At 48.9% G+C, this 70,067-nt stretch overlaps 2 protein-coding genes across 4 annotated transcripts; one reads left to right on the top strand and one right to left on the bottom strand.

The window, feature by feature from the left end:
* Positions 1–17,031: 17,031 nt before the first annotated feature.
* Positions 17,032–29,094, top strand: SKP1 (S-phase kinase associated protein 1). Its single transcript, XM_065935396.1, has 6 exons — positions 17,032–17,186; positions 19,898–19,994; positions 23,850–23,923; positions 26,922–27,065; positions 27,913–28,053; positions 28,674–29,094. The coding sequence occupies exons 2-6, from the start codon at positions 19,898–19,900 to the stop codon at positions 28,707–28,709; spliced, it is 492 nt and encodes a 163-aa protein (XP_065791468.1). The 5' UTR covers positions 17,032–17,186; the 3' UTR covers positions 28,710–29,094.
* Positions 29,095–33,403: 4,309 nt separating this feature from the next.
* TCF7 (transcription factor 7) lies at positions 33,404–65,376 on the bottom strand. 3 transcript variants are annotated; one of them, XM_065935377.1, is made up of 11 exons: positions 64,983–65,376; positions 64,724–64,790; positions 64,070–64,194; positions 42,981–43,092; positions 42,112–42,202; positions 40,572–40,664; positions 39,361–39,480; positions 38,773–38,935; positions 38,557–38,664; positions 37,968–38,016; positions 33,404–35,080 (listed from the first exon to the last, which is right to left on the bottom strand). In XM_065935377.1, the coding sequence occupies exons 1-11, from the start codon at positions 65,232–65,234 to the stop codon at positions 35,058–35,060; spliced, it is 1,203 nt and encodes a 400-aa protein (XP_065791449.1). In that variant the 5' UTR covers positions 65,235–65,376; the 3' UTR covers positions 33,404–35,057. The 3 variants fall into 3 exon arrangements, with proteins under 3 accessions (XP_065791449.1, XP_065791444.1, XP_065791457.1); XM_065935372.1 differs by having other exon boundaries at positions 33,404–35,057; XM_065935385.1 differs by lacking the exon at positions 40,572–40,664 and having other exon boundaries at positions 33,404–35,057.
* Positions 65,377–70,067: the final 4,691 nt, after the last annotated feature.

Below are 70,067 nucleotides of genomic sequence, written 5' to 3'. Positions count from 1 at the left end.
ACAGGGAAGCCTGGAGTGCTACAGGGGGCCACAAAGAGTTGGACAGGACTGAGCGACTGAACTGAATGGCTTAATTTTTGTTATTCAGTCTCTGTGTCATGTCCGACTTTTTGTGACCCCAGGGTGGCGCTAGTGGTAAACCCACCTGCCAATGCAGGAGGCATAAGAGACACCAGTTCAATCCCTGGGTCAGGAAGATCCCTTGGAGGAGGACATGGCAACCCACTCCAATATTCTTGTCTGGAGAATCCCATGGACAGAGGAGCCTGGAGGCCTCACAGTTCATGGGGTCACAAAGAGTAGGACACGCTTGAAGCAACTTAGCATGCACGGACTGCAGCATGCCAGGCTTCCCTGTCCTTCACTATCTCCTGGGGTATGCTGAAGTTCATGTCCATTGAGTTAATGATGCTATCTAACTATCTCGTCCTCTGTTGTCCCCTTCTCGTCCTGTCTTCAGTCTTTCCCAACATCAGGGTCTTTTCCAATGAGTCATCTCTTTGCATTAGTGACCAAAGTATTGGAGCTTCTGCTTTAGCATCAGTCCTTCCAATGAGTATTCAGGATCGATTTCCTTTAGGATGGACTGGTTTGATCTCCTTGCTGTCCAAGGAACTCTCAAGAGTCTTCTCCAGCACCACAGTTTGAAAACATCAATTCTTCGGCGCTCAGCCTTCTTTATGGTCCAACTCTCATGTCCATACATAACTACTGGGAAAACGATAGCTTTGACTAGACGGACCTTTGTCAACAAAGTGTTGTGTCTGCTTTTTACTTTTTTTAAATTTATATTTTGTCTAAGTTTGTCATAGCTTTCCTTCCAAGGAGCAAGCATCTTTTCATGGCTACAGTCACCATCTGCAGTGATTTTGGCTCCACTATTGTAGTATACGGAGTGTTCTCACTAACCCAAATATGCTCTGTGCTCCACCTGTTCATAACTCCCTCACCCCACCCCTTTCTGTTGCATTCTATCTAAGTGTAATAATTTACTTTTCTCCCTGTTAGCCCAAAGTGATTTTTGAGTATTCCATACCGAAATGATCCTGGTATTCTAGACTCTTTAATTAAGCATCTAGTATTTTGTACAGCTGGAAACTAGTCAGTTGTTTAGGTTTTAACAAGGAGGGTAAGTGGAAGCTTCTGCTTGCTTTTCATCACTTGATAACCTCTACTTTCTGAAGACCATTAACTTAGTTGATATTTTATTATAAAGTAATACTTGTAGTAAATTCAAGCAATATAGATGTATACAAAAGTCTCCCCCACCTTACAGCCTATGAGGTTCTTTTAATGATTCTAGATACCTTCACAATCATACATACCAGCATGTGCCTTTTTGTATGATAGTCATGCTACATCCCTCATGATTATCATGAAAAGTAAATTGCTTCCCTGGGAGCAACTTGGGTTTGCTTTACACTTGTCCTTCACTATCTCTTGGAGTTTGCACATAGTGTTCTCTGTGTGTTACTTCTGGCCCTTTTCAAACAAATGGTCACAGACACTTCGGTACATTCTTTGGTTTAGCACATTATCCAGGTTTTAACATCTTGGATATTGTGCCAACAGTATGCACTTCCAATTATTTCACAAGTAACAGCAGTGAGCTGGTGAAAGTATGCTGGGCCTCTGATGTAGCTAAGTTTTAAACAGGGAGGCAAAACTCAGTTCACAAGGTGTTTGTTCTGTTTATTTAAGATGTTTGAATATGGTAGTAGTTGGGCACAGTTCCAACACAGGGTGTTTGCCAAGGCCTTGAGAATTTCTCAGGAAGCAGAGCTTTCAGTTTGAGAACTGGGACAGTTGGTCACCCCAATATGGGGTTCTGTACCTCTTGTGCATACATAAAATCTCTCCTGCTCTTAGCAACTTGGCAGAATCGAGGCTCTGCTTTGGCTGTCATCTGGGTTTCTTTCTGGTGTAGGAGTGCGGGAGGGGAGATGGTAGCTGGATGAATACATTCACACCTGAATCCTAAGTCCTATTGTTGGACTGGTCAGCAGGAACCAATTTGTATTTAAAAGCCTATGTCTCTAGGGTTTATTGACTCCCAACATTCCAAGCCTTGTGCTTTATTAATGCTCTTGTTTATAAGAGAATTTCAAGACTCCCCAAGTCTTGAAGCAAAGGAAAGAGATATTTTCTAAAAGGGAGATGAGAAGTAGGAGTATCACAGACAAGCGACAGGATGGCCTGGGGATGGGGGACTTGGGAACCATTTTGATGTCATTGCAACACAAGGCTGTGTCCTTTCTTCATAGGACAACTGGATGGTGAAGTGGAAGAGTATACTGAGGCAGTACCCCTGATTGCTGGTGTGTTGTCCTGCATAACTGTTAGCTTTGAAGTTTCTTCATTAGATACTTCTCTTTTGTTAGCCAGGAGCTTCTTAAAATACAACAAACTTTGAAAGGGCAAACAAAGAGATTTAAACACTCATTCAGCAACTACTTACTGAGCCACCTGTTAGATACCAGGTGTTATTCAGTTCAGGTCAGTTGCTCAGTCGTGTCTGACTCTTTGTGACCCCATGGGCTGCAGCACGCCAGGCTTCCTTGCCATCACCAACTCCTGGAGCCTACTCAAACTTGGGTCCATCGCCTCGGTGATGCCATCCATCCATCTCATCCCCTGTCATCCCCTTCTCCTCCTGCCTTCAATCTTTCCCACCATCAGGGTCTTTTCCAGTGAGTCAGTTCTTCAGTCAGGTGACCAAAGTATTGGAGTTTCAGCTTTAGCTTCAGTCCTTCTGATGAATATTCAGAACTGATTTCCTTTAGGATTGACTGGTTCGATCTCCTTGCAGTCCAAGAGACTCTCAAGAGTCTTCTCCAGCACCACAGTTCAAAAGCATCAATTCCTTGGCGTTCAACTTTCTTTATAGTCCAACTCTCACATCCATACATGACTACTGGAAAAACCATAGCTTTGACTAGATAGACCTCTGTGCACCTGCCTTTTTGTCCCCCATTTCTTATAAGCAAGACTCCAGCCTCCATGATCTTCCCTGAGTTCCAAAGAGCAGATTCAAACAGTTGCTAATCAAGGGAGCTGGTGGTTCAGTCATTCAGTTGTGACTAACTCTTTGCGACCCCACGGACTGCAGCACACCAGGCTTCCCTGTCCTTCACCATCTCCCAGAGCTTGCTCAAACTCATGTCCATTGAGTCGGTGATGCCATCCAACCATCTTATCTTCTGTCGTCCCCTTCTCCTCCTGCATTCAATCTTTCCCAGCATCAGGGTCTTTTCTAATGAGTCAGCTCTTAGCATCAGATAGCCAAAGTATTGGAACCATCCTCCAGAGGATCTTCCCAACCCAGGGATGGAACCCAGGTCTCCCGCATTGCAGGCAGCTTCTTTACCGTCTGAGCCACCAGGGAAAACCCATAGCTTTGACTCTAGGGACTTTTGTCCCTATAGGCAAAGATCAAGAGAGGAGCAGCCACAAAACCACCTGATTAGGAGACCTGACCAGCTAAAACCCTCCACCCTAACACTCTAATCTTGTCAGAAACCCCACCCACCCTTTTAAATTTTGTAGAAGAGAATACCAGACTGTTACTCCCTTGATCCTTATCGCATAACCCTGCCAGACTATATAACCTTTCCTTATTCCTGGGGTGGGGGTTTGGGATGGCACAGTTTTTGAGGTTCTAGCCTAGTGTTTTCCCCTTTGCCTGGCAAATAAATAAATGCACTCTTTCCTTCTCCTCCAAGACTCTGTCCCTCTATTTCTGTGTACCAAGAGCCAAGATTTGGGTAGCAGTAACATCTCCATCTGCAAGGAGATTAAACCAGTCAGCCCTAAAGTAAATCAGTCCTGAATATTCATTAGAAGGACTGATGCCGAAGCTGAAGCTCCAATACTTTGGCCACCTGATGTGAAGAACTGACTCATTGAAAAAGACCCTGATGCTGGGAAAGATTGAAGGCAGGAAGAGAAGGGGAACTCCAGAGGATGAGATGGGCTGGATGGCACCGGACATGAGTTTAAGCAAGCTCCAAGAGTTGGTGATGGGCAGAGAAGCCTGGCATGCTGCAGTCCATGGGGTTGCAAAGACTCAGACACGCCTGAGTGGCTGAACTGAACTGAACATCCCCAGAAATTTTTGTCTTCACCTGTTGGGACAGAGAGGTTGGTGGCAGCAGGATGGAAGCTGCTGAATGGTAACCTGTTATAATCTAGCCTGGGATTTTTTGACTGGAGCCTGCAGCTGAACCTGAGCAAGCAGGACATGGCTAGGGAAACTGACACAACTATATTGTAGGGACTCATAGAAATGTCAAAGGGACCGTAGTTATTGCCAGAGGATCCCCTTCACTTCCTGAGATTTCTTCTCAGTCATCAGAAGGACTGACACAGATTGTCAGCACCTTCCCTCCAGAACTCTGATGACCTTGCCTATTAGCACCAGCACAGTATAATCAGACAAGATCTCTTTCCTTCCTCCTGCCACCAGCTCCATCATCTTATCTCTAATTTTAATCTCAATTGGATTATTCTCACCAGCATAAATAAACATGGCCCATTATCTTCAATCCTAAAAGCAAACTCCTTTGACCTCATAGCCCCCGTAAGTGTCTCTTTTTCTATACACCTCTTCTTAGCAAAGTTCCTTGAAATTAATGTTATCTAATATTTTCTTATTATATTCTCTTCTCAGTATACCACTTTGCTGAAATGATTAACTTTATTAAGATTACTTACATACTGCCAGGGATAGCAGATATTTTTCTGATTATTAAATTCCAGTTTCTTGCATTTGAAGCAATTGACCAAAACAGTTTCCTGGAAATAATTTATTCTTCTATCTTTACTCAGTTGGAAAAGGAAATGGCAACCCATTCCAGTATTCTTGCCTGGAAAATCCCATGGACAGAGGAGCCTGATGGGCTACAGTCCATGGGGTCGAAAAGAATCAGACACGACTGAGTGACTTCACTTCACTTTGACTTTACTCAGTTCAGTCCAGTCGCTCCATCCTGTCCGACTCTGCAACCCCATGGACTGCAGCACGCCAGGCCTCCCTGTCCATCACCAACTCCTGGAGTTTACTCAAACTCATGTCCACTGAGTCAGTGATGCCATCTAAGAATCTCATCCTCTGTCGTCCCCTTCTCCTCCCACCTTCTATCTTTCCCAGCATCAGGGTCTTTTCAAATGAGTCAGCATCAGGTGGCCAAAGTATTGGAGTTTCAGCTTCAACATCAGTCCTTCCAGTGAATATTCAGGACTGATTTCCTTGGATGGACTGGTTTGATCTCCTTGCAGTAAAGGACTCTCAAGAGTCTTCTCCCACACCACAGTTCAAAAGCATCAATGCTGTCCCCTCTCCCCTACATCAGTTCTTATTTTCTTCACAGTACTTATCTGCTCAACAGTCCCTTATTTGTGCTTGTCGCATTAGAAGATAAACTCCCTGGTGTCAGAAGTCTTTTTCTTTTTTAACACTGCCTCTAACATGGTAGGGTTCAGCGGAAGCTAGAGAATATGAGATAAATACTCATTGAAGAACTGACACAGTCCATACACTGGCAGTTTTCTGAGTCAGTTAGTGGGTCACTAGTTACCGATTCTCCTGGGGAAGTCCGTGACACTCAGAGGCCTCTTGGCTGAGTGGCCTTTCTGCCTGGGCATTCAGTAGTCACAAACTGACACCTGCCTTGTAGGACCTAATCAAATCACGCTTGCTTTCACTTCACTGATGTCTTCCTGAGTCTGGCTCCTAGAATGCTCAGCATCTCAGGGCCTGGGCTGGAGGCTAGGCTGCAAGCCTCTCAAACAGATTGCTGTCCTGTAGTCTCTGTCCCAGTGAGCTGGCTCCAGGTGCTACGATGGTACTGGGGTCTTCTGATCAGTACAGCTGGAGTCTGTAGGTCATGCCTGTCATAGTTTAGTCATCTGCAGAAGAAATGCTGATGCCCTGCACTGCCCTGCTCCTGACTGAGCCTAGTTGATTCCTGCTGCCCGGACTTGGCTGTGTGTGAATTCGATTTCACAGAATGACACTGTGGTCCACAGGACTGGAACAACCACAGCATGTGTGAAAAAGCTGCCCTAGCATTCATGCTCTACTGGTCAGACCAGGGATCTGGACAGGATTCTGGGTCCAGAGGGCAGGGCAAAGAGGACAAAACTGGGAGGGAGAAGACTCAGTAAAGATGCTCCCCTTGGACAGCCATCTGGGCACTCAGGCACTATCTGCTGTCTAAAACTAGTCAGTGTTGGTAGTTCTCAGGGATTGGCCAAGACCAGCCTGTTGTTGTTGTTGTCCAGTTGCTCAGCTGTGTCCGACTCTTTGCGACCCCATGGACTGTAGCATGCCAGGCTTCCCTGTCCTTCACCATCTCCCAGAGCTTGCTCAAACTCATGTCCATTGAGTTGCTAATGACATCCAACCATTTTGTCCTCTGGCGTCCACTTCATCTCCTGCCTTCAATCTTTCCTGGCATCAGGGTCTTTTGTAATGAATCACCTCCTTGCATTAGGAGGTCAAAGTATTAGAGCTTCAGCTTCAGCATCTGTCCTTCCAATGAGTATTCAGGATTGATTTCCTTTAGGATTGACTGGTTTACTCTCCCTGCTGTCCAAGGAACTCTCAAGAATCTTCTCCAGGACCACAGTTTGAAAACATCAATTCTTCGGTACTCAGCCTTCTTTATCGTCCAACTGTCACATCCATACATAACTACTGGAAAAATCATAGCTTTGACTATATGGACCTTTGTTGGCAAAATAATGTCTCTGCTTTTTAATATGCTATCTAAGATTTTCAAGGAGCAAGTGTCTTTTTTTTTTTTTTTTAAATAAAAAGCTTTATTGGAGAAAAATAGAACCACCACGTACACAGGGAAAAGAGCACAAAAATTCAACTGATACAGAACTGAAAGTCACACTACCCAATGTTGTTTGCGATTACTTTTCAATTTCTTAAATGGCTTCCCTCAATTTTTTAAATAGCCTTGCCAATTTTCAGATGAAATAGAATCAAGTTTTAAAAAAATTAAGAGCCTCAGCTTTTAAGATAACAAAGGTGACACCAAGAGTCTCCTGATAGGACCAATTCTACCGAAAAATTCCTGAAGCACATAACTACTGAGTCTGGTAGAACAGTAGCTCAGAGACCATCAGGGATTAGTTAGAACACTGACTCAGACGGTCCAGTATGCAGAGAGGGCAAACAAAAAAGCTGCATTTCCCTGTCAGATGAGTTCACGTAAGAAAACCAAGGAGGTGCTAACAAAATACAGGCAATGGCTGCTCAAAATAATTAAGACATTCTAAATACCACATATTATTAGACAACAGTGTGTAAAGTGATGCAATTAGAAAACAGGCAACTTAAAAAAAAATATGGTCACAGGTCTTTGAGAACTCAAGAAAACAATCAACAGCAAACACTAGAGCTGAAAGTCTCAGCTGAGGGTTGAAAGTGAAAGTGAAAGTGAAGTCGCTCAGTCATATCCGACTCTGCTACCCCGTGGACTGTAGCCACCAGGCTCCTCCGTCCATGGGGTTCTCCAGGCAAGAATACTGGAGTGGGTTGCCATTTCCTTCTCCAGGGAGCAAGCGTCTTTTAATTTCAAGGCTGTAGTCACCATCTCAGTGATTTTGGAGCCCAAGAAAATAAAGTCAGCCACTGTTTCCCTTGTTTTCCCATCTATTTGCCATGAAGTGATGGGACCGGATGCCATGATCTTAGTTTTCCGAATGTTGAACTTTAAGCCAGCTTTTTCACTCTCCTCTTTCACTTTCATCAAGAGGCTCTTTAGTTCTTCACTTTCTGCCATAAGGGTGGTGTCATCTGCATATCTGAGGTTATTGATATTTCTCCCAGCAGTCTTGATTCCAGCTTGTGCTTGATCCAGCCCGGCATTTCACATGATGTACTTTGCATATAAGTGAAATAAGCAGGGTGACAATATACAGCCTTGACCTACTCTTTTCCCAATTTGGAACCAATCTGTAGTTCCATGTCTGGTTCTAACTGTTGCTTCTTGATCTGCATACAGATTTCTCAGGAGGCAGTTCAGGTGGTCTGGTATTCCCATCTCTTTAAGAATTTTCCACAGTTTGTGATCCACACAGTCAAAGACTGTAGCATAGTCAATGAAATAGAAGCAACCTACTTCTACTTTTCTGGAATTCTCTTGCTTTTTCTATGATCCAATGGATGTTGACAATTTAATTTCTGGTTCCTCGACCTTTTCTGAATCCAGCTTGAACATCTGGAAGTTCTCTGTTCATGTACTGTTGAAGCCTAGCTTGGAGAATTTTGAGCCTTACTTTGCTAGAGTGTGAGATGAGTGCAGTTGTGCAGTAGTCTGAACATTCTTTGGCATTGCTTTTCTTTGGGATTAGAATGACCTTTTCCAATCCTGTGGCCACTGCTGAGTTTTCCAAATTTGCTGGTATACTGGGTGCAGCACTTTCACAGCATCATCTTTTAGGAATTGAAATAGGTCAGCTGGAATTCCATCACCACCACTAGCTTTGTTCATAGTGAAGCTTCCTAAGGCCCGCTTGACTTCACACTCCAGGATGTCTGACTCTAGGTGAGTGATCACACCATCATGGTTATCTGGGTCATTAATATCTTTCTTGTATAGTTCTTCTGTATATTCTTGCCACCTCTTCTTAATATCATCTGCTTCTGTTAGGTCCATACCATTTCTGTCCTTTATTGTACCAATCTTCGAATGAAATGCGAGACCAGCCTGTAGGGCAACCCTATACCTGTCCCTGCCTTCATGGGGTACAGTCTGCCCACTCTGAACCCACAGGGGCACCTACATGTTCCCATAAACTTTCCTTCTGGGAGAGAGTGGAACAGAGAAGAACCCATGTTCTTCCGGGAAACCTTGATTTTTCTGCAGTGAGTCAGCCAGACCTAGGTTCAAATCCCACCTCCCCACTTGTCTGCTGTCTGGCTGGGACAATTTTCACAACCCATCTCAGTCTCATGGGCAGGTCCACTCTGACTTGACAGTGCTCCAGTCAAGCCTGTGCCCACAGCTCTGTGATGGTGCTTGGTACAAATATGGATCAGGACATTTTCTCCTTTACCGTTTAAGCTGGATGCCCTTCTACTGAGAGCTTCCATGGCAATTTCCAGTGGGTGGGTCCATAGCCCTCCAGGGGAGACCCCGAGAACCGGCTGGCCGTAATAGAATCAAGGAAGCTGACTAGTGGCCGTTTCCATAGTGTTTTTTTTTTTTTTTTCATAGTGTTTTCTAAGTCTCAGTGGAAGTGAGAAATAGATTTAAGGGATTAGATCTGATAGACAGAGTGCCTGATGAACTATGGACGGAGGTTCGTGACATTGTACAGGAGACAGGGAGCAAGACCATCCCCAAGAAAAAGAAATGCAAAAAAGCAAAATGACTGTCTGAGGAGGTCTTACAAATAGCTGTGAAAAGAAGAGAAACGAAAAGCAAAGGAAGAAGGAAAGATACCCATTTGAATACAGAGTTCCAAAGAATAGCAAGGAGAGATAAGAAAGCCTTCCTTAGCGATCAATGCAAAGAAATAGAGGAAAACAATAGAATGGGAAAGAGTAGAGATCTCTTCAAGAAAATTAGAGATACCAAGGGAACATTTCATGCAAAGATGGGCTCAATAAAGGGCAGAAATGGTATGGACCTAACAGAAGCAGCAGATATTAAGAAGAGGTGGCAAGAATACACAGAAGAATTGTACAAAAAAGGTCTTCATAACCCAGATGAGCACGAAGGTGTGATCACTCCCACTCACCTAGAGCCGGACATCCTGGAATGTGAAGTCAGGTGGGCCTTAGGAAGCATCACTATGAACAAAGCTAGTGGGGGTGATGGAATTCCAGTTGAGCTATTTCAAATTCTAAAAGATAACGCTGTGAAAGTGTTGCACTCAATATGTCAGCAAATTTGGAAAACTCAGCAGTGGCCACAAGACTGGAAAAGGTCAGTTTTCATTCCAATCCCAAAGAAAGGTAATGCCAAAGAATGCTCAAACTACTGCACAATTGCACTCATCTCACATGCTAGTAAAGTAATGCTCAAAATTCTCCAAGTCAGGCTTCAGCAATATGTGAACCGTGAACTTCGATATTCAAGCTGGTTTTAGAAAAGGCAGAGAAACCAGAGGTCAAATTGCCAACATTCACTGACTCATCAAAAAGCAAGAGAGTTCCAGAAAAACATCTATTTCTGCTTTATTGACTATGCCAAAGCCTTTGACTGTGTGGATCACAATAAGCTGTGGAACATTCTGAAAGAGATGGGAATACCAGACCACCTGACCTGCCTCTTGATAAACCTGTATGCAGATCAGGAAGCAACAGTTAGAACTGGACATGGAACAACAGACTGGTTCCAAGTAGGAAAAGGAGTACGTCAAGGCTGTATATTGTCACCCTGATTATTTAACTTAAATGCAGAGTACATCATGAGAAACGCTGGGCTGGAGGAAGCACAAACTGGAATCAAGATTGCCAGGAGAAATACCAATAACCTCAGATATGCAGATGATACCACCCTTATGGCAGAAAGTGAAGAAGAACTGAAGAGCCTTTTGATGAAAGTGAAAGAAGAGAGTGAAAAAGTTGGCTTGAAGCCCAGCATTCAGAAAACGAAGATCATGGCATCCAGTCCCATCACTTCATGGCAAATAGATGGGGAAACAGTGGACACCATGGCTGATTTTATTTTTCTGGGCTCCAAAATCACTGCAGATGGTGATTGCAGCCATGAAATTAAAAGACACTTGCTCCTTGGAAGGTAGGTTATGACCATCCTAGATAGCATATTAAAAAGCAGAGACATTACTTTGCCAACAAGGTCCGTCTCGTCAAGTCTATGGTTTTTCCAGTAGTCATGTACGGATGTGAGATTTGGACTATAAAGAAAGCTGAGTGCAGAAGAATTGATGCTTTTGAACAGTGGTATTGGAGAAGACTCTTGAGAGTCCCTTGGACTACAAGGAGATCCAATCAGTCCATCCTAAAGGAGATCTGTCCTGGGTGTTCACTGGAGGGACTGATGCTGAAGCTGAAACTCCAATACTTTGGCCACCTGCTGTGGAGAGCTCATTTGAAAAGACCCTGAAGTTGGGAAAGATTGAGGGCAGGAGGACAAGGGGACGAAAGAGGATGAGATGGTTGGATGGCATCCCCGACACAATGGACATGGGTTTGGGTGGACTCTGGAAGTTGGTGATGGACAGGGAGGCCTGGCGTACTGTGGATCATGTGGTTGCAAAGAGTCGGCCACGACTGAGTGACTGAACTGAACTGAACTGAAGGCCTCAGTTAGATACATCCACCCTGGGCAGATGAGACATAGCGGCCTTGCAAAACTCCCCCGCGTTCCCTCCCAGTGTCTTTCAGTACTCCTGCAGTCTGAGGTGGAAGGGTGGGTAGCCATGCGAAGGACAGGCTGTGTGCATGTGTGCTCAGTCACTCAGTCATGTTCGACTCTTGCTGACTCCATGGACTGTAGCCCACTAAGCTCCTCTGTCCATGGAATTTTCCAGGCAGGAATACTGGAGTGGGTTGCCACTTCCTCCTTCAGGCAATCTTTCTGACCCAGAGGTCAAACCCACATCTTCTGAGTCTCCTGCATTCTTTATGCAGATTGTTTACCACTTGAGCCTCTGGGAAGCCCCAAAGGGGAGGCTACAGGGGCTTGAAGTTCCATCTGAACTTGACTCTGGACCCATGCTAAGCGTGCAACATCCATTTTCATACACCACCCCACCTTTTAAATTGTTACGACTTGTATACAATACACAAATATGATTATAGTTCAGTGAATTTTTGTACGTCCATATACCTGTGAAACTACCACCTGAATCAAGATAGGTAATTGCCAGCATCCCAGAGCTTCCCTCATCAGTACCTTCTTTTCCTGGCAAAGGGAACTATTATTCTATCTTCTCTCACCACCGTTAGTTTTTGCCTGTTTTTGGTCTTAATTTCAATGGACTCATAAAATAAGTATTCCTGTGTCTACCTTCTTTTGGTCAACATTGTGAGATACATCCATGGTTATATCAGTGGTTTCTTTTTCATTGCTGTTTAGTATTCCATTGTACAAAGATATAACAATTAATTTTTTTATTTAACAGTTACTGGATTTATTATTTCTATTTTTTTCTCTTAAAATTTACTGGGAACATTCCTAAGAATATCATTTGATGGACATGAGGACTTACTCATGTTGGAGATTAGTCCAGAGTTAGGATTACTGAGTCACTGGGTATATGCATGTTTAGTTTTAGTAGATGTCAATTTTCTGAAATATACCAATTGGTACTCCCACCAGCAATGTGTGAGAGTTCCATTTGTTCCACATCCTTGGTAATATTTGGTATTGTCACTCATGCTTAGCCATTCTAGTGATTGAAATAAGTTTCATAAAAATTCTGTGAGGTAGGTATTGCCAAAAGCCCCATTCTACAGACATGGAGACTGAGGCTAGAGAGGGGAAGCCACATAGCCCACCCAGATCACACAGGATGTGAAGAGCAAGTGGGCAGCAGTGGCTCCATACGATTCCTGTGCCCCATGGTTATGTGAAATTTTGTCAGAAAATTTGGGTGTGCCAAAATGATAGGTCTCTTTTTTATATATAATTTTATTTATTCATTTATTTTTGGCTGTGCTGGGTCTTTGTTGCTGCTCTGAATTTTCTCTAATTGTGGCAAGCGGGTGCTACTCTCTAGTTTTAGTGTGTGGGTTCCTTATTGAAGTGACTTTTGTGGCGGAGCATGGGCTCTAGGCCATTCTGGCTTCAGTAGTTGTGGCTAATGAGCTCAGTAGTTGCAGCTCTTGGGCTCTAGAGCACAGGCTTAATAGTTGTGGTGCATGGGCTTTTTTGTTCTGCAGCATGTGGGATCTTCCTGTCCCAGGGATTGAACTCATGTGTCCTGCATTGGCAGAAGAATTCTTTGCCACGGAGCAATCAGGGAAGCCTGATGGCTCTCATTACTTTCTACAGTACCTATTTCCATTTGACAGCAAAAATATAACCTGTTCATTTCAAATGGTTGTATGATCACTCAGTCATTTCAGGGGTGTGCTCAGTCAAGTTGAGGGTTTTGTCCCTCTTCTTCTATCCAGGGTCACAACTATATCCTGAGCTTATGTGATCATGGCATGGAGTGAGAGTTGAGGGGGCTGGAGATTGTCTGGTCCTTGGTCAACATCCATCTTCCTCAACTGCTCATCGAGGCAGGTAGACTTGACTCTTACTAGTTGTGAACTGTCATCCTTGATTTCTACTGTGCCCATAGATGTCTATGTTTGTCCATGGTCTCTGGCTTGGATTGTCCAGGTTCTTCTAGGTTCATTTGGTTCTGTTTATCATATCCCACAACCCACTGTCTGCCTATCTAGGCCCTCTTTGAGCAACTTACAGACCAAGCACAGATTCTCTTCGCTCTCAGAGCTCCCAAACCTTTCTGGGGGTCCTATTCTCCCCTTATCTCTGGGTAGAGGGGATTGGCAGAGGAAGTGAGAGAGTCTCTTCTCAGAGATCCACCCCAGTAGCTAACTGTAATGCTCTCTCTGATATAATTTTTTCCCCACCCCCATTCTTTTGGAAAACTGACTCTGGTATTATCATACCTTCTTCCTGACCTAGCTGTTGCTGATGTAAAATATGAGTCCTTCAGCCTCTTGGGCTTTCACTGCTCCAAAAAAGTTTTCTTGCTCTAAACAGCTTTGGGTTTCAAGAGTCCATTTTGCAAATCAAGACCCAAGAATTTCACTCTTTTTTCCTTTGCATCCGGGACTCTCCACAGGAGTAATAAGAAAGTCTTATTTTAGATTATTTTATTTTATTTTATTTATTTTATTATTTTTTAGATGATTTTAGATGGAAGACTTAAGAGTTTGACAACAGGGAAGGAGGGGCTGAGCAGAGGAATGTGAGGCTCAGAGAGGTGAAATAACTTGCCCAAGGCTATGTAACAGTCAACAGTGGCTGTGCTCACCACTCTTTCTGGAGAGCAAGACTGAGAAAGTTGACACAGCAGGAGAGTACAGCCAGTGGATCTCTGACCAAGAAGACTGGGCTACTTCTTAGCTTACATGTCCTATGGGCTATGGGTAGTTGTCTGAGAAAGGGAATGTGATTGAATTTTGGACAGGAAAATCTGATTTTAGATCCACTGAGAGGGCAGGTCTTCATAGGAATGCTCCTGTCAACCCTTTTCAGCAGTGAAACTCTATTTACAAAGGGAGAGCATCTCTAGAAATGAATTCACCATAAAAACCAGATTTTCCCACCTGGACTGCTTGAATTCCAGGGCTTTAGCTTCCCTGGAGGTGTAATATGCTGGGAATGGTTAATCAGAAAATATTCCTGGCATTTGAGGATGGGGCTAAAATTCAATATCTGGATTGTGGTTACAGAAGCATGGCTGGTGCTGGAACCTCAGCCCTGCTCTGCAGTGGCTTTGTGACACTGGAGAAGTCCATTCTCTTTAGTTTTATTTTCTTCCTCTATAGCACAAAGAGTTTTGATCACATGGTGTGTGGAGTAATTAAAGTAAGCATGAGACCTCAGCCTTCTCGGTGCCACTCTGGAATCAGTAGAACCCCCCCTCACACCCCCATATTCCAAGGGGACTCTGTGGGGGCCAGTCCTTTCTGATCTGGGCTCGTGATTATGTATATATGCTAAGTCGCTTTAGTCGTGTTTGATTCTGTGTGGTCCTGTGGACTGCAGCTCATCAGGTTCCTCTGTCCATGGGATTCTCCAGGCAAGAATACTGGAGTGGACCTTAATTTGAAAAAAAAAAAAAAGAATACTGGAGTGGATTGCCATTTCCTTCTCCAGTGATTATGTATAAATGAGTGGAAATTTGTGTTCCCCAGCCTGCAGCTCACAGTCCTGCAACTGTCTTATTTCTCCTGAGTGGAGGGTAAGGTTGATTCAGAAAATGTGAAGCTAAATGAGTCACCTTTGACAGACACTGCTGGCCCCTTCTTAGCAGTGCTTCATCACTGAGTTCCTACCTTAGTGGTTTCTCAACTTACCCTTTAAGAATCACTTGAGAGAACTTGTTCAAAGGCAGAAAAACCTGCCCCCAGGGAGTCTGATTCATTAGATCAAGACTGGACCCAGGAATCCTCATTTTTCTTGACCTGATGCCAATTTTTTTGAAGTAAAGAAATTTTTGAATATGTAATACATCTATATGGATCAAAACCCAAAAGGTAGAAAGGGTATAAAGTGAAAAATGACCCTAACCCTCTTCTCTCTTCACCTAGTTCCCCTCCCCTGAGGCAAACAACTATTTGTTTATCTTTCCTGAGATAATCTTTGCATATGATAGCTGTAAGAGTAATAAGATCTGCATTTTAAAAACAAGACTTTCAGGGAGTTCCCTGGTTAAGACTTCACCTTCCAAAGAGAAGGAGCTTCCCTGGTCAGGGAGCTAAGATCCCACATGTCTCTGGCCAAAAAACCAAAATAGAAACAATACTGTAACAAATTCAATAAAGACTTTAACAATGGTGAACATCACACACACACACAAAAAAAGATTCTCTTGGTGATCCTAATGCTGATGGACCACAGACATACTTGGAAAAAGCATACTCTTACTTTATGCCAGGCCCCGTGCAAGATTTTCAGACTAGATGTGTGATTGGCACTGATGAGTATGCTCAACAAGACTAGACAGTGCCACCTGGTATGCCATAAGCAGGGGAGCAAAGGGACTCCAGTGGGCCTTGATTAGGAGACCAGAAACTGGAGCTGCTGAGGGCAGGGATGTGCTGTGACAAAAAAAGTATGAGGCCTGTAGGTCCTTTCATCTTCCTGTCATCAGCTGTGGCACCTGGCAGACACTGGATACCACAGCTTGCAGACAAAGACCTGGTAACCCAAGGAGCTGCCTGGCCTCCCTGCCCAGTCCCATCCCAGAAGAGCTGTAGGCCTCTGCTTTCTTTATGGGGCCCTGTGTGGAAGTGTCTTTTGTCTCTTTGGCGTCAGGAATACCAGTCACATGCCTGTTGGTTAGGTGAGCTGGCGCCTTGTCTCCTGGGGTGGGGTGGCTGTTGTTCCCTAGGCAGAGCAGGGTAGAGCTGGTCAAAGTCCCTGACTGGCGAGGGTGGGGGTGGGAATTTTCAGACTAATCCCTTTCCCCTAAGGGTTGGGTTCATCCAGAGGAAAATTATCAGGGAGCATACCACACAAGCGTTCAGAGCGGGCTGGACTCTGGCTGCCTAGTTTGCTGCGGAGCTCTTCCCCATTCCAGTCCTTACCCCCACCCCCCAACCCCCACCCCAGGCTCAATACACTTATGCAGAACGGTTGTTCACCGGTAGAGAGAGACCTCCACTCTAGACTTCGGCTCTCCCTGCAACAATGGTTATTTTGGACTAGAGGCCTCTTCAGAAGCCCTTGGTAGGAAATACGGGCTAAGAGTATCAAAAACTCCTTGCACTGTCTCGTTCTGAACCTGTTCCCTCACAAATAAAAAAAGGAATAACGATATTTCACCATACGGATTGTTGTGAAGAGCGAGGTAACTCATGTTAGGTTCAGGGGAGGGTACTGAGGCCCTAAGCAGAATCTCACAGCGCTGACTGGAAACGCCAGCCGAGTCCCAGTTTCCCCACCCTGAAAGGGAGCCACAGCCCCTCCCAAACACCACCCACCCAAGAACACCTCTCCCTCCCTCAACGCCCCTTCCCCAGCTTTATCCCCACCCTTACCCGCCCTCCTCCTCCCAGTTTACTCCCTTCCCCCTCCTTCCCCTACACCCGTGGCTTTTAGGCTTTTCAAGACCTGGGTCTTTAATTCAGTTTAGGACACCCCCGCCTGAAGGACCCCTGCAGACCGTGAATAACCGCAGCCAGTCCGCCGTTCCTGCTTTGAGGAGAGCGAGCCGAGCTTTCGAGGAAGTGGGTGAGAATCAAGGCCCGCCGCACCTCGCCCCGTCGCGTCTCCACCTTGCCAGCCCCGCTGGCCTCCGCCTGCCGTCAGGCGATCTCGCCGGCCAGCCCCGCCGGTTCTGTGACGTCACGGACCCCAGGGTCCTCGGCGCCTGCGCCCGCTCCTATAAAGGCAGACGCCTCGCCGCCCCGCTGTGTTATATTGGCCTTGTTCTCTGCATTTAGGTTTTGCTGTTTGACGACGCCTCCCCGCTCACTTCAGCCTCCGGCCTTCTATCTGAGACCTAATACCGTAAGTGGACGCCGACAGGGCTGGAAGGGGCGGGTTGAGAGCTGCTGGTCACACCGCTGGGGCTTTGACCCAGCTGAAGGCGGGAGGCACCTGGGCCTGGCCTCACCTCAGGCCTGGTGGAACAGTTGTCGATCCCATTCTCCGGGAGGTGCCAGCGGGCCCCGTTCTCCCACCCCTTGGGTCGACTCGAGGAGGCCTCCTTTAGTCGCGCGTCTTCATGGCGCCCCCGTGAGTGCCCGGCGGGCGGGAGGGAGAAGGTGCGAGTCGAGCCCGGGATTGGGCCTCCTCTGCACGGGGTGTCCGCGGTGTTCGGCTGCAGGCCCAGCCTGGGGCCAGGGGCCTCCCTTGGCCGTAAGCCTGCCGGCCCCAGGACCCAGGGCGAGGGTGGCGGTGGGGCTTTTAATGGAGTTCCCGGGGCTGTCGTGAGTGTGGGTGTGTGTCCATGTTTATTGTTTTGGTGTCCGGAGCGAGCGTGGCAGTGGTAGTCCGGGAACGCTGGATTCTTGTTTCACATCCTTTCTCGCCCGTGTATCTGGCGTCACTAGTCACCGGTCCTACCTAACTGCTGGGACCGAATCTTGGCAGAGAGTCGCCTACTCCCTCAGAATATTTCTGTTTTGCCACAGCCAGGGATTGCTGAAACGGTTGTTGTAATAGCAATGCCATCGTCATAGTGGTGTGGTTTTTCTAGGTGCATTAACTCGAGGTGTCTGGCTTTTTTTTTTTTTTTTTTTGAAGGGCTATTCTTTCCCTGCTTTGGTTCACTTTTTAATGGAGACTTCAGGCTTAGATTTTGGGTCATGATTTTTTTTCATCAGAGCCTTATAGTAGAAGATTTCTGTGTTAGAGAGCAATGCAGGTTTCACTCTACCCTGTAAAAGGTGTTAGAATTTCGGGTCCCTTAAAACAGGCTTTTTCCTTTATGATGATAAGACCCACCTCATAGAGGATGATTTAATTTACAAATACCGGAGCATAAGGAATTGAAGGAATAGTCTTGAAAGCATTTCAAACAAAATTTCATCCATTATTAAATTTTGCTCTGAATTCCAGGTGTTTACCACTAAAAAAAATTCTTTTGTGAGTATCAAGTTTAGTGTTACAAAGGGCGTCGAATTACAGATTAACCGATTGCTTCCTTGCTGTTGTTGAGTAAGATCTCAACTCCTTTAAAAGTAACCTAATACACGAATTTGACTGTGAGTAAGCAGATCTTGCTGTTTATCGAAAGTTATTTGAAATATGCTTAAACGTAATTTTATCAGCTGTTTTGCCAGACTTGGGGTTCTCTAATAACTTTCACTGCAGTACATGGAAAGTAAAAAAAAAGCAACAACAACAAAGAATGTTTCATAATTAGAAATTGAACTCACATTAAAATACTTCTTTTGGGGATACCTTTTGTTTTCGCCTTGTTACAGAGAAAGTCCTCTGCTCTGGGTCTTTACCCATGAAGCTGGACAACTGTATTATTGGCAGGTACTGAGCAACATGGAGAAACTAGAAATATTTGTGAAATGAGAAATGAAATCTGATTCGCTCGAAACATGGATGAGGGAGAGCTGGGTATTTCAATGGCTGGTTTTGAAACAGCTTTACCTTTTTGCTTCCTTGTGCTAATTTGTCTGTTTGGGAAATGGGGATACTTATCTGGGGAAGGCAGAATGAATATTTTAACTGTTTTAGTGGATCTTAAGTCTTGGGACCTTAAAGGTTCAGTCAGTGTTTTCAGTGTCAAATTCTGTGTTTTTAAGTTGTGATGACATCACTGGATTGAAAAATCTATACTTGAAATTTAAAGAGGTCTTGAATTTTTAGGGTCAGGTATTGCTGCCATTACCCCCTCCCCTGAACCACTCCCTCAAAAATCTGAAGATGGTAAGAAATTGCTGACATAGAAGCTTAGAATGTTTCAATGTTAAAGAGTGTTGTTTTTTTTTTTTTTTAATTTTTGATCAGAATTCACCTCTTTTGAATTGTTTAATTTTATGTAAGAGGTGTCCTTTTCCTAATGACTCATAATTAACGTGAGTTAATAAATTTTTTTTGCAGCAAGTAATAGGTTATTACTAGGAGGATTTTGGAAGATCTCAAACTGGGGATCCCTGGACAGTCAGTAATGAAAGATAAAAAGGAAATTTAAGTTACTATGTTTAAGTCATTAGGACAACATCTGCTTATTAAGTATTATATTCATTTGTATATGGTCTTGCATTGATCCAAACATAAGTATATCCTGATTTGCTCTTTGGATCTGAACTCATTTTTCACTGATAAGTTTCACTGCTGGGAAAATTACTATTTTATTTGGTAGCTTTGTTTATTTTGTACTGACCTTTCTCAGGTTTGCAGGTGGTTAATAGTGGCAGTTAACTATTCAAATAGGGGTAGTCAGTGAGAGCAGAAAGGCAGAGTCAGTAAGTTCATTTTAGATGTATTTTGCATCAGAATTATAAATTATTTATTCTGAATCTTAAACCGGTGAGAGCAGGTATTAAAAGCTTCTGTACCTAGGAGTTATACTTAGAAAAAAGGTTTCTACCTTTGTGTGCTAACCTGTGAATAATCAATGTTTATAGTGTTATATACTGTAGGTGCTTAGGATTTTATGGTTAATGAGTTGGAAGGGCTCTAACAGGCTACAACTGATGAAATGCCATATAGAAGTATTATCTCTTAAATTTTAAGTTCAGTATAATACTTTTTTTTAGATGCCTTCAATTAAGTTGCAGAGTTCTGATGGAGAGATATTTGAAGTTGATGTTGAAATTGCAAAACAGTCTGTGACCATCAAGACTATGCTGGAAGGTAAGTTTATTAGGAAACCTGGGTCAGGGGAAAGGGGAAGAAATAGGTAGCTTGGTATAACCTGTAAACATAGTCTGGAAGTAACATTCTGTCAAAATTGCTCAAGGGAAAAAAAAAATTGCTGAACGGTATGAAGAGGTAAAGTTTTTTCTTTAAAGTATTAACTAAATCTATCTGATAGAGGTCATTTTTTCAGCATTTTCTGAGTTTTTTCTCTTACTAAGTAGATAATATTGTAGGCTATTAATAATACAGAAATGATTTCCAAGATTCGCATAATGACCCCATTTCTCTTTTGCATTCACATTTCTAATGGCAAAAACTAAAGCCTTTGTAAAGAGATACATCATATATGGTAGTTAAATAGAACACCTTGTTTCAACAGGAGTAAGCTGAGTAGATTGTAAACCAAGTAGGTGTTTTTTTAAACCAAGTTTTCCCTTTTATTTTGTCATTCCTTTGAAACTGCAGAGCATGAACACTACATTAAGAAGGCAAGAAAACAAATCCTGAAGCATTTAAAAACTTTTACTATTAACATGGATCTCTTCTTACTATTATCAGTGGGTTGGTAGACATCAATAATATATGGAGATACACAAATCAGTTTCTAGAACTGGTGGAGAAAAATACTTAGAGTGGTAAGAATGTTCTTTAGTACAGTTGTCTCCATATCTGCAAGGGATTGGTTTCAGGACCCTCTGAATACCAAAATTTATGGATACTCAACGGTCACATGGTATCATTAATGCATTAGTCCAAGCGGTGCTATGAAAACATCTTGGCTGCTGTTATTCTTTAGGCTTGTGGAGAGAGTGTAGTGTGTAGTCCTAGTGAGGTGATATTTCAAACTAGTAAAGATGTTTTGGGAGAGCATTCTGAGGTAAACTGAGATAGGATGTGTTTAAAATTTGTGGTTTTTAGTTGGGGTTGTGATTGTGATGCTGTAGTTGATAGAGCCGAGGAACAAGTTTGAGGGGAATGGAAAGAAAATGACTTTGAGCTTGAACTTGTTGTGTAAGAGATTCCCTCAAAAGATCTTTGTAATAACCTACTGGTCAATTGACTGTTGGCTCTTGGTCCCTGAATTATAGATTGCTGGAGATAGACTTACTTTGTATGGTGTGTGTGTGTGTGTGTGTGTGTGTGTAAGTAAGTAAATGAGATTGGCAAGTAGTCATATTGAGGCAGGGTGGGGTGTTAGGAGTGGAAAAGTCAGAAGTGGAGAATCTGGAGGAGGATTTGTGAAAGCCAAGGGAAAAGGGAGGATTATCAGATTGAAGACTGATCAGTTAGGATTTCAGGGATAATTTAGACTTCTAACAAGTCAGATACTAGATGTGGTACAGATGGAAGCTAAGAGGCAAAAGGTTTGTCTTCTGTTTTTTTAAAAGAAAATAAAATCTGAACGTACTTTCAGATTTTTAGTTTGGTAATTGACAACATTTATGTGGCACTTACAGTCCTGTACACTGGTTAACTTGCATGGATTACTTCAATTAAATTGTAAACCCCTTGGTACATCCCACAATCACTGTGTTGAATGAAGAACTGTGGTATGGTCACATAGGAGTATGAAAGCTAACCAAGTATCCCTAAAGGCAGGTGAGTAGGGCTTTATCTAGAAGATGTAGAAACTGATACCAAAATTACTGCCTAAATACTTGACTTTGGCAATGAAAGTGTTCTTTACTTACTTCATCTTAGTTGGTGCCTGGCACCCTAATTGGTTCTTTGCTATATCAAAGAAGCATTTGCCAATAAGAATGAACATAGGACTTCTTGGGTTTTCCATGTCAACTTTGATCACTGAAGCAAGTGAATAGTAGATAACAACAGTTCATTTCTTCCCATAGCCTTCGGACTTCGGAGGTGAATGACTTTATCTAAAGTACCAGTGGTTTATATAGAAATCTAGCCTCTTGAGGACTGGAGTGTATTGAAATGAAATCTAATCACTAAAATCAGAAGTGAAAGTGGCATATGTACACATGAACTGACTGATTTCTTCAGATCCCGGGGTGTGGTATCAGGATACTAGTGTTTTTCAGACATTCTTGAAACTAAATAGCTTAAAGGAATGACTGTTGGTACTTGAGCCTTCAGTTAGCAAAAAAACATTGCAAATTCTTGGTTTAAATGCTAGAGTGGATCATTTACAACTACAAGGCCCTTATTTTTAATGTGAGTTAAGGCTTCCAAATAATATTTGTATTTTCCAAACAAGCTGGTCTTCTGCATTTCCTCTAATATGTTCACTTCCCAAACCACATGTATATTACATAGTAGAACTTCTTTCTTTCCCCTCTGATTTAAAAATATTTCATACTAGTTCAAGAAAAGCATAAGTGGTTTGATCCAAATTGAAATATTGTCATTTTCTAGTTTTACTCTCAGAGATGGGATGAGGGAAAGGCATTGGTGGAGAGTAGAGGGGAGATGAGTGAATGCATGCATACAGGAAAATAGGATACTTTTTGAATCTACTCTCATCTCTACCACTTGATTGGAGAAAGCTCATTGATCTCCATGTTGTCAAGTGCATCATTTCAGTTCTCATCTAGAGTTAATGAGAGCTCCTGACATTTGATCAGTCCCTTCTAGATTTGACATTCAGCATACTTATACCTCAACATACTTTACCTCACTCACATCCTATCTGCCCATTTTTAAAACTTTCAGTTCCCAGGATTTGCATAATCATTGTACCTCTTCACTACATCAGTACTCATTCCTTGGTTACCTCTGCTAGTCTCATAGTGTTAAGAATGATTTACGCATCAGTTCCCACATACAGTTCTGATTTCTTTGGATAGTCATAGCTAATTCTTCACTGCCTTGGATAGCTATAAATTAGGGACTCAAAAGTTTGAGCCTTGTCAGCATAACTGATGCTGTGAAACAACCAGTATAGCAATGCTGCAGTAACTTTGACTTCTAATCTTGGCACTGTTGCACGTTTCTTTGGCAACTCTGGAAGGCAGACCCATTTGGTTTGAAAAACATTCTTAGAATCTGAGTAACATATAGATTTTAAGTTTTTTCTTTGGAGCTCAGCAACCACTGGAAGTTATAATGACATCTAGAAGCCTGTGTCCCCAAAGTGCCATATGATGTTTAGCTGATACGTTCAGAGAAACTTTTCATCCAAAGAACAGCTGTTCTGCCAAGAAACTGAGGCACTGCTATTCTCTGGAATAAAGTTTCATACTGAGATAATTCTGATATAAGATGCCACAAAAGAATGCTTTAAAGCTTGGGAATAGGAACAACACATCATTCACTTCCTGAGTCATTCCAGAAAAACCCTATCTTTTTAAAATTTTTGCCTTACAGAAGCCATTCATGAAAGACTTTTTTGTTAGAGAAACCTGTATGTTACTTTAATATTGAATCATAGCATTAAATGTGGAGCTGCCTGCATTGTTTTTGTGGTGGTGCATAATGTGTTGTGTGTATGTGTGTGTATATACAAATTTGGGCTTCAAATTTTAACAGACCATTCTGGGAAATAAAACAATAATTCACATTGTTTTATTCTTCTAAATGATGTCCATCTAGAGAGTTTGGTATCAAGAGTAAGGGTAGGAGTGTGGCTTTTATTTTTTCCCAAGTGGTTGCCAGTTATCCCACATATTAAATCACTTTTCCTAATTAAGAGCTCTGTTTATATAATATTCCTGTATTTGTCTACTCACACATTTTTATATAGTTTTGGGTGAACTTGTTTTAATAAGTAAAATACTTTTTTGAGTATTTCAGATGAACTTGTCTTGCAAATTGCTTGTTTTTGAAACAGCCTGATTGTTACAATGAAGTTAAATAATAATGGCAACTCCCCTCTTGTTTTCTTAGATTTGGGAATGGATGATGAAGGAGATGATGATCCAGTCCCCTTGCCAAATGTTAATGCAGCAATATTAAAAAAGGTAAGGGAGCAAATTATACACATAAATAAATATGTGTCCTTTTTTTAATTAGCAATATCTTGGTGATCTTTTTATAGAGAGATATATATAGCTTCTTGAAAAAAAGCTATAGTAAGATTATGACTAAGGTATTTGTTTTGTTAACCAAATCCTGTGAATATTTAAGATGTCTTGTCTTTTTCATTAGCAGATTTGAATTAATGACATATGGTAATATAAAGTTAGCAAAAAGGAAAATATTTTTGATTGCTTATCTGAGTGGGTGTGCCTCAAAAGGAGTTTGAGAACATGATACATGCTTTTTTTTGGTTTGTTTTTTTCTCAGTTGATCGCCTTATCCTGTGTAAACAGCCACCTACATATTAGTGTTTCAGGGAGTGTGGCTTCTTAATAGAGCCTGCTGTGTAATTGAATGCTCTTCTGAAGAAATGGCATCCAGTTTGCACACTAGGGGGAAAACTGGCTGGTCTTAGAGATGGGAATGGTTGGTTCCAGTTGGTCCCTTAAGGAGTTTTCAGAGTCACTAACCATACACAGTTGGATTTTATGTGTTCTCTTGAGCTTGGCATGAGATGCAGCTGTACCGCATACTTTTCCATATTCTCACCGTGATTGGCTGTTACCAGTCTTTTTAATATCCCTAGTGTAGGTAAAATGTGTTTTATAATCACTATTCTGTGTTCTGTGTATTAATTTGACTCTACTGGGTATCATTTAAAAATGGAATCATAGAATATTTTTTTGTGTCTGGCTTATTTCACTTAGCATAATGTTTTCCAGGTTAATGCATTTTATAGTCTAATAGGCTATCTATAGGAGTTCTTTTTTTTTTTTTTTTTAATATTTATTTCATTTATCTTTGACTGTGTCTGGTCTTAGTTTGCATGTGGCATCTTCATTGTGGCATCTTTTGTTGCGGTCGGCAGGCTTAACAGCCCCGCAGCATGTGGGATTCTAGTTCTCCACTAGAGCTCGAACCTGTGTCCCTGGCATTAGAAGGCAGATTCTTAACCACTGGGCTGCCAGGGAGGTCCCTATAGGAGTTCTTTATGAGTTTTTTTTTTTTTTTTTTTTTACCACGTTGCTCCTTGTTCAGTCACAAAGTCTTGTCTACTCATTGCAACCTCTTGGAGCCTCCAGGCTCCTCTACCCTACACTGTCTCTCGGATAGAGAAAGTGTTAGTTGCTCAGTCATGTCCGACTCTTTACAACTCTGTGGACTGTAGCCTGCCAGGCTCTTATGTCCGTGGAATTTTCCAGGCAAGAATACTGAAGTGGGTTGCCATTCCCTTCTCCAGAGACCTTCCCGACCCAGGAATTGAACCCAGATCTCTTGAACTGCAAGCAGATTCTTTACTCAGCCATCAGGGAAGCCCACTATCTCCTGGAGTTTGCGCAAATTCATGAGTCAGTGATACTATCTAGCCATCTCATCCTCTGCCTCCCCGTTCTCCTTTTGCCTTTTTAATCTTTACCAGCATCAGGGTCTTTTCCAGTGAGTCAGCTCTTCCGCATCAGGTGGCCACAGTATTGGAGCTTCAGTTTCAGCAGTCCTTCTAATGAATGTTCAGGATTGATTTTCTTTAGCTAATGAATATTCAGGGTTATTTCCTTTAGGATTGACTGGTTTGATCTTCTCCAGCACCACAATTCAAAAGCAGCAGTTTTGTTGGCAAAGTGATGTCTCTGTTTTTTAATATGCTATCTGGGTTTGTCATAGTTTTTCTTCCAAGGAGCAACCTTTTTTTTTTTATTAGTTGGAGGAGCAAGCATCTTTTAATTTCATGGCCACAATGATTTTGGAGCCTAAGAAAATAAAATCTGTCACTGCTTCCACATTTTCCCCTTCTATTTGCCACGAAGTGATGGGACCAGATGCCATGCTCTTAGTTTTTTGAATATTGAGTTTCAAGCCAGCTTCTTCATTCTCTCCTCTTTCACCCTCATCAGGAGACTATCTGTCATTAGAGTGGTATAATTTGCATATCAGAGGTTGTTCATATTTCTCCCAGCAATCTTTTATCCAGATTGTGATTAATCCAGCCTGGCATTTCACATGATGTACTTTGCATAGAAGTTAAATAAGCAAGGTGACAAATATACAGCCTTGTTCTATTCCTTTTCCATTTTTGAACCAGTTCATTGTTCCATATCTGGTTCTAACTGTTGCTTCTTGACCCGCATACAGGTTTCTCAGGAGACAGGTAAATGGTACTCCCATTGCTTTAAGAATTTTCCAAGTTTGTTACAATCCACATGCTCAAAGTCTTTAGTGTAGTCATTGAAGCAGAAGTAGATATTTTTCTGGAATTCTCTTGCTTTCTCCATGAGCCAGGGAACGTTGGCAGTTTGGTCTGGTTCTTCTGCCTTTTCTAAATTCAACTTGTAGTTCTGGAAGTTCTCAGTTCACATATTGCCAAAGCCTAGCCTGAAGGATTTTGAGCATAACTTAACTAGCCTGTGAAATGAATGTAATTGTATGGTAGTTTGACCGTTTTCTTTGGCATTGCCTTTCTTTGGGATTGGAATGAAAATTGACCTTTTCTGGTCCTATGGCCATTGCTGAGTTTTATAGGTTTACTGGTTGAGTGCAGCACTTTTAACAACATCATTTAGGATTTGAAATAGCTCAGCTGGAATTCCATCACCCCAACTAGCTTTGTTCATAGTAATGGTTCCTAAGGCCCACTTGACTTCAGACTCGGGGATGTCTAACTCTAACCACACCACCATGGTTATCTGGGTAATTAAGACATTTTTTGTACAGTTCTTCTGTGTGTTCTTGCCACCTCTTCTTAATCTCTTCTGCTTCTATTAGGTCCTTACGTTCGCTGTCATATAAGATCTTCCATCCTCTAGGGTTTGTGATTGTCAAGCTTGGCTACTAACTTTATTCAAGCTGACTTATAGCTAGTCCCTGTGTAGGAATGAACTTGCCCCAGCAGTGGAAGTACCTTGTTATAAAATGCCACATAGGAATAAACTTTTTATGTTGTAGGTCATTCAGTGGTGCACCCACCACAAGGATGATCCTCCTCCTCCTGAGGATGATGAGAACAAAGAAAAACGAACAGATGATATACCTGTTTGGGATCAAGAATTCTTGAAAGTTGACCAAGGGACACTCTTTGAGCTTATATTGGTATGTTTTTAATGCACAGTATAGGATATTTTTGGCATAACCTTTAGCACTTTTCATTTGTTACATTCATTGATACTGAATTTCAACTTTAAACTTGTGCAGTGCTATATTTAAATCTATGTATCAATAACCACATTAAATGTAAATGGTCTATGGGGAGGGAGAATGGAGAATTAAATGTTTAATGAGTTTCAGTTTAGGAAAGTGAAAAATTCAGAAAATAGAAGACGTAAGAATTGCACAGCAGGTAAGTAGTATGTTTTATATTATGTGACTTTTTACCAGAATAAAAAAGATGTAAATGGTCACCACAAGTAATTGGATAGAAAAATAAGACTTAGCTATTTTTACCAGAAAAACTCACTTTGAATATAAAGACACAATTAAGTTTATAAAGGGTGGAAAAAATATGCTAACAGTAAAAAATAAAAGAAAACTGGAGTGACTATACTAGGTTTCAGGGCAAAGAATGAAAGGATTAAAGAGGTTCACTATATAATGATAAAGGACCTGTTCATTATTAAGAGGATATAGGAATCCTAAATGTTTTTCTACCTAAAAGCAGTATTTCCAGAAAGTGAAACAAAACCAATAGAAGGATAAGTATGTAAATCCACAATCATAATTGTAATCTCAGTTGAGATCTCAACATCTGTCTCTGTTTGGTGAGACAAGTAGACAGAATCCATGAGGATGTAGAAGATTAATGATAGCAGAATATACTTTCAAGTATATACTTCCAATTGTCTAGCATTTTAAGCTAAATTAGATGTTCATTGTTAAGTCACTGACTTTGGGTTTGATTTAAAGCATCAAGTATATAATGAAAACAACAATTACTTTACAGGCAGCAAACTACTTAGACATCAAAGGTTTGCTTGATGTTACCTGCAAGACTGTTGCTAATATGATCAAGGGGAAAACTCCTGAGGAGATTCGAAAGACATTCAATATCAAAAATGATTTTACTGAAGAAGAGGAAGCCCAGGTAGGTAGCTAACAGCTTGTTCTTGATCAAATGCTTTTAAAGAAACTAAAAACTCTTATGCTAGGAATAGAGGTGAGTCGTTTACCTTATTTGAGGGAAAAATAGGTCCCTTAGGTATGCTAAAAATATACTGGTCTCTTAGTCTAAGCACTTAGATGATACTGATCTTTTATAAGCATAAGAACAATTAGTTCTTATAGTGCAGTTTGATGTTTGTTCCTTAGCAGTTGCTAGTTTTGGACCTGGGACCTTACATGTAAACCATCAGTATTTTACTTCAGAAGATCAGGCCCTATGGATTGTATGCCAGGATACTTAGTTTACTGAGAAGAAATGAATGAATAGATCAGAATGATTTTGTTGACACAGGTCATGACTAAAGCTGTAATTGCCAATTGTCTTTGCTTTTTTTTCTTGATAATTTCAGCAGGGCACAATTAGAAAACTCAGGAAGGAAAGAAAACTCAGGAAGGCAACCTGAAAGTGTACTCTTAACCTGTTTTTTTTTTTTCTCCCAGTTTTCAGTCTGCCTGTCTAACCTACGTCACAGGTTATTGATGAATCATTAGGTAGTGGTTTTAGTAAAGACTACTTAAGGTACTTATATCTGTCTCTTCTAGGTACGCAAAGAGAACCAGTGGTGTGAGGAGAAGTGAAATTTCCTGTCTAACGCTGTAACACTGTAAGGATTATTCCAAATACTAGTTGCACTGCTTTGTTTATAATTGTTAATATTAGAAAAACAGTCAACAAATGCAGCAGCAAGTCAATTGTATTAGCAGAATGTTGTCCTCATTGCATGTGTAGTTTCAGTACAGTTCCCAAACTTACGGCCCAGTTTCTTCTAGTATGATTGAAAGTTTCTTTTCTTTGCTCTGAATAAAATTGAACTGTGGGTTCCCTATAGAAAGTGGCATTTTGGGCTTTCCCTTTTTGTAAAGCAATTTCTGCCTAGTTTATTGTCCACTTAATTTTAGTTCAGTGACTTTTAAAGTTGGCATTGTAAATAAAGCAACTTGCAAAAAACCTTCTGAAATAGAATTTAACAATGTATTATCTTTATTCAACTGGAAACTGGAAAAAGGCTACTTGAGATAAATGCTTTGAGTGGGGTTATCAGAGTGTCTTCAATCTTCCCTGGAGGAGTAAGTACCCCTGGTATTCATTAGCCTGTTTGTAGCAGGGCTTCCTTAATTGGCTCTGAGGGCTTATTTTTGCATTCTTAATCCTCTCAGCTTTGAAGGCTCAGTTACTACTCAGTTTGTGGTTTGGGAGGAGATATAATAGTTTGCTAGCTTTTCAGTTAAAAAAGATAGCCTATATGGTGTGTCATCTTTTTATAATCAGTGATTCCCAGTTGGGAAAAACGCATGTAGAAAATAATTTAACCTTTAATGTTAAAATGTGTGGCATAACCCAGAAAGCATCCATCATGAATGCAAGATACTTTCAATAAAGTTACCTAGTAGGTAGTAAATGGTTTGCTTTTTGTGTACTTAAATGTTTTCTCTTTACTTAATATTGAAAGAGTTAAATTTGTGTGTGGTTGTTTAGTTGGAAAAGACTTGGAGGCAGTTCTTGTCCTAGTTCTCTGGAGGCTGCTTACATAACTAAGGTTCTGATAGACTTTTGCCTCTTCTAATTGTCATTGATACCATTCAGGGGAACCACTGGCTCAGTTTTTTACTGGCGTACTCCAAACTGCTCTGCTCTGGTTTTCAGCGTTTCATCTAGAGTTGAATTAAGTTTTTCTTGGTAGTTTGAGATAGCTCACAAATTTTTAATCTTCATCTCTTATTTGTTTCATATCTACCTCTGTAATAGTGGTGTGTGCTCAGTCATATCTGACTCTATAGAGTATTTGTGACTCTATAGACTGTAACCTGCCAGGCTTCTCTGTCCATGGGATTCTCCAGGCAAAAATACTGCAGTGGGGTGCCATTTCCTTCTCCAGAGGAATAATTGACACACCAAAGACTATACCTGACCTAAAAGCCTAAAATATTTACTCTGTAGCCCTTCACAGAAAAATAATTGCCAACCCTTTGACTACTTCTGGAGCCCTGATTCCCTTTATTCTGGAAGTAAGCTATTTTTCCATTTGTGCTGGTTTTAGTGGGGAAGGTAGCAGCATTCAGTCCTAGCTAGAGTGTCTCATTTCTGTTTCCCAGAAGGGAAAGGTCTTAATATGTAAGATTGAGTGGACAGACAATATAATTGTTCCCTTCCTGACTTTCTGTAGACCTTGGCCATAGTCTTTAAATCATGTTTAATAGAGATCTGACAGCTCATCTAAGAAAACAGGCAATTTATGGGCACTCATAAGAGGCCCTTCAGATTGGCTGCAGCACTTTCCTAACCCTTTCCCTCTTTTTGCTATATACTTATTACTTCTTGAATGTGTCTACCAGTTTTCCAGCCTCTCACTTTTATCCAAAGAAAGTGAGGGGCCCTTTCCCATAGCATAACAGCAAAGCTGTCAACCTGTCTGCCTTCTCATTTCTGAGTTATTCTGAGCTAATACTGTAGTATGAAGTCAAGCTGTGAGGCTGTAGTCCTGCCTCTGCCTCTTAGGACCTGCGTGGTCTTGAATAAGTTGAAAACAGTAGCTCCCTGCAGTGTAATGCTGTTGGTGAGTTGATGGTTAAGGATATATGACCTCTCAGAATTCTTAACCTCTTTTGAAGTGCTATTATTAGCTTGCCTTCGTAAATTCACCTTTGATATACAAGATAGATATTACTTAGTTTTGATATTTTTCCAAAGATTCACAGAGGTATCCCTTATAAAAGTTAGAGATCCTAGGGTGGCATTGTACTGTGATTTGTTTATTCTACAATTATTCATACATAACCTGCTGCTGGAATTAATTAAGCATAATCTGTATTGTAACTTGTTGGACAGCATGTCATGCTAATTCTTAATCTGGAACTAGCTGGAGAAGGATGGTGGCAGTGAGTCACTGGGCATGTGACTCAGTGCCTATGAAGTTTTCTTGGTAGTTTGAGATAGCTCCCAAGTTTTTAATTTTCTGTCCTTTAGTGCTCCCCTCCTTTTTTCCCTCTATGCCACTAGGCATAGACTCATTCTTACCCTTGGACAGAATTTGCCCTTTCCAGTTAACACTGTTCTCTCCCATCCCCTACTGTTCTTCAGCATCTCTTTGCACCTAGGCTGGGCTGTCATTAGTGGGACTGTTTCCATCTCTGTTGTGTCTCCCAGCTGTACTCCCTGAGTATATTCAGTCATGGCTCCTCTGAGACCCCACTCCCCATTGTGGACAAGCAGATCAGTATAGAGAGCCTGAGGGCCATGGTAATTTGAGGTCTGAAATAGGTGATTAGAATAGTTGGGATTGGGGGTGACACAACCTAGGAACTGGTTCTGCTTTGGTGACTGGCTCTGTTTCAAGAACCCATGTGTGTGAGTGTGCTCAGTTGTGTCTGAGTCTTTGTGATCCCATAGACTGTAGCCCGCCAGGCTCCTCTGTCCTAAGACTTCTCTAGGCATTTGCCGTGCCCTCAGGGGATCTTCCCGAGATAGGCATCAAACCCAGGTCTCCTGCATAGGCAGGTGGGTCGTTACTACTAGCGCCACCTGGGAAGGCCCCTATGGTGAATTTTTAAAGCTCTCTAGAGACTTAACAGTTACAGTAAAACAGCTTTTCTAACCTGACAGAAAAGGCAGTTCAGCTTTTTTAATATAATGAATTTGTTTATGGTTTCACATCTTTCACAGACCTGGTAAGTCTGTGTTACCCTTGACCACTCTGTGTGCAGTTTTTTCCCCCTAGAATTGCATGCAGGAACTAAGAGCCTTTCTTCCTTAGAACAGTGTAGAGAACCATTCTGGCCTTCTTTAGCCAGGCTTACTGAACACTGAATAAGGTTGGACAGCATAGCTTCTGGGCTATTCAAAATGTAGTTAAAATTCTGAAGTTAAGCCATAGGACTTCCTATAAAGGGGGGAATATCATCAATTTTGGAGACCTGGGAAGATCCTGCTAGCTTGTTAGACAGAGCCTTCACCATGTGTTCTGAGCCTGGGAGGGCAGGGGGGCAGCTTTAGCAGGAGATGGAACAAGATCTGTATTTCAAGCAAATCTTCCAGTTGTCTAGGAATCTGTAAGGGAAGTTTGGGTATCTCAGAAACATCTCAGAAAAGGACTAGTTTTTGACTGGAAGTGAGGTGGGACTGCTGTGGTATTTGAAAGTGAATTTGAGGCTACACTCTCAAGTCACCCTGTGGCCTCACAGGAATATGCAGTATGATCTCTGAAGATTTGAGTGTCCTCTTTGAAGTCAGGTTTTTTATTTTTATTTTTATTTTTAAGGCTGGTTCGATTTTAAGAATGTTGCCAGAGCTCTCCTCTTTACCCTCACATACACAAAGAGTGCATTGTTATGTGTCCCGTGTGCTCCTAAATAAGACACCAGATCAGATGCAGCAACCCGGTCTTGCATAAGCCTTGGTTAAAATACAGTTTTTTGAAACAACTAGGCCAGTAGCCAGAGTGGATTTCTTTAAATGGGACAGATGTCAAGAGAATGGCCGGTCTCCTCTAGCACCCAGAAAAAAGCAAGTCTAGGATTACAACTTCCAGTGGCCTACTTCAATAGATACTACCCTAGAAGATGACTTTATATTTTTAAAGTCCAAAAAATTAACTGCATTAAGTGAAAATTGTAAAACATGATGGTGGCCCAGCAGCTGGCTGTTGTGATACACTTCTTGGTCAATATTTTGTATCTAATGGTTGACCGGACCTTTTGAGCTGGCTCTGTCAACTTCAGAGGCTTTGTATAAAATGAATACTTCAGGAAATACGTCACACATCTTGCCAGTCTTTGGGAGGAAAGGGTGCTTAAAATACCCATCTTTTGGATTTTATGATGATACCAAGTTATAAAAGATAGCTTTGTGTTCATGTTTTCCTTGGAATAGGATATGCACTTGTCTTCTCTTTGCCTTCAGAGGGAAATTGAGCCCAGTGATGTGCGCCTGTTTCTGGTTGGGTTGACATAGGGGCTGTGGGGGGCAGTTTCCAATCCATCTCCATATAAGCAGTGGGGGCAGGTTGACCTGTGCCTGCATCAATGTGAGGTCAGAGGACTAGCGGGGTTAAGATTGCAGCTTGGAATGGGGGCTGTACACCTAGCATGAGCTCTCTAGGTTGGAGCAGGCCCCAGGTCCCTTAAGGAAAGGTGACCTGGTTCAAGGTCTTGAACATGTGTACCATAATAGAGAAGAAAGCCGCAGTTTTGTGACTGTGGAAAAGAAACAAGTGGCATACTATCAGTGAAACAGCTTATTGTTCAGAGGCAGGATTTGAAAAAGAAACCCAGTAAAAAGTATCTTTATTCTCATATCAAAGTTTTTCTGTGATATGCATTAACAATACAAAAATATCTTGAATATTACAATGGTCCTTTTTTCTCTCAAGACTTCTTGCAGCACTACACTAGAACATATGATCTTTGGATTCTGAGAAGCCAGTGGCTAAAGTAGGAACTAGGCTTTTGTTGAGGGGTGTGTGTGGGTACAAGGATAGCCCTTTCTCTTTGGATTCAGGCTACGTACAGTGAAGAGGAGGCAAAAAGAACAACAACAAAAAAAACTAAATTAAATTAAAAAATGTTTGTTTTTTAAGGCTCAGGGTTGAAGCTTGGCTCAGAAATGGATTAAAGTAGGCTGTGGTGAAAACCCGATGTTCACCACTAGAGGTTTTCTGGGCTCCTGCTTTAGTTGTATGGTCTTCCTTCCTGCAGCCCCATAGGGAAACTGAAGCTGACCTGCTTACATGCTGGAAAATAGGTACTGGCTGTCCTGAGGTTTGGTTTGGCCTTTGTTACAACTATCTAAAGAGCTGGCTAGACTGATGTGGATAAGCTGGAATTGGATCTGGACAAGGTGCTCAGAAGTGGGGAAGGATGCATGCTGGTTTTGAGCCACAACTGACTCAACCAGTGACTGGGGCATTAGGTATCAGGGCTTCTTAGGTGGCTGAATTTCTCAGGACACATTTCCAAGTAATTTGAACTATAGCCACAAACGCTCACCATCCACACTTGCCTGTAAGGTAGTGTCAGGTTATTCCTGTTGCCAGGCTGATAGGCCTAAATCTAACCTATTCCATTCACTTATTGAAAGCTGCTAAAAAGAATGTGGGAAGAAGCTTCCCTTGGTTCAGCTTACAGATTACAGATGGTTTTCTGTAAACAGGGCTTCTCCAGGCCCTTAAGAGAGCAGCACTGTCATTTTGAGCTTTGTGGTTGTGACCATGCTTACATGTTGTTTGGTAAACCAGCTGGTTCTTGATCGATGAAGTATCTGGTACAGGGAAGGTGGGGCAGTGGTGGAGGGGAGAGCAGCTGGGCTCAGTCCAGTTCACCTGTGACCTATAGAGGAAAAGCACGGGGCGGGGGGGGGGGGGGGGGGGGGGGCTGGGGCATCTGGCTGTCAAGACAGAGGGAGGGAGCCTGCCATAGGCATGGGGGATGCCCCTGACGAAATGACACAACACGGATCTGATTCCCATCACTTGGAGCAGTTTGAATTGATGGCCCCAGGTTCAGGCAGAAGTTGTGCAGACTCTGAAATCTCCAGGGCCTGAGCTGTGAGAGGGAGCCAACAGGCCCCCTGGCCGGTTTCCACCCGCTTTGGGACTCTGTCGTCTCCTCTCAGAGGGTGAGCCCTTGGAGGAAGCCATGTGTCCTGTGCACGCTAGGCTGCCTATTTCTGAGATTGCTGTGGCTGTACCTGTGTACTCTGCTGGTCGCTCTGAGGGGGCTGAGAGGCTGAGAGTGGCTGAGAGGCCTGGTGATGTAGGCGCCGGTTCTGCAGGGCTAGCAAGCAGTTCTGTGGGGAGGTGGGGCAGCAGGAGGTACGAGGGCGAATCCTGGGGAGTTGGGGACCTGGGGCAGCCTAGAGCACTGTCATCGGAAGGAACGGGGCTGGGGCAGCGGCCTTCTCCGGGTAAGTACCGAATGCATTTCTTTTTCCTCCTAGGAATAGTGAAGAGAGTTATCTGTAAACAGAGGGTGAATTCATAGTCATACACCACAACCAAAAAATGCTGTCCTTGCACAGGCCTATCTCCCCATGACTTACATATATATGCCTATGCCTTAGGGCTTAGCATGGCAACTGCTGGGCCTGGCCCAGACTGCAGACAGGTGCAGTTCCCAACAGAGCCACTAGATGGCACAGGGACCTTTTGTAGCTCCGCGCGTGGGCTGCCTGCTATCTTCCAGGACAGCTGTCTCCTAGTCTAGGCTGTTGCAGCTCTGCTTCAACAGAAGCAGATCTGTGAAGCTCAGATCTGTTTAACCTGTGCTTGTGGCTTCTAGCCCCGAGCATTCCAAATACTCAGAGCTAGGCTACTGGCAGAGAAGGGGAAGGAAGGGAATTGTCTCACCCATTCCTACTATCTTATTTTCAGTTTGAGGACAGGGCTGCCTCTCATCATGTGTACATATGTGCACACACTTATTCCCCCAAATTCCTCTTTGTTCTTGGACAGGGAACGTGGGAGTACCCTTCGGGGCTGAACAAGTATTCCCTAGAGTCAGTGAACTTACTGCCTGGAGCAGCGTCAGCCTTGGCCCTGGCAGGCCTGGCGTGAGCCTAATACAGGCCAGGCCGGAGCCATTTGGTAGGTATATTTTCTTCTCCCATATACAAATATTGTATGGTGAAACATAGCTTTAATGCCATAGGATCTGAGTATGGGTGCCAGGGGTACCTGTGTTCACCTCTCCCTACCTCTGGTGTCAGTAGCTCACATGAGTTACTTTGTTGTTCTTAGATTTGAGGCTCAGTACAACAGGGATCCCAATTTGAAGTGAGGGAGCTGGTGGACCACAATGACTCAGGCCTGGGGACAGGGGCTTGAGCCACTTAAATGCTGTGTGTGAGATTCTTCTGATGTGGGCCTGCTTGGCCTGATTAGCACCAGACAACCATTATCAGGGAAGCCTGGGCGCCAGGCACCAGAGGTGCCTTTTAAGACTGCCTTTCCTTCCGTCTAGGACATTCTCTCCTATTCCTTCCACTTAGACCCAAGTGATCTTCCTCACAAGCTGTGTTCATTCTCATTCTTAGGAGGTATGGGCTTCCCAATCTGCAGGTATGTTGGGGGGCTAGAGGCCAAAGGAGGACAGCAGGCCCAGCAGAATATGTGCAGAGTCAGGGAAGCAGCTTGAAGCAAAAGGGAGGGTGGTGGTGGGGACAAACCCACCTGCACGGACCACACCAATCCGTCTGCTGGTTGAGGCCAAAGCGAGCACGGCATTTCTTAGGCGAGCCAGGGTCTGCTCACAGCCGTGCCAGAGGGGCAGAGCAGGGCAGAGGGCGAGCAGGCAGGCAGCAGGGCAGAGCAGGGCCCAGAAAGAAGAGGCAATATCAGTGTTAGCCAGTCACAGGTACCCAACAGTCCCACAGGCACGGGCCTCTCCATGGCCTGTTCAGTCTTAGTGGGAGGCCAAGGGCCCAAAGCCAAGGTATCAGGAAAGGCTGGCACCCAGCTGGCAGTATAGAGGCAGGGGAAGAATGGTGGGGGTGGGAGGGAGGAGACCCTATCAGGCTGGCTCCTCTCTGCCTTGTGGGGCCCCTTGCAGCAAAGGGGCTGAGAAAAGGGCCTGAGGGGCCCATGGGGATCAAGCTTTCTCTGCCTTAGGGCTTCCCATCCCCTCCCCCAAGGCCCTGCCCATTTTATCCATCTATTTCAGCCATCAGTTTTTCTTCATCTTTGCCAGTGCCCAGTCTTGCCTGACTCATTTCCCCTTGTGTTGTAGCTTAAAGCCTATGCTACACTCGATTGAACATTATCCTATCTTAGAGAAAAGACTGAGGACTCTGCTGAGCCCCAGTACTAGCCCCCTGTGTGGGGGCAGCACAACTGAGAAAGTCATTCATGGATGTAGAGTGAATTATCAGAGCTGGGACAGGAATTCACCCACAGGTTGATTACGGGGAGCAGGGTGTGGCTTTCCTGGGTCCTCTATACCCATCTCTTGGCACCTCCATGAGAAAGGGGGGGTGGGGCAACAGAGAAATTACTAGGCACCAGCCAATAGGCTGTGTGACTCTAGGGCTCAGGCTGGGGCATGGCCGCACTCCCTCCAGACAGTGAGATCCTCACCTCCGCAGGACTAATCTGGATGTAGTGTTTGCATTTAGTCTTGATTCAAACACTCAGTTCCTCACTAGGTCCTCTGGCAGAGGGTGGCTGTTAGGAGGGCTTACAAAGGAGTGTGTGTGGCGGGTCACAAACCATTGCTATAAGAATTGGCTTCGGGCTTCCCTGGTGGCTCAGTGATAAAGAATTCACCTGCCAATGCAGGAGACACAGGTTCGATCCCTGTTCTGGGAAGATCCCATGTGCTGCAGGGCAACTGAGCCTGTGCTCGCAAGCCGGGGAGCTGCAACTACTGAACCCTGCATACCCTAGAGCCTGTGCCCCACAACCAGAGTAAGCCCTTACACGGAAATGAAGACCCAGCCCAGCCAAAAATAAATTTCTGCTGGTCTTCCCTGGGTCTTAAATTAGTAAAGAGTACCAGTTACTCATGGACTGTAGCCTGCCAGTCTCCCCTGCAAACACCATTCTTTCCGTCCCCATGACTTCTACTCCTTTGTGCTGTGCTTAGTTGCTTAGTTGTGTCCGACTCTTTGCAACCCTTTGGACGGTAGCCCGCCAGGCTCCTCTGTCACGGGGTTCTCCAGGCAAGAATACTGGAGTGGGTTGCTGTTCCCTTCTCCAGGGGATCGTCCCAACCCAGGGATCAAACCTGGGTCTCCTGCATGGAAGGCAGACTCTTGACCATCTGAACTCCCTGGGACTTAGTGCAGCTCTTTCTCTGGTGGGGCTTTGATTTGGGAGATGCAGATCTAGCTCTGAGGGAAGGCCTCACCTGAGTTGGATTCTTGGTGCTTTTCCCTCGACCGTCTCTTCTTCTTCCCCTGCAGGGAACAAAGTGGAAGATGCTCAGGACTCTGGGATGTGGGACACTGTAACTTATAAGCCTAGTGTTCGAGTGGTTGGGACACCTGCAGCCTGCTGCCTAGTCGGGTTGCCCCGGTGTTCCTGGTCCACAGTCCCCTCTGACCTGACCTGGGGGCCCTGGTGTTTTCTTGACTTCAGTTTTTGCTAGGTGACCACAGGACAATTAGGGACTCCTCCCTTCCCCACACTGGCCTCCATTTTGGAGGAGGAGGTGACTTCAGGCTCATTTTCCTCTTTGTGCTGACCTAATCAAATACTGCACAGCGGCCCTGTGTGGGAGCTCATCCTGGGGAGGGGACAGGATACGAGCCTGCCTTCAGGGCCAGCTCCCCATATCTGGTCCTCTCCTGAGCTAGCCATCAAAGGTCTTGAACCTCTGTTCCACCCTGCCCCCTCCTTGTGTGCCTTCAGGACAGCAGTCCTGACTTCCTCTGGTGAGACTGGCCTGGGGTATGGCATGTTGAAGTTTCCCCTACTGCATGTGTTTGGCCACTCACGTAGTTGTCCCGCGCCGACCAGCCTGGGTATAGCTGCATGTGCAGCTGCCTCTCCTTGCGGGCCAGCTCATAATACTTGGCTTGCTCTTCCCGGGACAGTGCGTGCCACTGCAGTGGGGAAAGGGGGCAGATGGAGGATGCATCAGAGAATTGGCAGGCTGCTCAGGGTGAAGGTAGTCACCCCTACCACCAGCCCACTTGCCCCCATGGCCTCACCCGTCGGCCCAGGATCTGGTTGATGGCAGCACTCTCCTTGAGCGTGCATTCTGCAATGACCTTGGCTCTCATCTCCTTCATGTATAGCATGAAGGCGTTGAGTGGCTTCTTGATGGTTGGCTTCTTGGCTTCCTTCTCTGCCTTGGAGTCTGCTTGTGCTTTCCTGAGGGACACATGAACACTCAGGAGCCATCACGGTGTGCACCTAATGCACCCTTCTCCTGTGTATGTGTGTGTGTGTGTGTGACTGGGTAGATATACTAGGGTTTTGTAAATGGTATCTTATTTTAGCTGCCCCAAAGTAGGTGAGCAGAGCTCACTGTTGTTCCTTATAGGAATTCTGTAGCTGAGTAAGGAAAGCCCCTCCTCTCTGGGCTCAAACTAAATCCTCATTCCCCATTCAGTCCACCACACTCCTGCTTCTGAGGGTCAAAAAAACAGTGGTCAGTGGTAGATTGCCACAAGATGACTTGACTGGGGATCTCCTGGCAGTCCCTGGAGGGAGGACTTGACCCTGGTGGGAGGAATGTGTTATTTCTGCTTATTTTCCCTACCCCCCCCCCCCACCCGCGTGTTTGTTCCACTCACAGGCTGCGGTCATAGGGCTGCAGCTCCTGCTTCCCTGAAGAGGGCACGATGGCTGGGTGGGGGATGGCTGCGGGGTGCCCAGGGACACCAGAACCTAGCATCAGGGGTGGATGGGTGAACCTGCAGCAGAACAAGGGTTAACACTGAGCCAGGCATGTGCGGCCCAGATCTCTGGACACACAGAGGCCCCTGCGCAGTACACGAGGACAGGTGAACAGTTACCCAACTCCACTGGCCTGCATACAAGTACGCAGATACAAACACCTACTCCCAACACATTGCGCAGACACATTGCAAAAACCTCCATGTGCATCAAATTCAGGTGGTTCGTGAAGTCCTGAATAGCTTTTGAATCTGTCCCCTTCTCATCTCCTGCTCTCACCAGCTCAGCCTCAGCCTGTAGCTGCCCTGTGGGCTTCCTTACTTTCCTCATTGACCCCTCCAGGTCTGTCTCCATCCCCCACTGCCCACAGAATAAAACCCAGGCTTCTTCCTTGGGATTGCACACCGGTTCCCCACCCATTTCCCATCACTTCCTGCCCCTCAGCCATCTCCAGCTTGTTGCTGTTATCTTTGTCCCCCTCACTCAAGAGCTATCCTCATGAAGCTTATCCTGACCCATCAGACATGGCCAGGTCTCCTCGGGGCTTCCCCTTCACCCAGATAGCTGCTATCTCTGTCCCTCCCACCCTGGGCTGGCAGCTCCAGTAGGTCTAGAAGTGTCTGCTGACAAACCTGTTCCACACCTGAACAGGTCTGTCCCTGAGGAAGTGAGCCAAGTGAAAGGACACACGTGGACACATAGTTCCCACTTGTACAGTATGGAGTCACTGAGCAGGTGGCCCCTAAGACACACGTAAAAGGTGCTGCCTCAGTTTGGACAGAGCTCCAGGAATGTCCAAGAGAGGTGTCCTGACTTGCCCATTCTTCGGGATGCACAACAGAGGTGAGTGCACACACGTCTGCACGCGTGTGTCTGCACCATCTCTGGCTGCTCTCTGGTGCTTTGCACAGGATGGCTCGGGCTTAAGCCTCCCACACTCCCACTGGCTTCATTCTCAGCACAGGGCAGCACAGGGCTGGAGAATGACAGACGGACGGATGGACAGACGACTCACAGAGGGCAAGCACTGGCCTGGGCATAGCCTCTTGTGGGCACTGAAGCCTGGGCAACAGGAAGCAGGAGCCTAGCTGCAGGGTGGGGGACTCACCTGGGGTAGGGGGCGCCAGGGGCTGCGGTGGGGGCAGGGAAGTGCTGTCTATATCCGCAGGAAGGGGACAGGGGGTAGAGAGGAGGGCTGGGCCTGTGGTTGGGAGAGATAGCTGTTAGCAGTCTGGCTACTGGCCAACTCTTAGTCTGACTACTGGCCAGATGTGGGGAAGGATTTCCCCACTGTGCTCAGGCCTGACCCCTAGAGTAATAAGGCAAACTGGCTTCTGCCTAGACCGTTCTAGTGTATGTTTTAAACATCTGCCACCAGAGGGCAGCCTTTCTCTTTCTTGCAGGCTTACCTTCTTTCTACTGGTGTATGAGGGCCAGAAATGGCAGCACTCTCCTGGCACTGAGCTTAGTAGGTCCCTGGGTCCCCTCCAGTCTCATCTTGTGAAATTTGGGCTTGATATTTGCATACCTGCCATAGGGCCTTTATGCCCACTGTTAACACTGTTAGGATTGTTCTGTCCCACTTTGCTTCAAACTCCTGGTCATGTGTCAAGGTCTTACTTGGCCAAAACAGCCTTTCTTCTGAAACAGCCCTGGAAATCCCAAGCTGGATGGGGTGACCCCCAGGCTTCTACAGCCCTCAATCAAAGCACTGCTACCCACGCTCTATAACTGGCCTCTTGTCTGAGTTGTATACTAGGTGGACTGTATACAGGGACCTGAGGGTCAACCCACTTCAGCAGTGCTTCTCTGGTGCCCAGAACTTGCCTGCCACACGTCAGTCCTGGGGGTGGTCCTGATTTGTATTCAAGGTGGAGCTTTATCCAGAGAGAATCTGGACATGGAAGAGTGAGCTGAATGTGGATAAAGGACAAGTAGAAAGAGGCAGGCGGGCCCAGGGAAGCCAAGCTTTCCTACTTTTGGGTGACTGTCCCAACCTTGAGAGGCCAGAGACCTGCCTCGGTCAAACTGCGGTTGATGAGCAAAAGGTCACATACCCTGCCAAGACCCTGCTCCAGCTGAAGACAGGCCCTTTGGCTCATGGTTGGATTTGCTGCATAGGATCCAGACTGGCTTTTCCTGGCCCAGCATTAGTGGACTCTCCAAGCAGGCTGCCAGGAGTTTGGACTGAAGCACGCACCATAGGTGCAAGAAGGACCCTGACCTTCAAACAGCTCCGCCAAGGAGGGGACCAGCCGGCAGTAGACACAGAGGCGAGTGGGTAGCACCCCCCGTCTGCCAGGCCACTGAGAAACAACGGCCATTCCTGTGGCCCTGCAAGCTGCGACCTCCCTGCTCAGGCCTACCTTTCTATCTCACATACTCATAGGACCCTAAACAGCCCAGGGTTCCTCCATTCAAGTCTCTTCGACATTAAGGCAGAGCATGACAGGGCTGGATCTCCTGCCTTTCCAAAGGGAGTCTGTGTGGCTGGCTGAGGCATGGCTAGAGCTTCTGGCCAGCCCGTTACCTGTATATACAGCTGGCAGCAAGGTGCTCAGCACAGAAGAGTGGAGAAGGAAAGTGGAAAGGTTGGGTGTGGGTCCAGCCAGCACAAGGGACCCCTTTCCCACTGAGCCCTCACTTACCAGCTCACAGTGTGTGGGAGCTGTCCCATGCTGCCTGAGGTCAGAGAGTAGAAGCCAGAGAGGTCGGGGGTCTGCAGAGGCCTGTGAACTCCTGCAGGGGAGAGGGCAGAGTCAGTGAGCTAGCCTGACCTAGAAGCCACTCCAGCTGGTTCCTGCATCCTAGAGCCTCCTGTGGGGCCCTCCAAGATCCCATTTCCCTGTGCTGGAGGACCAGACATACTGGTCTGTTCAGGACTAGCCTAGTGTGATCAGAGTGCCCCATTTGCAGGCTCTGGGCATCAAGGGCTGATCATTGGTGTGACTTGCTTGTGGACAATGGCTTGGTAGTGGCAGAGGTAAGAGTTAGGAGTGGAAGACTATACCTGGCTCATTGCTGGTCTACAGCTGGGGCCTTTCTCCTGGGGGCTCTAGCCTGGCTTTCTGGGCAGCAGGCAGACCCCCTGGCCCAGGGGCCCAGGGCTCCACCCGTTTCTCTTGTCCCCTCCTCCCCAGGGTTGAGTCAGCAGGTTTCCCACAGCCGACAATGGCTGATTTCAGAATGACTTTGCCCGAGGCTGAGGTGAATCAGCCATCACAACCACCACTTTCCATTTTCTCACTGTGGGGAGGGAAAGACTACAAGTTCTCTAATATTTATCATCTTCACACAGAGGCCTACTCCCATACTGGCACTGGGTAGCCACTCAGGATTCAGTCTCCTACCTAAACTTCAAACCTTCAAATTTTGACCTGGTACCACCTTTCCCAACCCTTTGGTGCCTTCAAAAAGGGTCTAGCCTTTTGCTTTCAGAAGACAGGGACTTGATCCCCTTTCCCCGCCAGTCCCCGGCTCTGGGTCTTGTTGGGCCCTTCCCATCCAGGATCCATACCTTGCTTCTGGCTGATGTCGGCTGGTGCAGGTGTGGGGTGTGGGCTGCTGAAATGGTCATAGAGAGGAGAAAGTTGGGGGACGCCATGGGAAGGCTGACTGGCCTTGTTGTGCTGAAAAACGAGGAGGGTGGGTGGGTGAATGTGGGGGACCTGAGGGAGGAAGGCACAGGACTGGGGTGCACATATAAGAAAAGTCCCAATTTGCTGTGTGGGGGTAGCCCGACCATCAGAGGAAAGTGGAGGTGGTCAAAACCACAGGCTTCCCTGGACGGGACCCCACTTGGGCCACCCTGTGTCCAGTGGCTCTGCTGCCCCTCTCCACCACCCTCAGACTTTGCCCATGGAGTCCAATCTCCCAGAGAGTCTTTCTTTGCCCTCAGCTCTAGGAGGCATTTCCCCCTTACAGGAAATTCTTCCTGTCTCTTGGTTTCAGAGATCCCCCAGTTTCTCTGAGGCCCAGAGGCTTGTCTGGTGAGTTGCTCACAAGCCTTCAGCCTTAGGACAGCCTGGAGCTTGCTTTCCTCCTCCTCTGGTCCCCAGACTGAGGGGCTTGTGTCTGACCCTCTGGAGCCACCTAAGGCTTGAGAGGATTTGATGACATAGTGGAGGGGGCCCTTTCTTTCCTCAAGGGAGGTGGAGCAAGGTGGCTCCAGGTGTGGCTAGGCTCCCTCCAGAGCCAACCCACCCAGCCTCCACACTTCCTGTTTCCTCAGCACCGCAAGACTCTTACTTTTCACACTGGTCACATGGATTTGTCATGAGATGACTCATATTCAGGCTGGGACGGGGGCTCCCCATCAGACCTCGCCACAGGGAGTGTGCTGCTCAGGGCCACAGCCCAGCTCTGCATATCCTCAGTTGCACCTTTGCTGGCCAGGGCCCTGGAGACATCATCTAAAGCTCAAGGTTAGCACCACTTGTAAAAGCCCACCTATGGGGACACTGCTGGCTGGGCCCACAGATGAGCGGCCACTAACCCACGGCAACAGGAGAAATATCTCTGGGACGTATCTGGGGAAGACACTAATGATGATAGAGACTGTGGTATGGGCTTCTTTCCAGCCCGTAGGTGAAATTTCTCACTGGGTGAATGTAGCCAGTATAATGGATGGGGCTCATCACCAGCTTTGGGGAAGGTTAGGATAGCTCTTGGTGGGAAGACCTGGCTCAGGTCCTTTGGCACTGGCTCTTGGCAGTCCAGGTGAGGCTAAAGGGACGGGCAGGTATGAATCACACTGTAGCCATGGCAGGAGGCTCCCAGGTGGGCACAGGATCCCACACGTGTCTGTAGCAGTCCTGGCCACCACCTCCCCCACATTCCTGCCTCCAGGGGAGCTTCAGGCTGGGCTACAAGCTGCACCCTTCCCCAACATTACCACCTGTCAGCCTCCCGCTCATCCCTCTACCTTCCACCAGGAGGAGTCTTAGATCCCACGGCTAATCAGTGGAGTTAATGTTCTAGTAGTGCTGGCTCCTTTCTGACTGGCATGGGTTTGACACTGCACCTACTTTCCTGAGGCCAATGCCTCACCTCCGACCAGAGCCTATTCCTGACCTCTTGGGGCGTGCAGAAGAGCTTCCTGAGGGCTCTCCACTAGAAGCCTGAGGAAGAGTCTGCCAGCCAGGTTCAATTCCTGGAGCTAACTTTACTACCTGTTACCTTGTCGCAAATGGCTGTCGTGACAACATGTAAGAAGCCCCTCATTCACTTTGAAGAGTGAGGATGAAACGCTACTCACAGTGCCTCCCTTTCCCTGTGGTGCCAGGTCCCACATGGGCCAGACCTTTTGGTCTTATTATGCCAAAGGAGGTCTGCCTGGAGATGGCAGACATGCCTGGCAGCGTCACTTGGGGAGACTGATGACAGGGCCATGTCATTTCCAGGTTTTGGTTGCTGTGACCTTCCTGTTGCTATTTGAAGGCCAGGCTTTCTGAGCAAGCTGGGGAGAGGAAGGTCCTGCCACTCTCAGGTCCGCTTTTATTCCCAGCACAGACCCAGACAACAGTAACAGGTTGGGATTGTGTGGGGGAACGGAAGGTGGAATGTACGATTCTAAGGCCTGCAGGTCTCTGGCAGGAGAGAGAGTAAGACTGGGACAGATAACGGGATATGTGGGGAATGTGATTTCTTCATGTACTGAGTTTTTGCCACATGCCAGGTCCTGTGCTAGACCACTCTTTATTCCCACTCAGGGGACCAGCAGATTGCCATTTCTCCAAGCTGTAAATGCTCCGGGTGTCACCTCGTTTCTTGCTTCCCTTTATTGCACATCTCAGCAGAGCAGTCCTTGTCCTCTACCTCCAGTCCTCAGCTCTTGTTATCCCTTCATCCAAGCCAGCTTCTTGCCCCAATCACTTCACCAGATGACTTGTCAAGGTCCCCAGTGACTTGCACGTTGCCAAACTCAACAGTCAGTTCTCAGTCTTCATTGTACCTGACTTCTCAATACATTGAACACAACTAACTTCTCCCTCCTCCTCACAATAGGTTCTTCACTTTGATTCCAAAATGCCACACTTCCTGATTTTCTTCTAACCTCGGAGGCCACTCCTTCTTGACCTTGTTTCTGGCTCTTTCATCGTTTTCCTGACCTGACCCAAGCCTGGCCCTTAGTTCTTCTGTATCAATCCTCACCTCCCAAGGGTGCTCTCATCCAAGCTCACGGCTTTAAACGTCTTCATCTGATGACGCTACATCTGTATCTCCGCAGCCTCTAGTTCTCCCCAAACGCTACTCTCCAAATGCTCCCCAAATACAACACATCCAAAGTAGAACCTTTGACTTTTTGCCCCAAACATTCCTCTCCATCTTCCTCAGTTAATATCAACTCCCTCCTTCCAGTTGCTGAGACCAAACAGCTTGGAGTCATCTCTGATGCTCCATTTTCTCACACTCCACCTCTAGTGTGTCAGCAAATCCTAATGGCTCTACTTTCAAAATATATCAGAACCCAACCATTTCTTCCTTTCTCCCAGTCCAAGCCACAGTCACTTCCCACCTGGCAAATGCAACAGTCTCCTGCTCTTCCATCCAGCAACCATATAAATCAGATCATGTCACTCGTCAGCCTGGAGCCTGCACCAAACTTCCCCAGGCCTATACAACCCTAGGATCAGACCCTAATCACTTCTCTAACCCCATTACCTTCCTCTCTCCCTGCTCATTATGTCCAGGACTTTCCCTGGTTGCTTCAGCCTCCAGCCACCTCCTCCAGTTACTCCACTCGTCATTTTTTAAGTGTGCTAGGATATGAGGTGGGTTGGGAAGCACAGCTGTCGGCTTGCTGACCTTTTTAGTGACCTTTCCTCTGTAGGACCGTGGGCCAGTTTGCCCCTTATAAAATAAGCATGAGCCTATCAACCCTGCGACCTAATTGGTCACAGACGCAGAAATCATTCTTTATCCTAGAATTTGGGGGGCAGGAGCCCAGGGCCTATGAAGGTAGAAAGCTTTCTGGAAACCTCAGGGGCCTCCTTAACCTGATAAATTCCTGGGACAGAGATTAGCCAGATCTGAGGCCTCGCGGCACACAGGAAGACTAGCCTTAGGGCCTCCCTCAAGAAGCTGGGACTCTAGTGGGGGCATCCCACCATTTGCTGTCTTAAGGGCACAAATGTCTGGAGCCCAGCGCAGGCGGTGGAATGAACACCCTCCGCAGGTCCCTCCAGGCCATGGGGCTTTCAAGTTTAAACCGCTTCAGAGAAGGCCCTGCCATCCCGCCTTGGCGCTGGCTTTTTAGCCCCCGGGGGTAAAAGCCTGGCTGGTGGAGTGGGCAGCTCTGAGCTTGGGAAATCTTAGGAGCAGAGCCTGGGGTCCAAGATGCCAGGTCTAGAAGGACAATCCCAGAGTCCGGCCCTTCCCGCGGTGGGAGGGTGAGAGGGGGTATCTGCTCCAAGGCAAGGAAAGCATGGCTCCACAGCAGATTTCTCAGCAAACCACCGTCCCTGCAGATGGCTAGCATGGGCCAGAAGTCCTAGAGAGCTCTCTCACCTGACAGAAATGGCTAGAGCTGACCCTCGGCCAGGCTAGTGAAGCTCCATGTTGTATGTAGCACAACTCACTCTGAGACAAGGAACCCTCAGAATCTAGCTCAGCCTCAAGCCTGGTATGTACGTGAGCAACAGGGGCAGGTGCACTGAGGCCTCATCCTGTCCACCAGCCTTCCTTGGGAACTGGGGAAAAGCCTCATTAAACAGGAGTCTGCTGCCAAACCACAGGAGAGGTGCCAGGTGGGCAGAGGGGGCGCGGAGAACCTGCTGGCAGCTGGAGGACCCGAGGTGCCAGGGCTCCAGGGCAGAGCACTGAGGGCCTGGCCAGTCCTTCCCACATTCGTGCAAGCTGCCTCTGAGGCCACTCCCCCAGCCCCCTCCACGCCTGGTGGTGGTAGCCAGTGGGGGGGAACTGTCTGGCGGGGGACCTGGTGCCCCACGCCCCCCTTGGCCAACGGAACGTCCCGCTCCACGGCCTCAGCACAAGGCTGTCTCAGGGCTAGGCTGCCCAGACAGCAGGGTGGAGTTGCCTGGGGCCTGGCCTGCGTCTGGGGAACTTAGTGACTGGAGCTCCTCTCCTCCCCTGATGGTGACTGCCCCGTTCCTAGGGAGGGAGGCAGGCCTTGATGGATTGTCTGCCACCCCTCTTCGCTGAGTATCTGGACGGCACAGCCTCTTCTCTCTAACCTCTGCAGGCAGAGAGCTGGGCACTCATGGTGGGATGTATAAGCCAACGACAGACTCAACAGCAGACTGTACTCCTTGACCAGCACACTCCCACACCCTTGTTTTGACCTTTGCATACAGCTATTTCCCGTTTCCCTCTAGACTGCAGTTCTCAGGATGAGTCTAGGACTCTGAGACCCCTGGGCTGGGAGGCCATGTCTGCTGTGGCCTTAGCACAGGCGGACCTTCCTGCCTTGGCATTGCTCTTACTGTTCCACCCCATGCCACTTCAAAACCCAAAGGGGATCCTCATCCTTCTGGGGTTAGCCCATGGCTGGAGATTCCTCACTCTGGTGCCCTCACATGCCCTCCTCTTGTTGAGCAAGCTGGAGCCAGGAAGGGGCCCTAGGGCAGGGCCAGGCAGGAGGAGGTGGAAATGAGGGACTCCTGAGGCCGGTCTCCCCTGCTCTGAAGTCGAGCTTGGGCCTGGCTGCTCCCGCCTCCCTCTCCCCACCCCCACTTCCTGCAGGCTCAGGTGAAAAATAAACACAGTCGGCATTTTCCCTGCAGACCGCAGAGGTCCGCTTACAGGCTGTGTGCACCCTGAGCGCCCTTGCCACCGCCAGCAGAGAAACTCCCTCGCCTCTGACGGTTGACTCTGAAAACCCCCAAACGCTTGAGCCCCACAACACTTTCCCAGCGAAGAAAGTTGCTGCTTCCTCTGGTCTCAAGCCTGGGCGGGTGGGGAGTGTGTGAAGCCTGACAAGGTCCTCCCAAGAAGGCCTCCCCTTGGCAGGGGGCTGTGCCAGGAGAAGCACCCCCACCCTCCCCGCCCCCGCCCAAGCACACACATAAACACACTGCACCAGAATTCACAGTTGATCACTATCAGCAGACACATTCAGTCAGGATGTATTTACTAAGCTCCTACTATGTATCAGGCAAAAGAACATTCTTGCCCAGAAGAGCGAGCATCTGCTAACAGCTGATGATTATGAGAGGCATAGCTGTACCCTGTGCCAGGCATAGTTCTGAGCGCCTCGCAGATTTTAACTCATATACTCCTAAAACAAACCTGTGATACAGGTGTAATTATCCCCATTTGATAGATGAGGAAACTTGAGGCGGAGACATTACATAGCTTGCCCAAGGTCACACAGCTTGTAAGTGGCAAAGCTGAGCTTCCACCCACCGTGTTGCAGAGGCCCTCTGGTTGTGGACAGACAAGGGGGAGCAGGGAAGGAGCCCCAGTCCTCAAATCAGTCTCCCTGTTTCAGCCTAGCTGGTCAGAGTCACCTGAGTCAGTGCTTCCCTGACCCTAAAAAATGCTCCCGTAAGTTCTGAGACCCCGCGCTGGGAGCTTCCCTGACGGCAGTATTTAGACATGACCCCCAGGGGCCCAACTCACATCACTCCTCACCTCACACAGCCACACCCCAGCCTTGTCCAGCCTCATCGGCCTGATTTTCTGTTACCCAGGCACCCAGCTCAACTTCACCTCAACACCTTTGCCCACCCCCTGCGCGCTGCATTCTCCTCCTAGCTTTCCATACTTTCTCCTACTCTTTGCCAGATTCCTTCTCATCCTGACCTCAGTCTAAGGGCCACTTCCTTAGAAAGGGCTATGACCTGGGAGGGGCTCCACCAGCCCAGCAGGTGGAGGTGACTACTTGCTGCAGGAGTGGCTGGGGGTCCCGGAGGGCAGAAGGGGCTTGTTGGTCCTCTCTGCCTCTCCAGGGTCTGTACTTGGCTTGTTCACTAAGACTTTTAAACAAAGGCCTCTAGAAGTTCTGGTGCCCCAGAACCCCTGCATGCCCACCCACTTATCCACCATGAACCTGACTCCAGTTTCTTGGCTCCTAGAAGGCAGGGGAGGGTATTCCTGATGCCTGCCTTGAAGCTGGGAAAAGACCTTTGGGGACAAGTCCACAGAAGGAGTCACAGATCCACACCTTGAATAGGCCACGGTGGCCTATTGAGAGTGATTGTTCTCTATGCCAAGGGCACGGACATGAAGTTGAGTACTGTAAATGCCACACTGACAGCTCATTTGAGGCCAGCATTATCCTTCCCGTTTTACACATGAGGGAAGTGAAGTTCAGGGACACCAAGAAAGTTGCTCAAACATACTCCCTCGAGTCAGTGCTGGGACCCCTTAGGACTCTCGGGGTCTTCAGCAATGTCAGACAGTCACAGTCGCACCTCTTCCCTCCTCTCCCTCTGCTCCAGCCACTGAGGGCTGCTGGCTCACGGACCAGGCTGTTCCCTCTGCCTGGAGAGCCACCGTCCACAACTCACTGGTCCTCTCGCAGTGCATGTGGGCAGGGCCCAATCCAAGCCAGTGTTTAGGCAGAATGCGGCAGCTCTGGACAAAGCACCCTGGCTGGACACAGCAGCACACAGGAGGCTGGGGGGAGCTGGGCGACTGCTGGGACTCAGGGACATCCTGCCTGGCACCTGGGACCCTGTACTGCCTTCCATCTCATCTCTTCCTTCCTCCAGACAGTCAAAGCCAGGGCTGCCAAGTTCAGATGGTACCTTTGTGCTAACTGGAAGAAGCACCCCCTCTGGAGAGACACCTGGGCCCACACCAGGGCACACGGCTTGGGGAGCATAGTGCAGGCTGGATCTCAACTCCTTGGCCCAGATCCCCTGCATAATCCCACAGAGTGGCCCTGCTCGTAAGGCCCTCTCCAGTTCTCACATCTCTTCCCTGCATTGCCAGAAACTACGCGTGTCAACTCTCAGAGTGCCCCTGAGCATCTACTCTGGCCTTGATCAGTTCCTCTGGACCCCTCCCAGCTCCAGTGTCCCCTAGCGCCTACCACAGCTCCCCCAGACCTCTCTGTCCATCACCGATGGTGCTTAAGTGCCAAGGAGTCTGGCCAGTTACTGAGTGGGAAGGTCCCCCCCCCCCCCACGACCCCGACCCAAGGCCTGGGACAATGAGAATGAACTTCCCAGAAGGAAGCAGGTCCCCTTTCCAAAGGGGAACTCACCTGCGTATCAGCCAAGCCTTGAGGTATGAGCTCCCACTGATCCCACCTCTGCCGATACACCCTAGCTGGGCTCATGCCCTTTTATCCCCACCCCTACTCTGGGCCCTCCTGCCCAAGACATGGCGCTCTCCAGGGGATGGCCCTCCAGCTCCCCGCCCACTGCGTGCCGGACACCTTGTGCTAGACGCCCACCGCAGAGCATGGAGCCGTGGCTCTCTGGCCCGCTGAGCTGGAGGACTGGGGGATGGCTGGGCCACCCCCTTGTAGACCAGGAGGCTTCAGTCCTCCCACCAGCACGGGACCGTTGCCAGGGATGCACAGAGCCCTACCAGGTCCCTGTGGCCAGTCCACCAGCTGCCTGCTCTTGACATCAGATAATGGGGCCCTGCCACAGCAGAGGTGAGGACCGGAGTCCCCACAGGCAGCCTTGGCAAACCACAGGCCTGCTCTAGACCCAGCCCAGCCCCGAGGCGCCCTCAGAGCTAGCGGAACCTCACTGAGCTGAGTGGCCTGGCCCACAGCCTCCAGCGGTTTCTATGCATTCGTTTACTTTTGTTTTCCTTCTTCCTCTTTGAGGTAAACGCCCCTCAGGACAGGATGTTTTTAGAGGAAAATATAAGCTTCCGGGAGCTGCTGCAGCCGAGCTGCTAGTTGATACACCAACACGTTTTTGAGGAGTCTGCAGCAGCCCTGGGGCTGGGCATCCCCCAGTCCAGGGAGTCTATCTCCCTGCTCCTCGATCTCTGTGCCCAGCCATCTGGGACTCCGCGTGGGCTGAGGCAGGCCAGGGGCACAGCATCAGCTCAGGCTGTCTGAGGCAGTAGGGAAAGCAGGGCTCTGGGAGAACAGCATTTGAGGAGGTCAGAGGTATTGTTACCCTGGGAGCGAAACCAAGAGGCTTTGTGGAAAAGCCCTGAAGAAGGTAAACGTGCAGGTTTAGAGACGGCAGCCCCTACTAGTGGCAGCCTCCTGTATGCCTGGCACCCTGCAGAGTCTTCCCAGCCACTGTGTGATCTGTGTGAACAGATTGTGCAGACGAGGAACAGGAAGACGGGAAAGGTAAAATGACTTGCCCAAGGTCTGTCTGAGAACAAGTAGTGATAGATCTGGATTTGAATCCAGCCTCTTGGGGTTCCCGGCCAGAGATCTTTACCACTCAGTGACGGGCCTCACAGGCCAGCTGGTGGTAGCCAGCGAGGAGACCACACATGTGAGGCCCAGGAGCCGAGTGGTTGCCAGATTCTCCCTCGCCCACACTGGGTCTCCTCGCTGAGACCTCCACCCACCCAGGATCCCAGGGATCACCGACTTCGCCAGCAACACCCTGCCAGTAATCTCTCTTGGAAAAAACTGACCAGCCGTGTGACTCTGACCCCATCTCACTCTGTGCGAAGGGCGTTTTCACCCTGCCCTCTAGGTGGTGATTTTGGTCCTCAGTCATAAATGACTAAAGGAACCGTGGGAAGTCATTCTTCCCACGGGGTCTGGCCTCTGTTTTCCCAGTCCGCGTGCAGCATTTGGTGGGGGTGGGATGGCCACTGGCAGTTAAGAGTGAGTGTTCTGCTGAGGAGCAGGACCCCGGCAGGCCCTGGAGAGGCGGGGGCTGATGGTTAGCAATGGCTCGAGGCTGGGAGGCGGAGACTTGGAGATCTCATCCCCAACATTGGCACTGCACTCCTGCCCCAGTTAATTCCAGCCAGCTTCTGAGGACCAAAGAGAGGGGTCTGTGAGTTCCCCAGTCTGTTTAGCTGTCTGTACCAGCTCCGGCAGGACAATTCTGCCATGGGGCCACGGTCAGGAAGCTGCCAGGGTTTGACCTTGGCAGCTAAGGCCCTTGGGGCTCTGCCTGGACTCGGTCCAGCGGTTTATCCCCTGTGAACAAGGAGTGAAAAGGAGTTGCTGGAGGCTTCGGGCCCCAGGATGCTCCCCTCCCCAAACCCCTCATGCCCAGTGTAAGCTGACAGGAGGGCAGGGCTGCTCCAACTGCCACAGGGGCCCTCGTGAGGTGGAGCACTCTGATGAGGTTGAGTCAGGGGGTTCTGAAAAAAGCCACACCAAACAGCTTTTACAGACACACACCTGCGTCTAAGTATAAAAACACAGACGAGAGGGTGAAATACTACATTCTTGGGGGGTGGGGAGCCATGGGGACCCAACTGTAGCTAAAAAACCCAATTTTTCAAAAAATGAGTGGATAGATAGATATGTTGCCTAAGAGGCAGAGTGGCATGTGATAAGGGCAGGGAACAGAGAGGTAGATGTTGGAGTTCATGTTTCTCCTCCAACATGGGCGAGGTACATGTCGCCATGCTTTGGGTTCCCCATCTGTACCATGTCCATATCTCATGGGGATGAAATGAAGTAATACTTGTGTCTGTTAATTTTTTTTTTTTAATTAATGAAGAAGAAAACAGAAGACAAAGGAGAGCATGTTCCTAGACCAAGGCTTTTCAGGAAAGCTGGCCTTTGTAATCAGGCTGGGGCTGCTGGCCCTTGATCTCCTTTGGACTGCCGCCAGATTGCTGTTGGGCCAGACTGCTGAGCTCCTGACTAACCTTCAGTGACAAGAGCCGGGGTGGAACCAGGGTGGGAGGTGCAGAGGAGGGCAACGGTGGAAGCAGAAACTCGCAAAATATCCTAGCAAGGTAGGCAGGTGGATCTGGTTCCCAAGCAACTTTCCCAAGGGGTTTGGGAAGGGGACACCCACACCCAGGGATGCCCTCAGATTCCTCAGTCCAGCCAGTCCCACTGTCTCAGAACCGAGGATACCCTCTAGTCCATCCCTGGACCACACCGAGGAGGGCCCCTGGGCCAGTGAAGTCTAGCAGTGAGCTTCCAGCTGAGCCAGGACCAAAGGTAGAAAGAGGGAATCCACTTATACATAATCCTAAACTGTCCTTGCATCATGCATCAGAACCTGATGCAATCTTGTTTTTTATTTGGCCCTGCTTAGTGGCTTGAAGAATCTTAGTTCTCTGACTAGGGATTGAACTCGTGCCATTGGTAGTGAAAGTGCAAAATCCTAGCCACTGGACCACCAGGGAATTCCCAAACCTGATGTAATCTTGAATGTCATTTATAAACACTTTTCCAGGTAATGTTTATTCTGGAAGCCCTGAGGTCCTGCTTTCAACCAAGAAACACAGCTCTTGGCCCTGGGAGCCCTGACCTTGTCAGGCATTGGTCCAGCCCTGCCTGACCCAAGTCCAGAACTTTGAGGTCATGCCCAAGGGGGGTAGGAAAGGACCAAATCTTTCCTTGAGGCCAGAGGAATCCAGCTCAAACTCAACAGGAGTAGGGGTAACGTTCAGCTTTGCAGCCTACAGTGACCCCAACTAATGGCACATATTTGAGAGCAGAGGGACAGAGCAGAGTCTGGGCTTTGGGGGAAAAGAGTTCACATCCCGACTCTGCCAGGTACAAGCACATTCTTAACCTCTCTGAGCCTGAGTTTCCCCATCTGTAAAATGAGAGCCAAATAGTGACTACTTTCTTGGTTTCTTGTAAGGATCTTGATATCAGGATTAAAGGTCCCTGGCACTAGGTCTGGCACTTGGGAGGCTCTTGACACATGTACTATTACCGTGGCTGTTGTTACTCTTTCAACAGCTGTTTACAAGCACCTACTTATGTGTCATGCTCTCTGCTGGCCACTGAGAGTCTAGCAGTGAAGAGGACAGATGTGGTCCTGGCCCTGTAGATCCTCTCTCGCCCTTTTGATCCAAACCACCATCCCTAAACCCCTATCCCAACATGGTCATCAACCCCTGTGGCCTCTGCAGTCCCAGCTGCATCTGTCCCACACCCTTTGGTCTATGTTCATCCCCCAGCCCCACCCAGGGGGTTGCCCACCACAGCTGGGAGGTTCCTGGGCTGCATACTGCTTCACAGCCTGCCAATAAGCTCTGGGCTGGCTGCTGCAGCACTCAGGGCTGCCCTGCCTGGACCCCAGCTACAGCCAGCAGAGACCTCACTGCAAAACTCTCCAGAGGCTGCTGCTCAGCGTCCCTAAGGGCCCACCCACCCTCTGCCTGCCTGGCCACCGGGCCAGCCACAGAGCCATCTGATTTAAATGAAACTTAAAACTTAATGACTTTCATGCTGGTTATTTAAAACGCAATGTAATTTTCTTAAACACCCTATTATTTCCTTTGATAGCTACAAAGCTTCCCCCAATCCCATAAGCATGTTTATTTTTAGGGAAAAGAGTGGTTTTGCAGTTGGTCATAGAGACCAGAGGGAAAGGAGCCCACAGAAAGTAGGGCAAAGAGTCAACCTTGGCAGCCTGGAGACCCACAGCTGCCCTGCCTTCGTGCTGGGACAGATTCCCCACTGACACCAGGGCTGACATGGGGTCCAGGGCAGGACCCTGCCCTTCTCATACCAGCACATCCACCAGTGTCCCTCCTGCGAGACAGTTCCACTGGCTTCCCACAGACATGCCAGCCACATACAGGTCTGGGGATGGGGGCCTGCGGCTACTGACACACCCTGGGCAGCCTCCTCCTGGTTCCTCCAGACATTGTGCCCTAGGTAAGGCCTTGAGGCCTGAAGCTTCGACCAGCTGGATGAGATCTCTGCTCAGATAAAGTGGCCTCAGGCAGTGGCTGCCCACACTGGGAGGGTGGGTGGGTGTGGCCCTGCCAGTCGGGGCTCCCTGGCAAGGGGGACAGGCTAGTGGTGGGTGTGCGTGTGGAGGTCAGCTGAGCCCCGCCAATGCGGGGCGTCCTCTGGGAGTGGCTATTTTTAGATCCCAAGCTTTCATGTGGCCGAGTGATGTGCAGTTTACAAAGCATCGGTAATGTGTTTCAGATGGCGGCCCAGCAGACCGGGAGGCTGGGCCTGCTGCCACAGAGCCAGGTCAGAGTTAGTCAGAATACCCTCAGCTGGACTCCTGTCACCTGTGCCTCCTGCCCTCCGATTCCTTCCTGTCTGATGGGGAGGCTGGGTCGGGAGCAGTTCTTGCAGTGCCCAGCAAAGCCCTAGCTGAGGCCCACCAGAGCAGCAGGCTCTCCCACTAATGCTTATCTGACCCCTGGGAATCCTCATGGCCAGGGCTCCCCACCCCCATTTACAGAGGGAAACTGAGACCTAGAGAGGTTGACAGATTGACTTGAGGTCACACAGCCAGGGAGGAGGTGGCCTTGGCTCCTGGCTTCCTTGCTCATCAGAGCCTCCTCCCATTATGGGCAAATTGGGCTCCCTGGGAGGGGGTGATCCACCCTCCCTGGCCAGGCTGCCCAGACGTGGTGGGCTGGGGCAGCTCTAACCACGTGAACCCCCAGAACCCACAGTTCCCTGGGGCCACATCCTGCCCATCCATGCCTGCAGCCCTAGCCGCACATTCGTCGTTATTTGCAAGCAGACGGTGTGGGGCCCAGACAGCCTCCTGTCCTTGGAAAGAAGAGATGGTTGTTTCAGTGGGAGGGGTAACGGGGTTGGCAAAGCATCTGCTTTCTCTGATCTTCAAGGAGCTCTGGCTGTGGAGCTGGCTGTGACATGAAGGCCGTGTGTCACCATCTCCCTCTGCGCTCTAAAGCCATATCTGCTGGTACAGCCCAGGCAGGCAGGCTCCATGGCGGGGACAGGGTACAAGGCAGCCTCCCCACAAGAGAGGGCCACACTCAGGCCCACCTTGGCCAGGGGCCCTATCGAGTAAGGGACAGTCCCTTTTCCCCCCAGGGAATGGGAGCCCCATGTTCTGCAGGACTAACCCTCCAGGCTGCAGCTCAGAGACTGTGTGCCAAGGCTGAGGAGGGCCACACCTCTTTAGGGGAGGGAGGCGGCACCCATGTCCAAACCCCAAGCATCACAGGTCTGTCAGCTGAGGAAGCAGACTACCTGAAGGAAGGAGACAGTAAGGTCCTGGGTCCTCAGAGACCTTCCACAGACTCCTGGGGACGTGGAATCCTGCTAGAGACAGAGCTGACGATGGGGGCTCTCCAAACCCTGGCCAAAGCACCAGTGGCCCCAGCCCCTGCCCTCCGGGGTTCAGTCCCCTCAGGGACAGGAGGCAAGGCCCTGGCCTCATGACTCTGGAGACAGACTGAGAGTCAAATGAAGTAACACGAAACTTCCACCTCTGAGGCACTCCTGCCTGGCATGTGCCAGCTTGCTCGGGTCTCCCCTGCCCAAAGCCCACCCCCTCCCTGGCCCTCCCCGCCTCCCCCAGTCACCCTGTGCCTCCCAGCATCCGCCTGCCCGCCTCACCCTCTCTGTCCAAGTCAGACCATCTCCCGTGGGCGCCATGCTGCCCTTCACGCTGCCAACTCCCGGGCTGTGGCACCAGCATCGCCTGGGCACATGCTGGGCCTCCATCGCTGGCCCTTCTCCTGCCTCACAGACGCTGGGCTTTGGCGGGCCCTTCCAGTGACCAAGAACATACTCAATTTCTGCCTCTCCTCCTCTGCTCCAGCTGTCCCCCCAACCTGGAGCGTTCTCCCACTCCCACCTTCACAGGTTGTGGGCCTGCCAGAACAGTCCCCTGCCAGGAAGTCTTCCTAGCCGCCCCACTGGCCCCTCTCCCTCCTGTGCTTCACCCAACACGGCCGGCACTGAGCCCCCAGGAGTCTCTCTGCCTTGCCAGGCCTGAGCTCTGGGGTGGGGCAGAGGCAGCCGTCCCCTCTGCGCTGAGCCGAGGCCAAGTGCCCGGGGGGGCCCAGTGAGCACCAGTTAGGGGTCTGGACCAGGATTCCAGATACAGCGGGCGCCACGCTGTTGACCAGCTGAGGGCCCGAGGGCTGGCCAGGCGGACAGCTGTCCTCTTTGCTGTGCCCCAGGGGAGCTGGCTGAGGGGCTGAGGACAGACAGCGTCAGGGGCTTCAGTCCAGCCCCTTCAGGGGTACTTACTGCACCTCCTGGCATGGCGTCCTTTACAAAGGCCATTCCCCACAGTGTTAACAACCCCGCCCAGGCTGGCACCGACTGTGTGGCAAGAACTCCACGTACATGATCTCGTTCCATTCCACAGCAACCCAAGGAGCTAGGAACCTTCACTATCCTCCTTTTTGGCTGAGACAATAAAGCCCAGAAGTGTTAACTTACCCAGAGCCACTCAGCCAAGGAGTGGAAGGTAAGGCATCTGAGGGTGGAGCTTCCCAACTCAGGCCTTCCACCTCCACTCCTCTAAGGGGCCATGGATAAGTCCCTTCCGTGACATGACCCACTGTCCCCACCTGCAGAGGAGGGTTGTCACCCCAGGACCCAGGCAGTGTACCACTGGGGGAGGGGGAGCCCTGTGACCTGATAAAACACCTGTTTCCTCCAACGGAGTCTTGTTTGTACACAGCGGCAGGAAGCAGCCAGTCACAAGGTATGAGGGAGTGTGACTGTACGGCTTCGGGACCGCAGCTGCCGGAGGAGGCTCGGGGGGGTGCGACGCCCCCTGCCCCTCCACGCGGCTCTGTGCCCACCCTGCTCCACCCTGACCTCAGCTGTTACGCGACTTAAAACCACTGCCCCCGGAGCTCATTCTCACGGCTCAGCTAAACCTCCCTTCATGCGGGGACAGCGGGTGGGGAGTGATCTCAAGAGGACCCAGGAGGGCATGGGCTGCCAACTGCCCGTGAGAGGGGACCACAAACAGCCCGCCCCCACTTCAACCCCACTCACATTTAAGTCTCGGGGCACGTGGGGAGGTGGGCAGAGCTGGTACGGACAGCCCTGTTTGCTGCCTGTGACAGCTGGCTCGGAAACCCTGTTAGGGCCGGGGGAGGAACACCTGGGTGCTAGCGACCAACACAGGGCTCTCCATCAGCCCCTTCCTCTGCGCCTGAGCTGGAGGAGAGGATGGGCAGTCCTAAACTGCAGCCGCGGGTGGCAGGTGGGGTAGGTCTGCAGGACGGGCAGGCCTCCTTCAGGGTGCCTTTCTGGGCCTGAAAGGCATCACGGAGGCCCCCCTGTAGCAATTTCCACCCTGGGGGTATCCGGGTGGAGGGGCTGCAGATTTTCTAAATACCACACAGCCCTCCAAGTCAGGAAGGAATCCAAGTCAAAATTACTTTTAAGTCTCACTGCCCAGCTCGAACCTATAAAATGAACAACAACAGAGGGGAAACGCCATGTGGGCTGGGCTTGGGCTCTGCCAGGAACCCTCAGTGAACTGGGGCCGCAGGGAAGCAAAGCCGTGATTCCTTCCTACCTCTTGAGCCCACAATTCTCACACTGTGTGTCAGGAAAACAATCAAACAGTGAGCATCATTCCCACTGGTAAAGAAGGCAACCTGTGAGAAAACCAGAAGCCACATGAGGGAGAAGTGAATAATAAACATGAGGGAAGACAAGCGAAGAAGCCATACACGGGCACTGCCTGGGGTGCACCCCCCACACTGAGGAAGCATTGGAATAAGACACAGGAGGTTGCGCACAGGGGGACCATGTGAAAAAAGCTCTGGGAATGGTTCAGAGGCTAATGGCCACCAAGGTCTTTCCCCTTTGTTCCCTTACAAAATAGCTTCAGCCCCTGACATCACATGTAAAGGCCTTCTGTATGGCTAGGGAAGGGGGGGCCTCTTTGAGACAAATCTCTAGGGTGGTAGGAGAGGATTCTCAGGACAGAATGAGTGTCTATGGCTCCCAGCCTGGTCCCAGGATTCACACTTTTCCTCCCAAGAATCCCTGGGTGAGGCAGGCATTGAGGAGGGGCCCATATACCCAAGTCCCCACTCCAGTGTTCAGATCCCAAACTCTGTGGCCCAAAGTAGAGTTACTACCACTGAGCCACCACTGGTACCAGAGGGGCCAGGACAGCGAAGAAGGGATCAGTTGTGACCAAATCCTGATCCCCAAGCCCAGGCCACACTGGCACCTTCCTGGGCACATCCCCAGTACCCCTAGCTCTGGTCCTCACTTCAGCTCTGGGAGGAGGTCTTGCCACTCCCGTTGTGCAGAGGAGGAAACTAAGGCTCAAAGATTTCTGACACATGGGCTGCCTCTGGCCTGAACATGGCAACTGCATCATAAACCAATGCCAACCTCCTTGGCCTGAAACGCTGCTAGGGTGGGCAAGGCAGCTGAGACCTGGGGCAGGGTGTGATGGAGGGCCCCAGTTGGATGGTCAGAGCCGAGTCTCTCTGAAGAGGTGACATCTGAATAAGCCCTGGGTGAGGAATGAGAAAGTGGCAGTGAGGTGAAGAGCTGAAGAGAATGCCAAGCTGAAGGAATGAGTGTGAAGGTCTTGAGGTGCAAAGAACTCAGTGTCCTGTCAGGGCACTGGGGGGCTGCTTTTTAGGGAGAGAGGAAGAGTGTGGTGCAGATGAGGAGGGGCTGGCCACCTAGGCACTCAGGCTGTGCTGAGCGGCTCAGATTTTACTCCAAGAGCAATGGGAGCCTCTACAGGGTTTAATCCGGCGAGAGATGGGATCTGACTTCTGTTCAGCTCCCTGGGGATCCTGGATTGAGGGTGAGGGTTAGGGTGGGGACCCAGGTCCGTCAGAGGAACTATAGAGGAGGCTGCCCTCCTAGGGGAGGGATGGTGATGGCTTGCGCTGGGGGGTGGCAAATTCAGTAGAGAAGTAGAAGATCTGGGATGTCTGGAGGGGAGCCTAGATGCCTGCCAGTCCCCGGTGTCTTTATTTGGCAGACTACTCCTTCAAGGAGCCGCTCAGCAGACCCTCTCCCACAGCCCAAGAGGGGCCAGGTGTGCCCAGGACACTGCCAGCAGGCCCTTTTGTGACAGAACTGCTCTGGCCAGGGGTCCAAGTCTATTCATCTGTCTCCTCCGCTAAGCTGGGCACCCTCAGAGAGGCTGCTTCTGGTCCATCTGGTACCCACCCTGGTGCCAAACTCAGGTACCCCAACCAGGGCTGGTGACCAACCATCACTAACCCTCCCCCGCAAGGCCTCACTGCTTGTCTTCTGAAGGGTGTGGAGGGCTGGGTGGGTGCATCTCTGCAGAGCTCCCCAGGACAGGCTGGCCATGCGTCAGCAGCACTTCCTTCCTCTGCTGAAGTCTTGCTCACCTCCTACACCCCCGGGCTCGCTCGCACAATCCTCACTTGGACCTCAGACCTTGGAGTCAAATAATGTGAGCCCGATGGCCAGGAACCCAAGCATGAGTCCACTGCTTCAAGTGGGCACCTCCACCTCAGAGGTCTCGGGGCATGCCCAGACACCGGGGTGGCACAGGGAAACAGCCCCAAGTCCCTGCAAGAGCCAAAAGGCTCAGCTCAAGTTTTTTTTTTTTTGGGAATTGAGATGTAATTTACATATCTTGAAATTGACCATTTTAAAGTACACAATTCAGTGGCTTTTAATATGCTCACAAGGTTGTGCAACCATCCCCACGATCTAATTCTGGAACATATTCATCACCCCAAAAAGAAATCCCATACCCATTAGCAGAGACTCCCCATTCTCTTCTTCCCTGAGCCCCAGCAAACATTCCCCTACTTTCTGTCTGGATTTGCCTATTCTGGGCATTTCATCTAAATGGTGAAAGGCTCACCAGCCTTCTGGGCCACAGACACCAAGCGGAGCCCCTGGAAGGGGCCAGAAGAGTAATGAGGCCTCATATCCTTTCTGAGATGAGAATTTGTACCAAATTGTCAGTTCTGCACATCCTAGAGTCTGAGTTTCCCTAAGGAGTGATGCCTCACTCATCCCAGAAATCCCTCAAAGTCTGGCCCAGGACCAGGTCATTGCCCTCCCAACTACAATCCCAGAGTCAAACAAACAAAACAAGCAGTGGGTACGGGTCTAGGTTTGTCTGCAAACCTACACGAGACTCCTGAAAGACATTAGCTGTGAAATTAACCTTGACCTAATTTCCACTTCCAAAAACAGAGTTTGCAAGGAGCCAAGTACCAAAAAGAAGCAAAATCTCCCTCTGCACCCCCCCTGGTAATTGCTCCTGACAGGATTCCAGTCTGCCTACTTTGAGGTGTCCAGCGTAGTAGCCACATGGGTGTTCCATCCAGACAAGGGCAGAGAAGGTCCCTGGTATGGGTTTTCCCCACTGTCAGGGAAGGTCAAGCGATCGGCCTTAAGCTCCTCAGCACAATTGTTGACCAGTTGATTCTCTCAGAGAGGGCAAGGAAAAAGAGGGGCCTAGTTCCAAAGCCCACGGGCAGGGTCTGGGCAGCGCATCCTCTGTTCCCTGAAGATGGCCTCAGGAAAACACAGCTTTGGGGGAAAAAACCTCCAAAGACAATTCTTCCTGAGGACCTCACAAGGGACTCCTAACCCACTGTAAGAGTATCTTCATTCCAGACACAGGAACCTTGAATCACATGATAAATGGGTTCCCAAAACACAGGGTCAATTAATTTTGCCTTTTAAAAGCTCACCAGATTTTAAATGTCCACATAACTCTTCGAGTAACACAAACACCTACTACTCTTCTAGCTATTCCTTTGTAACAGGTTTGCTTAAAGGAGCCCCCCCAAATTCACGTACATCTTCCTCACCCAGCGTCTCCCCAGCGCAGGCCCTCCCGTGCCTCTGTCCTTGTCTCCAGCCCCACAGAGCAGCCAATGCCAGGGCACAGAAAGTCAGCTCCAGAGCCTGCCCTCTTCCTGTGAGCCCAGAAGCCAGGCCGTGGGAGGCGACAGCAGGGTGGGGAGGAAGACAAAGGGATTCGCCCCTATAAGAGAGAGTGTGACATGCAGAAATGCATCTGCTGCAGCTTGAGAAGATCTCAAAGTTTAAACGATAACTGATCCAGGCCAGGGGAGTGGTGTTGTGCCTGCTCCAGCCCCCGCTCCCCCTGAGTCCTGACTGCTGGAGGCAGCTGGCCATCTGCGACACTCTGACCAGTATAAGCTGAAGGACACCAAATGGTTCCATCACCACACCCTTGTGGAGAACAAGGAACTCCCACCCTGGGCGCTCCCCTACCACTTGCCCAGACTGTAAAAGGAACTCAGAAACACCGCCTTTTCCCTGCACCTCTGTGGGATCACAAGATGCTGGAGGGAACCTGCCTGCAGGTCTGTTTTGAGCCTTTTGTTCAGTCTTGGTTATCAGCAACCCCAGCCCCCTGTCAGCAACTCTGCTGCCGCTGCCGATGTTTAGGCAGTGGTGGATTATGTCCCACCACCTAGCCCCAAGTCTAAGAGTTTACACCTTGTAAGGAGCCCCCAGAGCGTTTTTGTTAGTAGCAGGCTCACGGAAGGTAGCGGTCTCTGGGGAGAGCTACTGTGTCAGGTGGCAAAGTCAGAAGGCAAGCAAGCCCCTTCCCCCCCAGACTTGGAAGGAAGCAAATACCTCACAGACGGAGCCAGAAAGCGACAGACCACTCAACCAACCAACGTGTTCCTTTACAGATGAAGGAACGGGGGTCCAAAGGGCAAGGAGCTTATTTCCAGTCAGCTGTCTACCAGGTTTTCCATCTTGGGTTTCTGGAGAGAAGCCCCAGTCTACTTTCTCACGTCCCACCAGCTTCAGCATGAAACTGCTTTCAGAACCTACGCTCCTCACTCTTGATCTGAAAGAACCTGGTAGTCACTCTCCACCCTCTGGGTGACGGGTGACCCCCCACCCTAACATATGAGCCTCCCCCTGCTGGCCTGACCTACACGGGGGTCTATGTTTGCACCCAACACCCACCCACCACAGACCCCAAGCCCTTTCATGTACACTCGAAGCTCTAATCTCACCCCTGACTTGGGCCAGCTGAGCAGAGTCTGGAACACTAATCTGAGCTTTTCGTTAAGCACAGCTTTACTGCTGCCCTGAAGCACTCAGAAAAGGCTCTTCACACTTTAGGTCACCTGCACCAATGGGCAGAAAAGCACGGTTTGTAATGGTCATGCAGTCTTCTCAAAGCACTGGGTACTTAAACTAGTTCAATTTGCAAATTGATTAAACAGGCCCCTAACTGACACTACTGATTTGAAACACCTTTGCAAGGCGTTCCTGGTGCATTTGAGACCAAGCCAGCTTCTTAAAAACCTACTTTCCCCACATTGTGGTCAGGTTCTTTCTCTGGGAAGGCCACATTCATGCCAACAAGGACAGAATGAGTAGGAGATGTTTCTCTTGTACAACCAGAAGACCTGAAGCAGCCCAGCTTTTCTACCCATTCCCCCCAGCTTGGGACTTAGTGGGAGAAGGCTAACAGCAAAGCTCAAAACTCCATGCTACCTACACCACCCTAAGGAGGGATGGGTGGTCTCAGATTAAAAGTTCTTCAAGAAGATGCTACCCTAGCATCACCGAGCTCCAGGACAGAGCCAGCACCTGCTAGTGACCAAGCTGGGAAGACAAAAGCCAACCGCTGGAGGTAAGTGGGGGTGCTTGGGGCTGTCCTCTTTCCTTCAGGAATGATCTCTTTCTGGTTCAGACCCCACTGGGTGTGTATGGGGAAAGAGACAAGAACAGCGTTCTCCTGTATCTATTTTGTTCTAGGTAAAAGTCACTTCTTGCCCATGCCTCACATACCTGATGAAGGAGGTAGCAGGCACAAGGCCGGCTTGGCTGCTGGGGCCACTTACCAGCGGGGGCTGCGGCTGGGGGTGCTGCCCTGCTCCCGAGGGGGGCGGGTAGTGCATGAGCAGATTGAAGGCGGAGTAGACGGTGTCTTTGTACATGCCGCTGGTGCACTCCGGGGCCTTCAGGCCTGGAAAAACCACAGCTGGTCAGAAGCGCCAGCCCAGGGCGGCTGGGGCTGAAGGCTGTCTGCTCGATCGAGAGAAGATCAGAACTGCCAAGGGGTCCCCTTCAAGTTCCTGACTTGAAGGGCTGGGGCGGGGGGGCGGGTCCCCGCAGTGCCAAGGTTTGACGACGGACCCAGAGTTCGGGCCTCCCTTCCTCGACCCCAACTCTGCCCTCCGGCCAAGGAACCTTGGCCAGCGCGTCCTCCTCAAGACGGGGGATTAGTCAAGTCACCTGGACAGGAGGGGAGGCGGAGATGGCGGGGGTCTGTTTACTCCTATAAAGGTCAGGGCACCGGAAGTGACTCGAGCCCGGCGGCGCCCGGGAAACCCGCCCCCCACTCCCCCACCCCCTCGGCTTTACCGCCTCCCCGAGCTGCCGTGGGGGGCGGGGGGAGACACCCCCTCGGCTCCCTACCGTACTCGGCGGCCCGGCTCTCCCACCGAGGCCGGGCCTTAGCGGGAGGAGGGGAGCTGGGCTGGGCAGAAACTCACCGTCTTCCAGAGACTCTGGAAGTTTGTCGGGGAAAAGTCTCTGCGAAGTGTGTTCCCGCCCGAGAGCCTGCGGGGAGATCCAAAGGGGCCTTGAGAGGGCTGGGAAAGCTGGGGGCTCGGGGCCCGGGACGGGAGGGGTCTGAGGGATGGGGACCCCTGAGAGCCGCGGGAGGGAGGGGCGGGGCAGCGCGAGCCGAGCGCCAGGGGCGATGGAGCGAGGCGGCTTCGGGGGAGCAACGGGGCGCGGGCCAGCGCTCACCTCCGCCCCGACCTCGGCCTCGCCGCGGGCACCGGCGCCCGCCCCCGGGACCCCCGCGTCGCCGGCCGCGCCCTCGGACTCATTGACGAGCGACGACTTGAGCTCGGCCAGGTCACGCTCGGGGCCCGCGGCGCTGTCGCGGCTCTTGTCGTCCTGCTCCTCGCCCTCGTCCTGGAAGGCCAGCAGCTCGTCGGGCGCGCCGAGGTCGTCGCCGCCGCCCGCGCCACCCCCGCCCGAGTCCAGCTGCGGCATGGTGCGCTCAGCCTGCGGGGTCGCGGGGCTCGGGGGTGCGGGGCGCGGAGCCGGCCAGGGAGGCGGCGAGCCCGGAGTCCGGACCTCCGAGCCCGGATCGCGGCGGGCGGAGCGCGGGGTGACTCCGCCTGGGCGGGCTGCGGGCGCGGGGCGCGGGGCGCGGGCGCCGGGTTGAGAGGCTCCGGGAGCTGGCGGGTCAGAACATCAAAGGCGCCGCCGGCGGAGTGCCGGGGGCGGGGCGGGGACGCCGGGGGGCGGGCCCGGCCGGGGGGCGGAGCCAAAGCGCCCCGCCCCTCCTCTCCTGGGAGAGGCCGGGACGCGCCCAGTGGGCATAGTCTTAAAGGGCTCGCTCTCCCAGCCCTTGGATGGTGCGTCGGAGGAGCCAGAAAAGCTTCACCCTTCTCCTGAAATGCGGGGAGTCTAAAGGGGGTTCTTAACCCCGATTCCTCACCTACAACAAGGGATTCCTTTCCTGCGCCCAGGTTTCTCCCTCAGCTGCGTAGTGCTCAGGTCCCCTAGGCCTTTGGGGTTTGGGAGTGCCTTGGATAGGGAGCAAAGGTGTGAACAGTGTCTGTGCCTGGGCTCAGTATAGTATGTCCTGGGCTTGGAACTGGGGTCTTCCTTGAGCTTAAGGGCTTCTCGAGGCTATGATCGAACACCGGGCCGGCAGAGTTAGGACTCCTCAAAACTCCATTCTCTGGGTGCATCTTCCAGCCCTCTGCCAATCCAGGACCTCCTTCCAAGTCGCCCTCACACAGCACAAGCGCAGGCATTATACCCTCTCACACATTTATTGAGTGCCTCTTGTATGAAGGACTATACACCGCGTAACTGTGACGGGCCTCTCAACCACGTGGCGGCTCGGAGGTGCGAACGCAACCAAGAGGGCAAGAAAGAAGTATCCCTCCAGTATACCAATCCTCCAGAGCCGACTCACCACCCCCCACAACAACTCGTCCAACTGAGTTCCATGCCCGGAACCTGTGGCCCGGCCCGGGAGGCGAGGCTTTGGGCAGCTCCGTGGGCTGCCGGATTGTGATGAGGTGTTGGTGGTCCCAAGCAACTTAACCAGGAAGTCCCATTCGCGCAGAGTCCATTGACTCCGAACCTGGCGCAGGCCGGCCCTCGCAAGATCTACACGCGGAGGAGCGCCGGAACGTGGAACGTGAGCCAACTTCCTTACGAACTATCAGGCCCCCTGGGTCATGTCCATGCGGGCCTCCTCAGCACGCTTGACTTCAGCTCAGACACTATCTAGGCAAGAAACAGGCCCTTTAGAATCGCGGTGCAGTAAACCGCAGACTAGGCAGGTTTCCGTGCTGGATTCAGTGTTGACCTTCCCACATCTCCCGAAAGCAACTGGTGCAGAGGGTATTTGGGAGGAGAGAGCGTCTTGGACGCTTGTCCGGTTCAGAGTCCCACAGGACTCCTGCAGCGGCGCAAAGCCTGGCCGGAAGAGGGCCGAGCCGCCCCTGCGGGTCCAGGCCCAGCAGAGCTGGCTGCGGATCAAAGAGCCGCCCTTCTCTGCGTTCAGATCCTATCTGCACCCGCCCAGCGGGTCGCCTCGGCCCCCCACTTAGGTGCTGGAGTGTCCATTTTCCCTCCCTTCCTGGTGCTGCGGGGGGGTGGGGGGGGTGGGGGTGGGCTTTGGGGTACTAGTTCTCCGTTTGTGATGGAGATGTGGGAAGACCCTGCCCATTAGTTTTCCCCAGACTCCTTTTTTGGGTGTGAGCTGTCTGCTCAATCTCACTCATCCCCGAGAGAGAGAGGAGAGAGACAGAGACAGAGACACAGAGAGAGACAGAGAGAGAATGTGTGTGTGTGTGTGTAAGCTCACTCATCCCCTCTAGAGTGTGTGTTGGGGGCGGGGGTTGTTTCAGCCTAACTCAGCCCAGTTGGGAGGGGAGAAGGTACTGGAGGAGGGGATCGAAGCTTCCCCCACCTCCTCTGCCCCTGAGGTTGCTGGGTCTGGCCTTTGACTGAGCCTCCTCTGGGAGGCTGAATGGGAGTATAAATCCGCCTAACCCAAAAGCTTTGGAGGTCTTCCTCTGTTTTCCGGGGCCCCAGCTTAGCAGGAGCCTACTCTGGCACAAAGGTCCGCAAACCCAGTGGACATAGGCCAGGCGCGGGGTTGAAGATTTCTCCATGGAGAAAGGAGAGAAGTCAGGGCAACAGTGAAGTAGCTGGTTTGTTTTTCCCAATAAGGCTAAATTTTTTTTCAGCTTAAAGTATTAGCCTTTAGTCAGAGCTTATGAGCTTTCTGTTCTATTGGTGTGAAAACAACCTTTCTTTACTAAAATGATGGTAGGAATTGATTTTTAAAATATTTTTATTTACCAGAAAAAAAATTTTGACCACTCTCTATTCCCTCTCCCACCCCAAATTTCTTCAGACATTTTACGGGGCTGTGAAATCCCATCGTCTGGGAACTGCTGTCCTATGGGGTGATGGCCCCAACTCTTGCTCTGCTGGATGGAACAAGGGACGGGGTAGGTGAGTAGGGAGAACAAGGTGTGAGATGGGGTAGGGTAAGGAGAGAGAGAGACTGATTCTCAGACTTCCACAGCCACACTGGAATCAGCCTGAAGGTGTACTGAGGGAGCTTCTATCCTGTACCTAACCCTGGACTCAGGCCGTGGAGAAGGGAAGGGCCAAGGAGGGGACCTGCCCTCCAGGAGGCATTGACTGCTAGAGAAGCTGAGAAATTACTAGAGCGGAGTTTGTTACTTCATTAATCTATACAGATAATGGGCAGAAGGAGCTCAGATACGGGGAGATCAATATGGCTGGACTGGTCAGGTTGGCTTCCTGAAGGAGATGGACACACTTCATCTGGGCCTGGAAAGCTCTGTAAGGCTTAGGGAAAGAGAGAGAAGAAGATATTCGGGCTTGTCCCCATAAGACAGATCCACCTGTGCAGCAGCCCCTTGTCTGGTCAGCACTGATTCCAGCATCATCATCCACACAGAGATGTCATAGAACTGACTGGTTACTATGTGCCAGGCATCAGGTCAAGAGCTTCACACACATTATCTCATTTAATCACCATACCAATTCTATAACATAGGGACAGTTATCTGCATTTATGGATGAGGGAACTAAGCCTCAGAGAGGTTAAGTAAGTTATCCCAGGTCTCACAGCTTAGAAGTAAGAATATTAGTATTCTGAACCCTGGCAGTCTAACTTCTGAGCGCCCCTACCACATTCTAGTGTTTCATTATGACTTCTAAAATTCCAGAGTGTGTCCTTATCTGTTTTGTGATCTTTGAAGACAAATGGGAATGAATGAGCTGTCACTGGGGACTTCCCCAGGGGCTAAGACTCCACGCTCCCAATGTGGGGGCCTGGGTTCAATCCCTGATTAGGGAACTAGATCCCACATGCTACAAGTAAGGGTTTGTATGTCTCAGCTAAATATTGAAGATTTTGTGCTACAACTGACTTGACACAGCCAAATAAATTAAAAAAAAAAAAAAAAGAACTGTTATTAATAGAATCTCAGGTTTCTGGGTGGCTCATGTTGCACACAGGGGCCACCCAGAGGATTGGGGAAACTTCCTGACTGGTCTGTATAGAGTAGCTCAAGCCATTTGCCAGGATTGCTACAACCAATCTCATCTCCCTTGAGTCAGATGGACCTTGGCCTGTACCATCTCTCCCATGGATGTACCATCTCTCATCCCACTCTAGACACCTGCTCTGGGCACTGACTCAGATCCCAAACAGAGATGGTAGACTCTGGGGTGTTTTTACGGAGTGGTGAATAGAATCTGTGGCTGCTCCCCTGAAGGTGACCAGGGAGTTTGGGGACCAAGGCCAGCTGCAGAATCTTCTGGGTTCATGCAGCCCAGGATTTTAATGAGGCTTCATCTTCATGCTAATGAAACTGGTGGACTGTGCTGTCATCAGAATCTGAATGCAGGACAAAGTCAGAGCTCTTAAGAGTTCAGGGATGGAACCAAAGAGCTCTGGGTTTGGATTTATACAAACCTGGTTTCTATCCCTGCCCTGTCATTTGTTAGCTGGTGTTAGTGATTTGTCAGACAAATCACTGACCCTCTCTGAGCCTCAGCTTCCTCATGGGTAAAATGGGTATCACCCTAAGCCTGCCTTGCTCTGTGAGGCTGAGATGACTCATGTTTCCTAGGAAAGAGCTTAGCACGACACCCAGCACATTCCAAGCGCTCTAATAAATGGGTGCTCTTGAGCTAGATATTTTTCGGAAGTTGTTAGGCTAATTGGCTCTTCATGTAACGTCATGTAAATCATCTAAATGTTCTCATGGCCTGAGCCCACTTAATCACAACTATAAGGCTGAAAATATACATTTCCTTTCCTTTTCTTTCAAGTTCCTTTAACATGAAAGGATCACATGAACTCTCTGACCTTTTCTAACAGGGAGACCCTTGAGATGTGGCGTTTCCAGAAAAAAGCTCAAAGGAGCCCCAGATGGATTTGGTAAATTACAACGAGGAGAGGTTCAGAGTGGGTCTCTTCCTGCCCGCCAGCCGCCTGGCATCCTGTTAGGGCTTGCTGAACACTGCCTGAAGGCTGGGCTGCTGGCTCCAGGCAGGAACTCTTCCCGTGAGGCTTTCTTTCTCAGGGCAAAGCCTGGTCACACGTCCTAGAGGCAGACTGTGGTTTGTTACTAGAAACACAGTTTGCTCTCTGAAAACTCTGTGTAGTTTCACTGCATGTCTGTGCATGTATGTCTGCATGTGTACATGTGGGAGGTTGTGGCCTGCAGAATGGTAAAGACACACCATTGCTGGAGGCAACAGCTCTGGCAGCTGCCTTTAAAATAGAGCAAGAGGGGACTTCCCTGGCGATCC

This window comes from Muntiacus reevesi, chromosome 1 (genome assembly GCF_963930625.1).
Source record: "Muntiacus reevesi chromosome 1, mMunRee1.1, whole genome shotgun sequence".
Taxonomy (NCBI): Eukaryota; Metazoa; Chordata; class Mammalia; order Artiodactyla; family Cervidae; genus Muntiacus; species Muntiacus reevesi.
This window is presented reverse-complemented; position numbering and strand designations above follow the sequence as displayed.

What these genes read in the sequence shown, in the direction of transcription:
- SKP1 (XM_065935396.1), top strand. Translation starts at nt 19,898, where the DNA reads ATGCCTTCAATTAAGTTGCAGAGTTCTGATGGAGAGATATTTGAAGTT. An exon ending in ATGCAGCAATATTAAAAAAG is followed by an intron (nt 23,924 to 26,921) that starts GTAAGGGAGCAA and finishes TTTATGTTGTAG; the next exon opens with GTCATTCAGTGGTGCACCCA. An exon ending in CACTCTTTGAGCTTATATTG is followed by an intron (nt 27,066 to 27,912) that starts GTATGTTTTTAA and finishes ATTACTTTACAG; the next exon opens with GCAGCAAACTACTTAGACAT.
- TCF7 (XM_065935372.1), bottom strand. Translation starts at nt 65,234, where the DNA reads ATGCCGCAGCTGGACTCGGGCGGGGGTGGCGCGGGCGGCGGCGACGAC. An exon ending in CGACATCAGCCAGAAGCAAG is followed by an intron (nt 42,203 to 42,980) that starts GTATGGATCCTG and finishes TCTCCCCTGCAG; the next exon opens with GAGTTCACAGGCCTCTGCAG. An exon ending in CTCCCACACACTGTGAGCTG is followed by an intron (nt 40,665 to 42,111) that starts GTAAGTGAGGGC and finishes TCCCAACCACAG; the next exon opens with GCCCAGCCCTCCTCTCTACC.